This window comes from Diabrotica undecimpunctata, chromosome 7 (genome assembly GCF_040954645.1).
Source record: "Diabrotica undecimpunctata isolate CICGRU chromosome 7, icDiaUnde3, whole genome shotgun sequence".
Classification (NCBI taxonomy): Eukaryota; Metazoa; Arthropoda; class Insecta; order Coleoptera; family Chrysomelidae; genus Diabrotica; species Diabrotica undecimpunctata.
In genome coordinates, this window is record NC_092809.1 from 67,767,784 (window position 1) to 67,839,872 (window position 72,089).

General features: G+C 32.5%; 1 protein-coding gene across 1 annotated transcript; it reads left to right on the forward strand.

Moving 5' to 3' along the window:
* Positions 1 to 31,369: 31,369 nt before the first annotated feature.
* LOC140446425 (uncharacterized) lies at positions 31,370 to 51,104 on the forward strand. The gene is made up of 4 exons (XM_072538974.1): positions 31,370 to 31,661; positions 48,363 to 49,784; positions 49,916 to 50,620; positions 50,857 to 51,104. Exons 1-4 carry the CDS (start codon positions 31,370 to 31,372, stop codon positions 51,102 to 51,104), a joined length of 2,667 nt encoding a protein of 888 aa, XP_072395075.1.
* Positions 51,105 to 72,089: the final 20,985 nt, after the last annotated feature.

A 72,089-nucleotide genomic window follows, 5' to 3' on the forward strand; every position in this document is an offset into this window, starting at 1 on the left:
TAGACTGTTATTTTTTTCTGAGCGATTCAGGCAGAGCTGGAGTGTCCTATAGATTCCGGCATCCTGAAACTACATATAGAGTTACTGATCGAAAAGCTCAGATTTAAGAGAAGTGCTGGGTAACGAACAAGCTAATTTCAGCGTACTCCATACAACGGTTGCATCTCTGGAAACGATGATGTGAGTTCAAGAATTTTTAAGATCGACCGGCTGACAGATCGAGGCCTTTATACAAGTGAGAGTAGTGGTGAACTATTCCAGATTATTCTAGTACATATCGACTTACATATTATAAGCCGCGCTAATATTAGTTTAGTTCAGTTCCACGGTTAGAACAAAACCTAAAGCTAAGATTAATAGTATTACAGGACTTAATATTAAACTTAACAGTCCTCCGGGTTGAACGGCGTAGATTATCGATTTCGACATCCTATTCGATGATCTCTAAAAGACACTACTACAGTAATCACTAATCAATGCGTTACTGGTACTGGGAATAGAGGACGGGTCATTTATACCTTCGTTGGTGACATGGTTTGGGTGGAGGTTGGCGCGGAGGTTGGCGTGGAGGTTAGCGTGGGGATTGGCGTGGGAGTTGGCGCGAACATTTCTGACAGTAGGATTTTGATTGACGGGTGGAGTGGACGGTAATTTTTTTATGAGAGGTCTCCAAGTCGAAGATAACCGTATGCCGTCATCTCTTTTATTGAGACAATTTGACCTATTTTCAATTTCTATGGTTTCTCGGATAATTCTTGGTTTATAAAAGCGGATCGGGGATATGGTTCGGAAGTTTTCAAAATCAATTTTGTGACCTATATGAAGATGGTGTTGACCTAAAGCTAAAATTGAGTCGGAATTGCGAACAGAAATGTAATGTTCATAAATCCAATTTTAAATTATACGATTTGTTTGGCCTGTATAGCATCGGGGGCAGTCTGCACAAGGAATTTTATAAACTCCGTGTTGTTCATTTGTTCAACAACAATAACAGCTCACCGTTTTTTTCTACTTATTTGTGTTTTTTAGTCTTTTTCCCTCAATCCGGTATTTTTGATTTTTTTACATCTGTTAACATGTTCCATTCAACGTGCTCTTTGTGCTTTTACTTTTTATATTATGCTTAGTTGGTTATAGACTTCCATTACTTCCTTATTTGTTCTTTTTCTCCATACCCTACCATTGTCCTTGGTTCCTCCATATATCTTACGTAATATATTTCTTTCCCATCGTTTCAATTTCTATATATTTTTCTTACTGAATACCCAATTGTCGCTGCCATACATAACCGAAGGTTGCACAATTGATTTGTAAATCCTGATTTTCGTATTTCTGGATTTACTTTAATTTGATTATTTTTTAGTGCTTGTACAGCTTTACTTTCTTTAGTAATTCTTTTTTCTGTTTCAGCATATTCTTCGGCTCTAATGATTATTGTTTTAGTCACTCCAAGGTATTTAAATTGATCCCCTTTTTCAAAACAAAATTCACTACTTCCGCTCACTTATTCTTAAGACTTTCTTTGGGCTTTATTTTCTTTTCTCCAATTTCAAAGAATTTTGTGTTATTTTCATTTATACATAGACCAAACTTTTGCAATATTGTTTTCATTTTTTTAATTATCTTATAAGTTCTGATTTTGATCTCGCAATCAATGCAATATCGTCTGCAAAAGCGATAATTTATAAGCTTCTTAAGTTTCTATAATGGGGTTGTATTACTTTTTCTCTATTGTAAAATGCTAAAAACCCAAAATATGTAGTTTATGCAAGATTTAATTCATAAAAAATCCGAAAAGAGTACTTATTGTTCATTACGTAAATTGTTTAGTCATTTTTATTAGAACAAGTAGAAACTAGAGCATAGGCATTTAATAACACATATGTGTCCCATTTCATAATACTTTTGCTACAAATCTAACCTGAAAGACTCTCAGCATTTTTACAAAAACATCATCGTTATCCTAATAACTGATATTATTATAAATATAGTAAACACACAGGCAATTTAGTTCAGCATAATATTAGTTCGTTAGTAAATCATAATAGTCCATTTGTTCGAGATGTAATTATAGTTACTCATAAGCTGTAACGTAATCATATAAATAAGTAATGCCATCGATATATTCATCCATTATACATTATAGCCACCACGTAGCCCCGTATTTAATCCGCTTGATTTTGGTGTATAGGGCGCATTAAAATAACGTGTCTATAATAATCCCATAAACATTCGCAACCAACTATGGGAAGAAATAAATACTGCAGCAGTTTCTTTAGAACCAATGATGCTATTTAATATGAGACGATCTTTTATGGAATATATTGACAAACGAATTAAAGAAAATGGTGGACATATCGAACACTTACTTTGACAAAAAGGTATGTTATTTAGTTTAACTATTTCTTAATTTGGTTTGTAAACAAAATGTTTTGATTATGACTTTAATTTAACATAAAACGTAAAATGTTTGATGTAAAATCCTATTATTCTGTTATTTTTTCAAATCCTATTATTCTGCTGATATATTTATTTTATTTAATATTTCGTTCACTATTAGCTTTGGTTAAAGGTATTTTATACCAAAATTCAGAAGTACATATTAACGTTTTTGTCTATTATTTCTTCGTTACCTGGAGTAATTGCCTTAGATCAGAACTATGCAGCTGATTTTTAGAATGCGATTATCTCGAAAACTGTTGAGTTTTGAAGTTATTAGCTAGTGTACCTTTTTTTTTTGTTAAAATAATGAATCTTTAATATTTTTTATCCCAAATAAAGGTAACTTAAAGAGAAAAAAAATTAAGTGCAAATTTATACCACATATGTGGCATAAGTGGCGCCCTCTATCAGATATATCAAAGTATGCATCAAATTATAATTTCTCATATTTAAAAGTACCCAGTTGTAAATTTTTATACATAAATGTTTACAAACATGAAAGTTATAGCGAAAAATAAAATTTTAACTTTGCACTTTAACACCCTGTATCTGTCTTATTTTATTAAAGCAATTTGGCTTAAATCGTAATATTTTAAAATGTAGAATCTACTGTTTCTTTTTGTACAATTACTTAAGGACCACCCTGATATATAGATATATATATATATATATATATATATATATATATATATATATATATATATATATATATATATATATATATATATATATACATCTAGCGGTTAATGTAAGCTCCGTTCTAAAACGGTATTATACTAACTCCAGTAAAATATACACCGTGTATACTATTATCTGAGTAGCGCTTTATGTAGACTCCGACCAACATGTAGGATTAAGTGGACTCCACAAAAGGATAAACCATTTATGGGATCCGTATTTACCATTCTGTGTACATTTCTAAACTCCTGCGATGTTGCCAATAATTGTATTAGTAGTAGATTTTCAAATTTTACAGCAGGTACACTTTGGAACTTGAAATTTATTTAAATATCCATCAATTTAGTCATGGAGGAATTTCAGGATTATTTGGCTAATGAAGTTAAATATAAATTGTTAACCGACACATAACTTTAGTTTACTTTTTAGTTTTAATAAACAAGACGGTAATTTATATTACTTGCTTTATATATTTTCAAAAATAAAGTGTCTATTATAAACTTGGAAAAGTTAAGTTTCCATTTTTATTAATTAGTATTTTTTGTTAAAATGCATTGGCACTGAAACATTTAGTCCATAAATGTACGTACATCGGATAGAGTAATCGTGTAACAGTTTATGAAAGTAGAAGCCCCTTCGGTAGGATTATAATGTTTGTTACCCTATTAATTCAAGAAAACTGTACAACAGGAAGGTCTTTGTAATTTTTCGATTACTGTAGATTATGACATACAATATTTGTTTCATATCGTAGTTGAATTTAAACTACAATAATTTATAAATCAATCTTTAATGACATAATTTTTTACTGTCTAATTTCAATAGGTATGTCGATTTTTAATTAAAATATTTAATGCATTAAAGTCGCGTAGAGATTTTCACTAAACATTTAATTTTAAAGATATTATAAAAGTCCAAAAAAAGTATAAAAGTCTAGGGAATTTAATATCCCACTATAGATTTGTTTTATAGATTATCGTAAAGCGTTCGACAGAGCCAAATGGATACACTTATGACTGATACTAAAAGAATTAGGTGTACAACAACACCTAATTTTGCTTATAACTGAACTGTTCGAATACACTACTGGACCATTTAAACTAATATTAAAAGAAAATTGAACTTCAAATGGTAGATTAGCTAACGAAATATAAGTATCTGGGAAAAATTTCTCAAACGATATTAATATTGAAAGAGACTTTAAAGAGCATCTGACACAGCATGCTAAACCGTAAGGCGCCTTAACCAAACAATATGGATATTTGAGAAAAATTATAGCTCGTTTCAGAAAGAATTGTAAATATAACATTAATCTAGATTAAGAAGAAACGCTGAAGAAAAAAACAGTAGCGGTTAGCCTAAATAAAGAAAGGCAAAAATAGATTATATTTGATGTTTTGAAAAAATCGATCCGAAAACCGTATGAAAAACATGTCATAGTATGGACATCGTGCGCGGCGATGCCTCTGCCGTCTGCCTATATCGGAAACTTTTACTACCATTTGACTATTTGTGTACGATTTTGTGTAAGGTTAAGTGGCACACCACAAAAAGTGTTTTTATTTTTTTTTTGTTTAATAATTAAAATGTATTGCTATACTTTTAGATGTTCCAAAAAAAACAAAGGATAATAAACATAAATTATGAGGTACAAAATTCTATTATTTTCTATGCGTAAGTTATTATAGACACATAGGCTATCACACAGTTAAAAACTATGAAACCTACGAAAAAAATACAGTAGACTATGACTACATTTGTGTTTTAGCACTATAGTAAGAACAAGATAAAAATCTAATTACCTACATAATTATATTAACGAGAAGTTAATAAAACTTTTGATAGTTATCAGTAAGAGAAAGCCCATTTCAGACTAGATTATGAAAAATGTTGTTGGTTTTACAATATCAGGTACATTTATATATTGATAGGAATACAAAAATAAAAAAACAACTTGCTTTTTCAAAACAACAATCAATCACTTCATTTTATCACAAAAACTTTACAAAATTGCAATGTAATTGAACCCATTTTGTGAGCTATAACACTCTTATGCGCTTTAGGAGCACAACTATCAGCTAAATGTTCTTCATGTGGGAGTCCTGAGTAATAGTACTCCAACATGGTTCTCCTGTAAATTGTCAAACTTAGTCTTAGATAACAACGACAACCTTCTTAGTATTTATGTACAAGATACCGTCTACAATTATGTGATTATGTGTACGTGCCAATATTCTTTTAAAAGAGATTAATAAAATTCGCGGGTAGACACCGCGACATCGGTATGTCCCGTAGCGATAAATTTACCATTTTATTGTAATTAGCATTTAAAAATGAAATTTTCATCTTTCATACAAACATCGATAGTTTTTAGCTATGGATGTATTTGGGTCACACAATCCTGTAGCAGATTTAGTCTAAAAAGTTTTATTTTACGCACAATTAGCACATTGGCTCTGGAAATGACCTATACATATACATTATTAATTATTTCCAATCAAGATTTTTAAGCAGCTCTGCACCATTGGTTCATTTTTGTTGCTTTTTTATTTGCCCTTTCTTTTTATCGTCATCATTACATAGCGCTACAACACTGGGTAAGTCTTCGCTAACTACAACTTTTCTCCACGTTGATCGGTCTTCTATGAATCTGCAATCAAATGAAATATTAATTTTTTGAGATATCCGATTTTGTGTCCGATCTAACTTAGTCAATAAAATTAATTCTCCTGGACTTATAAGAGCTTTCTTCATTCAGTATCTGTTCCTAATCTATACGGATTTGTAGCAGTATAGTAATAAAACCTTATTTGTTTTAGTCATTCTTCATAATTCGCATCACTATATTAAAATAGGTCTGAAGTTGTTCTTTATTTCTTCAGTGGCTTTATTATTAACTGTGATTATTGATCCAATATATTTAAAGTCTTCCATACTTTAAAAAACGTAGTTGTTGACTTTAATGTTTTATCTAAATTCATTGAATTGGTCTCTTCTGTGTATTTGCTTGTATTTGGTTTTCACCTCGTTGATTTTAAGTAAAACTTTTTTCATGCTCTCTGGACTTTGTTGAAGATGTCGTTTAGGAACGGGAGAGAGTTTCCTATGAAATCTATATCATAAGCATCATTCTAGGAGCTGCTTTGTTAATTGACCGTTAATGGATTACGTGTTAAAAGGACGTTATTTCTATTTTGGTAAGCTGTTCGTTCATTTTTGATTTATTTGAATCGAGAATCTGTATTTTATTAGATCTCTGGTTTATTTATTTGTTTCCTGTATCGTTATTACAAGGAGTTTGCTGGATACCGAAATAGGGAATCCAGTGGTACGTACATGATCTTTTGATTACCAACATTAGAAAATTTGTCTTACTGTAAAATCGTGATGATTTTACTAGAAAATATAATGTTGTTTAATAATAATGAAGTTGTTTCGCTTTGCCTTCTCCATCGAGGTCGCAGTGAGACTGCTATCGTTATACCTTCTGGTATTTAATATTTTGCCGGTCAAGCAACAATTCCAAGAGTTATTAACTTGGTACTGATATCTCTGCTTCCCGATTTTAGCAAGCCATTAAAACTGCTACATTCATGCTTTCTATTATCCAACGACCAGCCAAACGATTATATATAATAGCCAAGGAAGGTTTTGGCAATTTAATAGGTTTTTTGTGTGTTAGAATATAATTTCTCCAAAAAAGTAAAGATTATCTATCCGCTATCCGGATTTAATCCATCGATTAAATATTAGAATACTATTGAGTAATGCTATTACATACCAGCAAAAAAAAACGGTATAATAGTCAGTAACGAGAAAACCAGATAAATGTTCATTAAAAGACAAAAGAGACGATGTAGAATAGGGCATATAACGTAACAATAGACCCATATAATTTTGAAAGGTTTGAAAATTTAAATCCAGAAGTGTAATACAAACTACTAAAATCAGGATATAAAAAAACAATGTAAGTAAAACTCACAAGAAAAGCCCCAGAAATGTTTTACGACCGGGAACTAATGCTAAGGTCAAACAGGAAAATAAAGATTGGATTTAATTTTTTTGCTTAAAACTTAGCATTGCCAGCTTGTATTCTGTTATTCTCTTTTGTAGTGTTTTTGTTAAAAGTGCTCTTAAATCCCAACTATTTAGGCTGATGAACCATTTTAAAGTTGTACTGGTCTATTAAAATATTATGTCCTATTCTGTTTCGTAGTGCTCTTCTTATGATAGCCATATATTTTTTTTATTATCGTTGATTTGGAGGACCCTTTTCTGCGCTTTTTCTATTGAATGTATTAATGTTTTTTTGTTACTAATAATTATACTCGCTACTATATTAAACTCATCCTCGAAAGTCCGTATAATCTGAATACCTTGATTATTAAACTGTGAGATTTTCTGTATTAGCTTTCAGGGCGATGCTTTCCAAAACGATCGTAAACACGATTGGAGATACGGCATCTTCCTGTTTGAGGTAACTGTACATTTGAAAGTAAGTTGACAGTTATTTCCTTAGGTATGCCTAGTTCTTCCATAGCATTTTAGTTACAATCTTATAATTATATCATATGTTTGTTTAAAATCTATAAATAACTAGCTTAATGTTTTTTATTCCCATTTCATTTCCCATAACATTTTTCATTAAGTATATAATGTTCCTAACTTCACATTAATCTTTCCTGATTTCACATTTGTGGTTGCTGTATGTCAAAGAAGACACCATTTTCCATAGCGGGTGCTATAATTCCAATGGGATAAAGTACAACCTACATATTTATTGCCAAAATTACTTTGCTGCTGTATCGAGTACCGTTTACTGGTATATGAATTTTGTTACGAATTTATCTTGTGTGCTGAACTCTATCAAATCTTTTACCGCGAATTGAAAAGCACCTTTATTTATAACATTTATTTTTAACGTTCTGTGGAATATTTTACGTTTATCTAAATAAGTATTTACTATAGTGTATAATAGTTGTAATTTTATTTTACTATTTGTATCTATATAGGTATAATTTATAATATATGAATTGTCTTATATTATACAAAATCATCCTATTTGTGTAAAGTGATATTTATGTGGCAATTAGTTGTAAAGTCATTAGTCTGTCCTGTCGTATCAAATTTTCCTGATAATTTTTGTAGACAAGCGGTTTAGTTTATGTAATATAATATCCCCAATTGTTCTCATAATATTTAGGTTTCAAAACAGCTGTTACCTACGCTAATTCATTCACCTTTTTAAAGCACTTTGTCCAGTTTTCTGTAAAAGCATATTTATTTTACTTGTAGATTACTCCTTGTTAAAATTAATTTCTTAGGTAAGCCTTGTTCGGCATTAGTATTCTATGGTTTCATTCTTATGATTATATCATGTGTTTGTTTAAAATCTATAAATAACTAGTTTAATGTTTAATGTTTTAACTGCCTAATAGTGAATAATTGATCAACGATTTATTAAGTTGTTCTAATTCCACACTAATGGTCTCCTATTTGATAGTTCACCTATTCACTCAATCGTTCCAGGTGTATTAGAAAAAATACTGTATATCCTAATTATTAATATATAGCTTATATATAGCTTTTACCGCTACAGTTCGTGCAGTACATTTTATCATCACTTTTGTGTATGAGTATACTTTTCAGCAAGTTGGTACTTGCTCTTACTTCTAAATTGACAGATCAGCTGTTTAACTGCCTGTACTGAACTTTCTTTTTCATTTTGCAAATATATATAAAAATTAATAAAAACCACTCTGACATACCGTTGATTGAAATATTGGATACCCTATACTATTTATTCAACGGAAATACTAAGATCACACGGGGAGAATATTATGGGTTATTTCTGGTTTGGTCAAAATTTACACTGAAATTACTAACAAGAGAGTGCTCTCACTTCCACATGTTGAAATTGATATATAGTACCAACAGATGCTAGTCATATACCACCAGCACTAATAAAATGGAAACTATCAAATTAATGTAAATTTCATTTAATTTCATTTAAGGAAACACACCTCAAAAATATTGAAAATAAATTAAAAATAGCTTAAGCGTTATAAAAGTAACAGAGCAGCAAAGCTCACAGCATGAGAATAGTGCCTCGTACTTTTATATAGAAATTTGTTGACAGACAAATATTTATTTTTTTATATACTAGGTTCTAAAAAAAGTGTACTCAAAACAAATAAATATTATCTAACAAGTGTTTTATTCCAGTTTCATATGAAAGCACCAGATATTAGATATTATAAATTTCGTCATAGGTGCAAATTTGAAATGAAAACCAAATGATAGAGCATATAGTGAAATATAAATATCTTAGCCCTCTATTGCCCGACTTTTTTGTAAACTTTTTTGTTTATAAAATGTTTTAATTTGTATATGTGCTCAAATATCCATTTACAACAACTATTAATTTTTTTAGATTTTTTAAATTTCGTTTGGGGAGAGTTTTGGGAGTGTTTACCAAAAACTAACGAATTAAGTTTTATACTTATTTATTATGCAATTCAAAAAAACAAATATTTGTAGTTGTAAAACATAAAGCAACTTTACATTTATCGCACATTACTTTAGAAGTATTACAGCATCCTGGTTTTTCGCATCTTCCCTTTTTTTCAGAAATTACTGGCCAGTGAAGGGTTTGGTCAAGCCTAACTTCCTTTGGTAGGACAATAGCAGTAGATCCTCTCCTCTGTTTTTTTACAATTTCGTTCTCAATTTCACTGAGCCTGGGACGTCCTTTGTTTTTGATCTGGTCATTGCTTGCTAACAGTACGCTACATAAGTGGTACTTAAACTGTAACAAAGGCAACTTCTTTTTAATTTCAAAGTAATTACAATCACGACAGCAAGGGTAATCACAATCACGAGGATGCAACAACCAGCTGTTAACAACAGCTAAATCTAGAAGGTGAAAAAATATTTTTAGATAACACTTTTTAGATCTTATGTCTGTTCGGTAAAAAGCAATTAGTGAATCCATAAGATCGACACCTCCAATAAATTTATTATAAAATTGCACTGAATTTGGACAGCATACAATAATTCTTGATTTTTGTTTCTTATTCTACATCTTGACTAACGAAGTAGGCTCAGAACCAACAAATGTACTAAGCAAATGAACCGGTTTATTATCGTACCACTTTAACGCTGTTTGTCTTATGCCATCTACTGTAGCGTGCTTTTCTTCTACAGTACCTCTGCTCTGTTTCTTTATATTCTTGTCATCAGAAAAATGGCAATAAGGCAATCTGTTTGGAAGAACAGTTCCCAAACATTGCAGTTCACGTTTTTCCATTTCAATCTGCAACTGAATGCTATTGAACCAGTTGTCAAAATATACTTTATAGTATTTGTTTGGTTTGACTATCTCACACAATCTTATTACTACATTACCGCTGGTGTCCACATTAGGCAAATGAAGAGGATGTTTAACAGTTCCTGTATATAATTCCCAGTTATAAACAATACCGTTGCTATCACACAAAACAAATGCCTTGTATCCCCATTTTTTGGGTTTGTTCTTCATATATTGTTTTAAAGAATGTGCCTCTTTGAATGGTATCATTTGTTCATCAATACACAATTTTTCACTCATTGGAATACTTTGAAAATTTTAAAATAGACCGTTGATGAATGGTCTAATTTTGTATAACTTATCATTATTGTTGACCATATTTTCGTTATTATTGAAATGCATTTTAGTTTTTATTTCTTCCCAGCGATTCCTAGATATAGTATCGACTATTTAAGCAACACGTGTTTCCTTCTGCCAAAATGATCTTGTCCTTGGCAAGCCATATATTGACATCAGTAGAACATATCCAATAAATTGGTTTAATTCTGCTAGTGTCATATTCAATGGTTTATTTATATTCTTTTGCAGTGCATACAAATTACTTTGTTCTACTATGTTTTCCAGCATATTGGTAGATATCATCTTTTTAAAATAATGTAGAGGGGATTCCGGTTCTAGTAATTTGCATGTTGGTGAATTACCTTTCCATTCTGGAATTGGAAATACTGTTCGGAAACCACTCTTCCACTGAATGTTTTTTACGATCATTTTTGACCTTTTGAGCACATTTTGTTCAGTGTGTTTTTCTGTTTTATCGGCATCGCCCTCATCTTCATCTTGGTCCAAATCTAAATTGGTATCCTGGTCTAAATTTGCTTCGTACAAATCATCTTCATTTTCCATTTTATTTGATCCTGGATCGATTGATATCTGAGTACCTCGAAAATTCATTATCACTTTCTTATTATCTAAGCAACATACCTGTTTTTTATCACAGTACTGAAACAACACAATAAAATAAACAAATGTCAACGGTAATAAATATCTAAATGCTGATATAATGCCTCTGTATGTATTTTAAAATATATTGTACACAATTTATAACAATAAATCACGATCGAAAATACAAGCTAATAAGGCAGTCATGTCCATTTGACATACTGTTAAACATTTCCATATAGGTTTTGTCATAGGTTCATCGAGTGTATTAAAATGTATAACCAAATGTTGCCTGAAATTAACAGAGGGCATACTAGAGTCGTAAATTGTTTTAAAAAAGTTTTCTGCATCAAAAACTCCTTTGTTGCCTTGAGTACACACGGGGCTATAGAGGGTTAAAATAGCTGTATTGAGCGAGGATAAGGTTATTGATGAGGAAAAAAAGACCTATCGCTGAGGAAGTGAGAAAGTAATTGGCAAACACAAAGAGCACTTTAATTACATTAAATGAAATATGCATTACAATCTATCATGACACACATATCTTGATACACATGAAACAAGACAATTAATAAACACGTTAAGAGAATCTTAAGAAATAATAACCAAAATTTAATTTTTAGTACACAAAAGAAATAATGATAAACAGAAGATACACAAATTAAAAAAACGTTATCCCCTTATTGTACGCAAGAGAGATACCTCTAGGAAAAATCAAAACGATCGAAAATATATACCAAAACAACACAATAAAAGTAAAAGTAGAAGAAGAACTAACCGACCCTATTAAAGGTGACAATGGGATAAGACAGGGATATTACCTGAGTCCTCTGTTATTCAACCTGATTATGGATGAAATAATAAAAAATAAGAATTAAAAAGGGATACCAAATGGAAGAAAAACAAATTAAAATAATCTGCTGTGCAGACGACGCAATACTACTCTTTCACAGTGAAAATGATTTACAACGTATGCTGCACCAATTTCATATAACCGCCAGAAAATTTAACGTGTTAATTTCCCCAAAAGAGACAAAATGCATGGTTACAAGAGCAAATTTACTAAGATATTAATTGGAGCTGGAAGGTCATATAATAGAACAAGTGTTAGAGCTTAAATATCTAGGCATCACATTATCTAGCTACGGAAAGCTCGAAACTAAAGTGGAAGACCCAGTGAATAGAGCAAACAGAGCCACAGGCTGCCTAAATGAAACATTATGAAGAAATAAAAATATCGGAAAAGAAACGAAAGGCAGAATTTACAAAACAGTCATCAGACCAATAATGACATACGCGGCAGAAACAAGATCTGACACAGAGATGACCAAAAAGATATGAAACAGCAGAGATGAAAACACTTAGAAAAATTGATGGTAAGACACTATGGGACAGAGCTAGAAGTACAGATATACGACGTAGACGCAAGGTGAAGAACATCAAGAAATGGAAGAGTAGAATGAAACGATCGTATAAGCCGAATGACAACAAATAAAACAATAAAGACGGCAAGAGACGGTTAACCCATAAGAAGACGATCAGTAGGACGACCACGAAAACAATGGAAAGGCAACTTACTGGAGGCACATTGAAAAACAGACAGAGTTATGTCTATATAAAAAGAAAAAGTAGAAGAAGAAGAAGATACACAGGATAAACATTAAAATAGTTGCAAGAAAGATAAAATAAATCAGTCATATTAATGTAGAATATCAGAGGACAGAGTGTTTAGAGAAAATAATGAATGTCATATTAATGTAGAATAGCAGAGGACAGAGTATTTGTCATAGCTTTGGACAAGTGCCCAATTGAAAAAAGAACACAGATCGTTCAAAAAAGACGGAACTCTAGAAAGAAAATAGAATAGATTTAAAAAAATAAAAGCATAAACATGTCTTTTTCTACTTTTTTAATATTGAAGATACGTAAGTAGAACATTGAATTAAAATGTAACCTTTGATATTTGTGATAAACCCATCACCTGAACAGTGGCGCCGATGTATGTAGTTAAGATTGTTTACAATTATTTTAACTGTTTATTTTTTTATTATCTATATATGAGTTGTGACAGATATCACAAACTTATTTATTTTCCACAAAGAGGCTCTTTAGAACCTAAAATTATTACTATACAAATCTGATTCGACATATCTTCAAAAAGTAATACACGGCATGTAAAATTTAAATTTTTAATAAAAAGTAAAAGATTACGCATTACTTATGGGGTTTAAAAAACGAGCCTTTAGGTAGATTGAAGTACTAATAAGACCACCGCAATCGGGCATACCCCGGGTAATGATTAATTAATTAATCGGCTAATTCTTCAGTCACCCCCTTAATATGATTTTGTCAAATTGGTCCTTTTTAGAACCAACTATTCTAATAACATATATCTATAACTGTTAAGGGGGTAAATCTAAAAATCAAGAAAGTTTACTTTACTTAAACTTATCAGACATATGAGCTAAACACGAATCTGACTAATTTCTAGTACAAGAAACACATATAGGGCCTAACCTAGGGTATTTGGTATATAGCTGATCGCTGAAAACCACATTATAGATATAGACATATTATTTCTATCGGAAAAAAAGCAAAGAATAACTCAAAGTAAGAAAGGACAAAACCAGTCAGCTGAGAGAACCTTTTAACGATTTTGAGCTTGGATCCACTATCTATATATTTAATGAAAAATAATACAAATACCGATATTGAGGACCTGAGCACAAAGCTTATTACGACATCTGGACCAAAAACACTACAATGGCTTATCCAGATGATGAACAACTGTATTCAAATTAGGAGATACCCAAAGTCTAGAGACATGCCAAAGTTGTTACCTTGCTTAAACCTGGCAAAAACTCCAACGACCACAAAAACTATCGGCCAATATCTTTATTTTGTCAGCTATTCAAAGTGATGTACATCACAAATACTAAATCAAAGATGGGTACGAAAAATATCGGGTATCAGTGGTGGTATTTTTCAATCTAAATGCCGCTTACGACACCTTAACTTACAGAATATTTTTTGAAAAACTATATGGTATCCCCTTAGATAACAAACTCACTTATAATTTCTGCGTATGCCTACACAAGAGAATATTTTTTATATCACTCAATGGTAAAAATAGCAGATGAAGAACGGTCTCGCTTGGGGTAGCATAAAGGCACCTACACTGTATAACATTTACACAAACGAATGATCCATACCGGTAGATACTAAGACTTCTATTATATAGACGATACACCTATTATTGCACAATAAAAATAAACTATGAATCAATTTTTAGCCAAAACCCCTAAAAAGCTCGTGTGTGTTCCTTCAATTTCCCTAACATAGACGCCTTCACAAAACTGAACATCCAATAATGTCATGAAATTGTTGAACGTAGACTCCCTATAAATTCCTTGAAAATAGTTTGTATCGCACGGGGTCAGTCACAGATTATTGTTTAAAACTAAAAGGTAAATTGAGGACCAGAAATAATATTGTTCGCAAGCTTGTCAGCTAAAAATGAGGTGCACATCCTTCCGCCCTTAAAACATAGACGCTTGCACTATATGCATCTGCTGCCGAATATACCTTGTTAGAAAAATTATTATATTATTATGTTAGACATATTTATTTTGAGATAAACTTTTATCGAGATATCATATGTTGTACATGAATAAGACCAGAACTAAAATAATAAAAAAGCTTTATACAAGATATCGCAGAAGATTGGATGAAATAAAATTAGTTTTTATTAATCGGATGCTTACATAAAACGTACAAAGACATACTCACGTAAACAAAATATATTACGAAATTTTTGTAATTAAAAAAAACATCGAGTTTGGCATTGAACTAATAAAATTATATTAAATAAAAGAACAACATTTTTAAAAATGCAGACAAAATAAAATTTCCTATGCAACCGAATATTACATTAAATAATAAGCCCAAATCCTTTTGTATCTATATACCTGTTTTTAAAGAACCAGTTACCTTTCAGTACGTAGTTATATCAGGTAATAAGATATCCTCTGTTACTCGGTGTAATGCGTATTAGATTACACTGTCTACGAACAGTAGATAAAAATAAGGAGCCCATATGAACCGTTCAGGGTATATGTTGAAAATATACGGTATAATCACACAGTTGCCAAACTCTCAGAGCTTACTTAAACCGATAAACGTATGGTTCAAATATACATTGAAGAAGATCTGTACGACCCCTATAATATATACACGTGAACTAAACGATATACATTTATGATACAGGGGTATTTACGGGCTCCAAAAAATTTTTATAAATTATTAAACTCTACATGTTGACGAATCGACAGAACCAATATTATGGAATGGTCAAGTGAGCTCCGTATATCGGTATCCACTTGACCACGGAGCTCAATTGAACCTGAATTTTAACATGGGCGGAGTCCACTTTATGCCGTAGATATATATATATATATATATATATATATATATATATATATATATATATATATATATATATATATATATATATATATATATATATATTGTGACAATTAGGGTTTATAGAAAATAATTTATAAGTTATATACTACATAATATTAGATATTTGGTTGTTTTAAATAAGTTATATACTAGAGAATTTAATAAAAATATATTTATGTGAGGGCATTTTTAAGAAATTAGCATATAATAATTGTAAAAAGTTGTATTTTAGTAGTTATGATTTTGTAGATATTTTTAAGTGAGCCATGTGACTAGGCAACACACTATACCCTCCATTCCTAAGTGTCATTTTAAGAATTTTACGAATATAAGTGGGGTTATATTGTTTGAAATGTGTATTTTATTAAATTAGAGTGTTAGTTACTAATTTGAATGTTTATTCTGATCTGAAAAGCCTAAATGTCAACAAAATTATCAATGGAACATTAACGAATTCTCCAGAGTGCAGAGTGTGACCATTGTTTACAGTCGAACATTCTGGAATAATGATTATGTCGGTGGATGGAACAGATATTTTTTCGAGAACATCTATATCGAAGAAATAGAACGGGATGGAACATGATCTCTTACCAGATGGTTCTGGAATATCCAAAAAAGATATAAATACCCGTGATTTGGATTCAAGATGGAAGTTTTTAGTCAGAAGTCAGGCCAGTTCATTATGAAAGTTAATAGACACATTTAGTTAGTGAATAGTGAAGTAAATTGTTCAGAATTTTCAAGAAGTCAGTCAGAAAAGTTTAGTAAGAAATATGAAAGTTAGTTGGAGTCAGTGAATCAGGTACAAATAGTCAAATTGTTTAATATAGTGAGTTAAATGAAGATTAAAAATTATGCATATATTTCATGCACATTTATAATTATACACAAATAATTATTGAAGATTATAAAAGTATATTAGAAGAATATTGGATGGACATTGAAAGGAATTAAAATTATATTATGATTGGAGATTAGTATAAATCAACTTATAATAATTGGATATTGGTATATTGAAAAGAAGAATAAATATAAATGGTGTTTGCTGGTGGTGTATAAATGCTGGTGAAGAAAACTATATCTTAAATTGGTAGAAGCTGATAATTGGAAAAAGTAATTTCACAAAAAACAAGGATAACTGAAGTACGAAGACATTCAGTGGTGATTAGAATCTATATAGTGGAAAACAGTTCATTTAGGCATTCAGTGAAAGAAAGGTACAAAATTTTGTTAATATAATTTAGTTAGTGTTATAACAATTTCAATTTTAAAGATAGTTTTTTTTAAATTTAACATTGTCTATAGAATTTAATTAGTTTTATAAGAACATCAATTTAAAGATAGTTTATTTTAAATTTACATTGGCTAGGTTAGATATATATGTGTGTTTCATAATAGTTATAATAAAGATAATTTAAAAAAGTACTTACAAACTAATTCTTTGAGAACCGCGATAAAAACCCTATATTATTAAAAATACTCATTGCTCATCATTCAAACAAACAACACATCATAACAATATATATATATATATATATATATATATATATATATATATATATATATATATATTGTTATGATATGTAAAATCGAGAAAAATATTGGGTTGAATAAAATATTTCAAAGTTCAAAAACATTAAAATAATTCAGATAAGTAGGATAATAACCAACAAACATTTCGAAGAAGGAAAGTTTTTAAATTCTTGGATTACCTGTATTAAACAAAATGTAAGCTATGCATAAATTATTTTTTGTTATACTTGAGTGACCCGCATAATTTTAAGTGAAATCCAAAGACAATTGAACCGGGTTTTCCAAATACATTAATGCAGTGATTAGAGACAATAGAAGAGATTTTAGAAAGAGGTTTTGTTAGTTTTTAAGAATTATAGAAAAATATTATTTGTAAATAAGTTTTAGGAAATTTTATAATTATAGGTAAAAATTTGTTTGTTATCGAAATGAAAAAATGGGGGAATTGTGACGAGTTTTGATTGGCGGAGATTGAAAAAGGTGGGATAGGTATGTAGGAATAAAAGTTTAGCTAGATTGAGGAGAGAGAAAAGATAATCAGTTGGTTTTCCAAGTCTGTAAGACGAACAGTGATTGTTCTCTGGCGGTTCCCGAAATGTAGCAAGCAGTAGTGTTGAATGTTAGTGAGTTTTTGTGGAGTTAGTGTATCTGACAGAAGCTGAAGCAGCAAAATATTGTAAGTCATATTTCTCTACTTATATTCCAAGAGTCACTGTTCAGGCCAACGAGAGATTCAGTTTATCGTAAAGAGAAGTTATTCCAAGAGTCATTTTTCACTCGGGCCAACGAGAGATTCAGTTTATCGAGAGGAGAAAGGCTATCATAATTTGAATAATTTGTGCTTTTGAAGGAGATCATTAAGGACGATATACTTGCAACAATCTGTTGTAAGATTGCTGATTACATAGGGAGCGGTTGAGAGGAGATAATATAGTCTACAAGGAACAAGGATTTGGACCGCTCATCATCAGAGAGAGATATTTTTGTTTTCTGCAGTTTTTTTTCTTTTATTGATAACACAATTTTACCCTTAATTTAGAAAGGATATAGATATTTTGATTAGGCGAGTTAAAATAGTTTGGGATTTTGAGATTTCAATTAATATTGTTTGTACCATTAATTTTGATTGTTCACGTACGTAGAACAAAATTTTGAGAATCATTATATGAGATTTGTTTATTGAAAACTTTTGAGTGTGAATTATTTCATTATTTTTATTTCAATATATAGTGTTAGATCATATGTGTTTTTTATTATTCCGGCATTCTTTGGACCTTACCTTTCACATGTAATAGCATAGATATTGAAGCACGAATTTAACCCTGAGATAAAAGAATTAAAAATTGTGATAGAGTCATAATCATATCATTTAAATAATTTTAATTAATTAATCAAAAAAATTAATTAGCTAATTATTGCTTGGCGCACCAAGACTTTAAATATCACAATAATATATATATATATATATATATATATATATATATATATATATATATATATATATATATATATATATATATATATATATATTCTAAACTTCGCAAAAAAACACTTTTATGACATTGTGTAGGCTTATTAAGGAAAAATTTCAGTACTAGTATAAAATATGGGTATTTTAATAAATTATAATAATATTTACATATCTATAAGCAAATAAAGTTCATCCAGTTGTAACTTATTTCAGTGAAATTTTTTCAAATAACTAAATCTTTATTTTTTATTTTTTAAAAAGGAGTCCTTGGGACTCTGTCTGAAATTGCACCTCACCGGTTACGGGTTAAACATTTTCCTTCCAAAGAGTACTACCGCACAAGTATATCACTCGCATTTATATACCGTAGCGAAAGTGATATCAAATAGATATCCTCTTTAGAAGTGTAGCATCCAAAACTATTATACAACATATAATAAGTTTCAACAACACCTTTATTTATTATTTGTTGTTAATTAATAAGGACAACATAGATTTGTTTAAAATAGTTTGAATAATTAAATATAATTTAAAATAATTAACAAATTAGTATAAAATACTAATTAATATAACTAAAACAAATTACATTTGCCTAAATAGTTTCGGCATCGTGTATTATATAACATAAACTCAACAGGTTCGACATTTTTTACACATTCCAAATATTCCGTTTTATCTACCGGAGCATATTAATTTGAAACGATCGTTCGTAGGAATTCAGGTAGCTATTTAGTCCGTAAGCATAACCATTTGTATCGGATTGTACAAAGAAATTTTTTATAACAATTTAAGAGCATCATTTAGATGATATCTTGATATCAATAAGCAGGCTGCGTAAGACCACCGGTACAAGGAATTTTTAGTATTCTGAAATGTTCGTTAACTGGTGCCCTTTTAAAACTGTGAGAACTGGTAAAACATGTGGAAAAAATCTTTTAGACACACAAAAATGTGAAAAATATTTTGTTAAGAGGGTTGTAACGAGCACCTGCTTAATCCGTTGCTATACATTTTTTTAATTAAATTTAACGAGTGTCGTGTTAAGGGGGAATATTTATGATTTCTTTTTAAAAGTGTACAAAAAATCAAAATAACATTTTAAAACATTCCTTGAAACTGAATAATTTTGAAAACTCCCACAAACAATGTTCATGAAACAAGGTTTATATTAACGAAAGGGATATAATACGTGGCTTATGTTTTACAACCTGTCTTACCAGTCTATCTTGGTACAAGATCTATCTATCGATATCTATAAAGAAATAATCTTGATACTTCATGAATTTAATTATTGTGCTAAAGCTCAGTAGATTTATTGTAATGAAGGATACCAAGAATTTTTATTTCACAAAATTGTTATCTTTTATAAAAATTTAAAAATACTTTATGTAAACATATTCAATATATAAAAATATTGAAAACTACGTTTCGTTATAAATAAACTACATAATATTTTACCTGTTGCTTGTGAAGTTTGCAGTTTAATATATCTTCTAAAGTGACCTCTTCTTTTTTTGTTTAATAAAAATTTTTAAATACAAAAAATATTATTTAACGACTTTTTTCTGATATCATGGATCTACACTTTTTACTTTCCACGATGGCAGACATTATCCAAATCACCAGTCATTTTGAAAATTTTGACAAAAAAACAAACAATTACATCTGTACATGTACAATCGTTACTGCCAAGTAGTTACTCTACTGACAGTAAGCCAGAATAAGGTTTAAAGTGTAAGTGGGTGTATCGACTTTTACGTAAACGAAATCTGGTTTGTGCAATGGTTCTTTAGATTTGGCGACCACTGTATCTATTAACTTACATTTTTAACTACATTGTTTAATTTTGTAGTATTCTTTGGATTCTACCCCACATCGTCTGATATTTATGTAACTTGTCGATAATATCCTTTTCTTCTACATAACTTATGTTACATCCCAAAAAGTGTGATGCTTGTTTATTTATTATTATCTTGGTTCGTACAAGGTAATTTCCTTTAAAATATATAACTTTCGTCTTTTTAACTGATATTTTTAAAAAATTTTATTTCAAAATTTTTAGTAAAAGGTATAAATAAAACACCCAAACGGGCTATACCACAAATACAGAACGTTTTCGGAATGTAAATTTTATCATCAGTGTAACCTGAAAGTAATTAACCACTTTTTTTAAAAAGAACGTACCTAAGATTTAAAATGTTGACTAAGGTTATGAAAAATGTGGTTAATACTTACAAAGTGCACATGCTGTGAGCCACTAAAATATATGGGTAAAAACCCTTTAAATGATATAAATTTACAAATATGTTACATTATATACTATTAAAAATTAAGATGTCTAAGTTACCGTTGGAATTGGTAACATGGCAACGTATGGCTCTACATCGGTTACTTGGTCCTGAGACAAAGTGTCTTTGAGGACCTGTTGATAACAACTGATAAAAATGACAATATTGACATGTTAGGACAGATGTCGGAACAAATCAGTCAGTGCAACTTACGGTAGTTGTCTAAAATGACAGAAGCCAGCATTATTTAAAATTAAATAAATTATAATTGTAATAATATAACAGTATCAACCATCAACGTTGTAGTCTGTAATGTGAATTTGTCTTATATTTATGTTGAAAAACATTGAAAAATTTGTTTTATAAATTAATTTAGATTTTAAATGAATTGAAATTCTGAATTTAAATTCAGAGCTAATTATTTCACTTCCCCTTCAAAATTTTATCATCTCCATACATCTTTATGTGTTTAAGCACATATCATCACATTTTCATACCGTTTTCACTACACTTTATTTTACTTATCCACTTTTCCTCAAGGTTTGGTTCCGGATCTCTGGACACTTCAGCCCCTTGTAGAGTCTTTTCTCCATTCTTAATAATATTAAAACATCACACAACTTCAGTAAATTTAACAGAGCCACCTTAAAACCCAACTACTCTTGCAGTTTTTACATATCGTTACAATACACATCAAAACCCTATTAACTTCATCTACCTACCTCAAACTTAAACTTATAACTCATCCTTTTTATATTTCTCAGGTACCAAATGTTCTTTTTAACATGTAGGGCCTTTTTCTTTTCCCTAAGTTATAACTTGAGCAATGTTTGAACAATACAATACTAAACCACCTATCAGCCATCAATTTTCTGTTTATATTGCATACTGGTTAACACACAAAACAACTTACCATCTTTACCCTTCAAACCGAACCAGCAATTTATGCTCATGAACTTATAACTTAAAAAATCTATTACATTTACCAGGTACCAAATGTTGTTTTTTGACATAGAGGGCCTTCCATGCTTAAGTTGTAAGTTAAGCAATACATGAACATTACATTACGAAATCATTCTGTTCATATTCAAATTTCATCTTAACAGTAAATTCAAACATATCATTTACTATATCACTCCTCAACAATAAATTTTATAGAACCATCTTCCTACATAATATGTCTTTTTCACTATTTCCTAGGTCCCAAATGTCTTATAACATACAGGACCTGTTGTTATAATCTTTACTTAAGGACAATCAAATTAAGACACATGTATAGTTGGTTGACTATTGATACCTACAAAATTTCATGTATTCCAGTTTATCTAAATTAATTTATAAAACAAATTTTTCCATGTTTTTCAACATAAATATAGAACAAATTTACATTACAGACTACAACGTTGATGGTTGATACTGTTATATTATTACAATTATAATTTATTTAATTTTAAATAATGCTGGCTTCTGTCATTTTAGACAACTACCGTAAGTTGCACTGACTGATTTGTTCCGACATCTGTCCTAACATGTCAATATTGTCATTTTTATCAGTTGTTATCAACAGGTCCTCGAAGACACTTTGTTTCAGGACCAAGTAACCGATGTAGAGCCATACGTTGCAATGTTACCAATTCCAACGGTAACTTAGACATCTTAATTTTTAATAGTATATAATGTAACATATTTGTAAATTTATATCATTTTAAGGGTTTTTACCCATATATTTTAGTGGCTCACAGCATGTGCACTTTGTAAGTATTAACCACATTTTGCATAACCCTAGTCAACATTTTAAACCTTACGTTCTTTTTAATTAAAGTGGTTAATTACTTTCAGGTTACACTGATGATGGAATTTACATTCCGAAAACGTTCTATATTTGTGTTATAGCCCATTTGTATGTTTTATTTATACCTTTTACTAAAAATTTTGAAATAAAAATTTTTTTGTGATACATGATATACAGCCAGCTACAGGAACTTAGTTTCCTAGTGGATGATATTTTTAACTTTTAGTCTGACTTTTAGTCGGTTCATTGAGTAGCTATTCAGTTACCACAGAAGGGCCCAAGCTCGGATAAAATGTGGATGGTGATTGGCAAGGTTAGCAACCGACCAATAGTAAAAACTAATACTGCTCAAAGAAATAATGTACAGCCTCGGAACCAGATTGATAATATGAAGACGACGACGGTAAGAAAAAGGAATAAGCGAAAAATCTCTCAGAGATCTCTCAACTCGAGGGACCAAGAAATAACCTAAGTGCTAAAAGAGAAACAAATATACATTTACGCTGTCCAGAAAACGAAAAAAGGAAGTAAAAGGACAATTAAAATTAGGTAAACACATACTAATCTACAGTGGAGAAGCAAAAGAAAACAGGGCCAAAGAAGTAGCAGCCTTACATACTATTACAAAAAATGTAGAAAATCACATCAAAGAGTGTCAATATATATCATAAACGATTAAACAGCAAAAAAACAACAAGGAAAAAGGAAAACCTGAACATTATTGGGGTATACGGCCCAGAAAATAACAAGCCTCAAACAACAAGTGAAATGTTTTATGACGAATTCCAACAAGTAGTAGATCAAGTCAGAGGGAAGATGATAATATTAGGGGATTTTAACGCTCGAATAGGCAATCAGGTAATACCTGCACGAATAATCAACTGCACGAATGACGAACTTAAAATAAACCATAGATTTTTGACCAAAAATATTAACACAAATATACATTCAATATTACTTGTGAACAAAAATCTATGATAGATTATGTTGTAACCAACATTACAAAAACATTGCAATAAATCTACAAAAAGTTAAAAAAAATCGAATTAGGACAAAAAAAAATAGAATAATGAACCTTGTGTTAGTAACTGCATGTGTTTTAAAATATTTCTTTTTCATATGAAAATTGAAAATAATTACACTATTAACCTTTAACTACGGGCTACGGTGTACTCAGTACACCAGTCGCACTAAATTGGCCGCTATTTCTGATAAGCACTGGTTGCCCACGTGTCCCTCTACCTAACCTATCTCTGATGTGTCAGCTATAAACCTCAACAGTTGTAAAATTGATTGCTTCAGAGATAGACTGACGGTTGGAAAAATTCAGGAGAAGTTTACCAGTGGTGTATGTATTACACCAAGCACCTAGTTATGTAAGTAAATTTTGTGAGATTTATATTACGTTTATCTACTAAAAAATAGCATTATTAATGTATAGCGACTTATATGTAACAAAAGCTAGACATTTTGCAACGTTTTGAATAAAAGAATTTGTAATTTGTTATTAAAATTTTAATAAAACTTTCATTTTATTATAATAAAACTAGTTTTATGATAATACATTTGATCAAATATTTTATTTTAGCATTTTTTCATAACTTAATATACCGTTATCTATTTGGATATTTGTGAGTACCTATTATTGGACTATTTAACGACCTTCTAGATGTTTTTGTGGTCTTGTTTTTTCATGTTCTTTCTTCCATAGCAATACAGTCATGTCTCTTTGAAATATTAATTAGAAATAAATAATAAAAATTACAAACGTTGCCTCTATATATTTCTCGTAACGTTAATAAATCAAGAGGTACTACAAAATATTTACTTTGCAGGGATCGTGTACCAGTAAGAAATCCCCAAAAACTCTCAGAAGATGATCTTAGAGCTATGGCTCAAGCTACATTTGAGGAAGAATCTGATGAAGATGTTGGTGGAGACCCAGATACTTCAGATGACGAGCTAATAGAAAAAACGGAGCACGACACTGAATCAGAAGTTGATCTGAATGACGAAAATCAATATACGATTGACTCGGACACAAACAGTAACATTGAAAACAGTTCAGATCTTGATGAAGACAATGATTATTTTATAGCAAAAGACAGAAAAACTAAATGGTATAAGAAATCTTTTCTTAGTAAATTTACTAAAACTCCTTCAAAAAATATTGTCAAGATATTTCCTGGGCCAACAGTTTGTGCGAGAGATGTTACTACGAAACTAAGTGCTTTTGAAAAACTCTTTACAAATGAAATCATAGAAAATATAGTTGAATGTACACATTTGCAGATTGCAAAAATGCGATTAAATTATGAACGGCCAAGACGGGCTAAAGATACGACTAAACAGGAAATCATGGCATTATTAGGATTATTATTTCTTGCAGGGACTAAAAAACAAAATCATACACACTTCCTCGAATTGTGGACAAAAGATGGTACCGGCTCAGAAATCTTTCGAGCCTGTATGAGCGCAGATCGATTTTTATTTTTGCTTGCTGCTCTTAGGTTTGACAACAAAGATACTCGAAAGGACCGATAATCAATTGACAAACTTGCTGCCATTCGCTTTACTCTTGATACGTTTATGAAAAACTGTAGCAGCAACTATTCCTTGGAAGAAGAAATGAATATCGATGAAATGTTGATACCTTTTAGAGGTAGATGCAACTTTGTGCAATACATTCCAAGTAAACCTGCAAAATATGGCTTAAAAGTGTTTGTGTTATGTGACGCGCAGACCTTTTATGTCACCAATTTTAAGGTGTATTGTGGTCAACAACCGGAAGGGCCCTACAAAAAATCTAACACACCAACGTATATTACCCATTGCCTGCTTCAACCTTGGAAAGGTAAAAACCGTAATTTAACATGCGGCAATTGGTATACGAGTTATCCGTTGCCAATTGACCTTTTGAAGGGAAAGATAACGATGGTTGGCACACTTAAACGAAATAAAAGGGAACTACCTCCAGAGTTTTTACCAAGAAAAAACACACCAATTGGATCATCCACTTTTGGTTTTCAAAAAGAAGTTACCATTGTATCCTACACACCAAAAAAAAATAAAGCTGTCATTCTCCTATCTACCATGCACAGTAATTCTAAAGTAGATCCCGAAACAGGAAAACCAATGATAATTTTAGACTATAATTCACATAAAGGAGGCACTGTAGGAGGAGGAGACACTGTAGACAAAATGTGCAGTACCTATTCGGTATCCCGAAGAACACGAAGATGGCCAATGGCATTGTTTTTCAACTCCTGAATATTGCCGGAATTAACAGCCAGATTCTGTACAATGCTGCCAACATCGACAATCCTCAAAAATATAGAAGAGTTTTTCTAAAAAAATTATCATTGGCATTGATAATAGATAGATAGATAAGACCTCATCTTTCTGAGAGGGCGGAAATACAGAGTTTACCTCTGGATTTAAAAATATTCTTGAAGAAATACAAAAACGTACAAGACGACGACGATGAAGAACCATCAGCAAAAAAACGGGGGAGGTGCCATTGTTGTGGAAGGAGCAAAAATAGAGTTACAACAATATCTTGCAACAAATGTAATAGAATGGTTTGTAAAGAGCACTCTGTTACAATTTGTGCAAATTGTAATTTAGTAGACGCAAACGAGGAAGAAAACGAAAGTGAATAGCACACATATTCTCAAATATGTTCATTTGTGAATGATTATTTACTCCTAGTTTTTAGATTTATATACTAGTTTTATAATATTTTTAATGTTAAGCTAATATACAAGAATCTCAAGAAGGTTATTTTTAGAGAAAAAGAAGTGGTTGAGTTTTTGTTCTTATATTTGTTGCTAATCTTTATATTTTCGTTATGTATTATTTTTTATGTTAAGACATTCTCTTAAATATATGCCTACATTTATTATATACAATATATGTACTAAAAATACCTAGTTGTGGCTTTTATTTGCGTTTTTAGTCGGTGGTGTACAGAATACACCGCGTACGTAGTTATGACTAATGGAGGGGCGCCCGTAGTTAAAGGTTAAATAGCAAATTGGCAGGGATAAAATTAATAGATATAATTTAAATTTAAATGAACTAGTTAGATTATATTCAATGTATTAACTGTACATGGTCTGAAAAGAAGCAAAATGTGTTAAAGGTTAGATATGTATAAAAAAATATATAAAAAGACACTGGATATGGGTTGAATAATAAATATAACTTAGCTCAGATAATTTTAACAATATAAATGAATTTTCAACACAAACATGCTTTTTATATATCAAGGATATTTACAAAAAATTATTCCCTTTCTCTTTTAAAGTATAGCTGACATGACTGAAGTCAAAAAGTAGCCAACTAACAGATATACTTATTCGACTGAAGTGTGGAGTAGAAATTTATATGTGCTCTATCATCTCATAGAACATAATAGGATCTGAATAAAGGAATTAGAATAATTAGTGAAAATGAAAATTAGACTTTAGATGACACAATATTTAGTAAACCAAAAGTTGATCAAAGGGTTGAGCACCAACTATTTTTAGAATAAAAATGGTTTTATGAAAGAGACAAGTCAATAAATGAATAAAATAGAAAGAAATTGAGATAAAATATTTATTTAAAGAGAAATACCAAATATGTGACGGTTATTACGATTCACCCTATTTGCTAGAGGTTATAATAGTGAATTACCATTACTAGAGGTGATGAAAAAACGAAGAAATAAATATTGAGGAGAAATAGGTAAAGGAAGCATTAAGGAAATTTACAAATAGAAAATCACTAGGAAAGGACAGAATACCGAACAAACTTCTAAAGTATGGAGGACAAATCTGACCAAACAAGTATTAAAGCTAATCAAAAAAATAATAAAATAAAACAGAATTAATCAAGAATAGAGATCAAGCATCCTAATACCTCTCATAAAAAGGGAGATAAAATGGACCTAGAAATTTACAGAGGAATTAATTTAATAAACACAATACTAAAATTAACAACTTAAGTGTTAACAAATAAACAAAATGAAATTATAACACTAGCAGAGAAACGACAAGATTTTAGGTCGGGAAGATAATACACCGACCTATGAACTATGTTTCTTAAAGTTTCGTCGTCGTCATCGCAAGATGGAGAACATCAAGCACTGAGTAAGAAATAGAAGAGTGTAATGGAATGATCATATAAGCCGAATGACAAGAAATAAAGTAGTAAAGACAGCAAAAGACGGTTCTCCAATAGGACGACAATCAGTTTAAAGACCACAAAAATGATAGAACGACAACTTACTGGAGGCACATTTAAAACAGACAATCTGTCTATAGTTTATGTCTACATAAAAAAAGAAAAAAAACGAAGAAGACCTCTGACGTCTTGCACTAGTAGGTCCAATTTTTGTTTTACAATGACATAGTTTATTGTATATCTAACGCCTCTTGTATCTACACCATGTATATTTATTTAGTATATCTTTCTTCCCATAAAAACTACGGGTATTCCTAGGTCGTTATATGTTGCTAATTGTCTCAATTGTTGTCCGTTTTTGTATATTGTATTTCCTTGTAATGTGCTAACTAGGTCTTGTATTGCTATTTTTCCTATTCTAACGTTGAAATCTTCACTAACTGCAAAGTAATAATTTTTTTCGCGTTTTATTTAGCAATTGGGAAGCGCTGTATTTGAAATAAAATTTTGTATGGACTGTCTTGCGTGGAGAGTATAATGAGGTGTCACTCACAATGCCTTCAACAGAGTCAGGCATAAAGGACTGACATACAAAATGAGAAGCTATGAATACAGAGGAGCAATGGCAGGACTAATCTCATCGTACTTGAGCGGCCGGAGCTTTAGGGTTCGGATAGTAAGTCATGTCCGAGCACGGAGCACTGGAGGCCGGAATGCCACAAGGGGCGGTCCTGTCACCTCTACACTATACAATATATACCACCGATGTTCCAAGAACACCAGGAACACTACCCAGTCTTTATGCAGATGACAAAGCATTGTGGATAACCACAGAAACATTGATGTAGATGTAAACAACTTTGGACAGACACCATTGGATAACATAGAAGAATGGAGTATCTAATGGAAAATAGTTATTAACTTATAGAAAACGCAAGCAGTCATGTTCAAAACGAGAAGAGAAACCTCAGACGCACAGCTTACAGTGCAAAACAATCCCATCGAATGGAAAAGAGAAGTACCATATCTAGGAGTCACAATGGATCAACAACTAACCTTTAAGCAACATGTGGACCAAACCATCCAAAAAATAACCACAGCCAGAGAAGCAATAAAAGGACATATAGGTACACAAAAGCAAATTAAGGTTAAAAATGAAAATAAAACCAATTAACAGCATCATACTTCCAATAATAACATATGCATCTCTCGCATGGGGACACGTGAGTAAATCAAACAAAAAGAGGATACAAGCAGCACATAATAACAGCCCCATACAAGCGGTATATATACCCCGATACGTTTCAGAGAACTGAAATAAGTAAGGATAATAGACACGATGGAAGAAAAAGCCAGAACAAAGCTTACTGAGCTAGAGAACCTCCCAAGTCCGATACTGTGAGGGATAATAAGATACGATCCGTTCCATTAATAGAAGCACAAAACAGAAAATCATGGCCAACAGAAAAAGTTTATAAAATCGTAGCTCTATCAACAGAAAATAACCCAGCACATAGCACTGGCAATTCTAATAATGACTAATGATTTTACTAATCAGACATTTTTAAAAAAATACAAAAAACTTAAAAAAAGGCTTTGGCCACCAAAAAAATTAAAAAACACTCTAAATCTGGGCAAGAAATGCCCAAATCTTTAAACGCCAAGTCACCAAATACGAGCGGAGACTTGGGGCCCGAGCAAGCAATTTCAGATCCGCTGATAATCACCAGAGACATCAGAGAAAGAGTGCCTTACGCTAACCTGCTTTGATCGGGATAGGAATTGTAATATCCGAGTGTCATTCTAAGGGGTGTACAAGTCTGATAGGCTGTGTTAAATTAAATTTCTTGGTTGCTTGTGAAACAAAGCAAGGTTTCAAACTCTCGAACTCACACAACCTAGCTTGCACTTTACGAGAGTATGAATGAGTTACTAGTGTATTATTTACAATTCAAGTATACTAATATGATATAGATGATATGTCTTATAAATTTAAAAACTTCCTACCTGCCATGCGATAAATTTAATGTTAAAATTTGTTCTATATACAACGACTTCATTCTTATACCTAACCTAGCCTAACTCCTCCTATTAAAATTACCGAAAGGTAATCAAAACCCTTAATTAAACTCTTAATTGTTAATAAAATTACCCGGCGTTTAATTAATAAACAAAATACTTATCTCATGGGGTGAATTAATGGTTCTCATGGGAGTCAAAAGATAAACTCAATTCGGTTGAATATCTCGTCGGTATCTTTAGTGAGAAACTTCCTTAACGTATGACAAGAAACATTATTCATCCGAAATTATAAACATGCATGAGATTGCAAAAGTTACTTCGGTTAATGTACCAGTCATGTTTAATCGTTTTATCTGATGGAAACTAATCAAACGAGAGGGGAAAAAGTGCAAGTAATTGTTTAAATATACATGTAATGTATGGAGAGTGCAAAAGGGACGATAGTTGACAATGAATACATTACTTATAAGTATTAATCATTGAAGAAATCAATTATCTGTAGATTGTTTGATTAGATTTTATGATATTTATCATACGCATAAAGTTTCAGTAACGGGAAATATGTTAAAATTGCAGTTTGTAGAATCGATTACGCGGTATATTAATGTTATGTCTTAGGGTTGGCATTTGATAAAGTAAAAAAATACAAGTTTATACCCATATTTGAAGACTCCGGTCGTAAAACTCGTTAAGTGTTAAAGTTATAAATAATGCAGAAACTATTGATTTAACATTACGTTAAAATAATATGATAAACACTGGATGTTAATACAAAAATTTTGAATAAAACGGAAATCATGCACACTCATTTTAAAACAATTGCCAATACCCAATTTATTATTTATTAACAAATTATCAAAAAAAAAATTGAGAAAAATGTCACTTACCAGTTGTTTCATAACTTTGTTGGCAAAGAAAAGTTATACTTGACAGGTTCAAATGCACTCGGACTGAAAATAGAAAAACTATTAAAATTGACAAAAGTTTAATATAGTACGTGAACTCTATCTTTTCCTGTGCGTCATGATTTATTTTCAAACAGGTTAAATCAAAATATTAAATGAAACGTATGTCGATGTGCAGATAATTATCATTGATACCTACTACTGTCAATGTTTAATTTGACATCAATGTTTAGTTTTAATTACGAAATGGCTATTATCCCTCTGCAGTGGGAAGAGTTGATGCGGGAACTGGAGGAGAGGGAGCGTCCTAACTATCTGATGAACGTAATGGCGTAATATTTTTCCGAGAGAAGGATCATGGTTGACAAGTGCACGCTCGTTGAAGTAACGGCTGGAGTCCCACAGGGATTGGTCCTGGGTCCAACGCTATGGAATCTGGCATATAACGGAGTTATGAACTGCCAATATGGAGAAGATATAACACCCTTCGCCTTTGTGGATAATCTAGCTATGCTGATTGTGGCGCTAGCGCTACACGAGCCGAATCTCGGATTTCGGGTAAGACATACGGGCAACATCGTAAAGAACTGGATGACAGATAATGCGCTGAAACTCGCGGCAGAGAAGACCGAAGTTATCATTCTGAAGGGTTAAGGGAACAGGCATGGAATAGAACACAAATGTGCAGGGTCACAGGAAACATCAAAGAAATGCGTTAAGTATCTGGGAGTGACAGTACACCAATAGTCAAGAGTGCAGCTGCGCTGGGGAGGGTGATGTTTAACATTGGGGAACCCAAATCAAAAAGAAAGAGGGCCTTACACAGTGATGTGTAGTCAAACATCCTTTACTTTTACTGGGCCGATAGAGATACCGACCTACAAGGGGCTCATAATACATAATACGAGTGGACAGAATGAGTCTGTTGCTAAAAGCATGAGCCTACAGGACTGTATCTGCGGCGGTCTTGTGGACTATCATGGGTTTCGTTTATCTGCATGGACTAAGATGCTGATTCCGAGCCTAGGAGACTGGGTGACTGTGGTCAAAGGCGACTGGATTACTTTCTGACGCAAGTGCTTACAGGACATGAGTGTTTTAAGATGTATCTCAATAGATTCAGAAAGACAGATGCAGACAAATGCCTATACTGCGAATACTCCGACACTGTTACTAACACAAGGCTGTAGTGTAGTAGATGGACAGTAGAGAGAAACAAAATGTGTAGATACACAGGTACGAATCCTGTGACTATGAGTTTTACGTAAAGATAACGGAAAGTAAGGAGCGATGGAATAGTGTATAGAATTACATCCGAGTAGTCATTAAGAAGATAAAAAAAGTAAAGAAGCATCAGCTGGACCAACGACAGAGATAAGACGTAGATAAGAGAAGGTAGTGCTCCAAAAGTATCGTCAGCCATACAGCGGCCATCCCATTTTCGAGTACGGTATGTGCGACAGCCAACTGCACATAAGAAGGAGAGGGTGGATTTAGTTGGTAGGCAGGCTAACAGGAAGGCATCCGTTTACATGACCTTTTTCTAGGGGAAAATGGGCTCGGATATATGCACCCTCAGAACAAAAGTATACAACCATATCAAACCCACCAGATTTGACCGACCCACCAATATTAGAATAAGAAGTGGAATATGTGATGGCAAAATTTAAAAAATAATAAAGCTGTAGGACCAGATAAGGTAAATGTAGAAATAGTTAAACTCTTCAATATTAAATAACTATGTAAACTCTTTAATAATATACAATAGTGAAAAAATATCATCAGATTGGCTGAAGTCAACTCTCGTAGCAATTACAAAGAAGTACAACCAAATTCACTGCTATGTTGGTCGTCTAATCGTCTAAATTATCCACATCATCATCATCATCATCAATCAGCCCTGAGTTGTCCATTGTTGAACATAGGCCTTCTCTAGACTTTTCTATCTGCTTCTGTTCTGCGCTTCTGCTATCCAATTGGTTACGATTCTTTTGAGGTCGTCGGTCCATCGCGTTGGGGGTCTTCCTCGGCTTCGCTTGTCAGCCCGTGGTCTCCACTCAAGCAATTTTTTTGTCCAACTGTCGTCTTTCCAAACTGTCTCCAAAAAAAAGACGACAATTATCCACATACTTAAAAGTTATTCATAAGCGGATTTTTAACAAATCTAAAGAGCGAACGAGAGATACCCAGTTTGGTTTCAAAAACGGTTTAGGAACACAAGAGGCACTTTGTTGCATGCAGTTATTACTGTTAACATAAGACGCACAATAAGCTTATTGATTGCAGTACGATTGTTGTAGAAGAGGCAACTTCGAATGTTCAGATAATGACCAAGTATACCATTTAGTTCTTTTTTTTTAGTATGAAAATATCTAGTTCAGTTAATGTGCCATTTTCTCAGTGTATCTAAATATGCATTGAAATTGGTTAAAACTTATTTAATATTTGTTTACATTTCATTTTATTATTATTAAATTATAGGTTTTAATTTAAAACAGAAATATCGTTTTTATTATTATATACAAATTTATAATTTTATTATGGAATATAAAATGTAAATTGTAGGCAATCAAAAATTGTAAAATGTTTATTAAAATAATATAGTTATTTAAAAGGAAATAGGACACTCACTCTTTAAAGTTGAATTTGTATATCCGGAATTTGAACTTTGAATCGATGTTAACCTGGATAGCCTGGATGTAAAGCGATGACGTTCTTACTAATAATGGCGTACTTTTTACGCCTTAGTGAGCACTTAAATGTTAAGGTATTTTTTTGCTTTGGCTTGTTTTTTTATGAAGTAATATTATAAATATTATTTTTTGATAGAGGCCATTTTTTAAGTAGCCCAACGGTAGCACCAAACCAAATTAGCACCAGACATGAAACATTTTTCTTCCGAAAAACTAACATTTTTTGCTTACACTATTTCTTATAACAAGTATTAAAGCTCAGCATTTATTTATTTAATACCTCGAGCTAATACAGAAACATACTCAAATAATTATTCTTCAAATCTACCCCATCGCTACATTATTATATAAGCTTACAGTGCATTTTCCGCCCTCATTCATGGCATCTTTTTTCATCGTTATCCAAATTGTTTTGATTTGGGTTGACTCAATGATTCACTCTGAGTTAGGGGGAGGATCGAAAAATCATATTTGTTTACGTCGTTCACGTCAAATTTATCGTAACAAATCCGTAAACTAAATCGCTGATTTATATCTATCTATATGAAATTACCAAGATACGGTGTGTTTAAGAAAAGTTACGGTATTGTCTGTAAACTTAACAACCAAATTAACAGTAAGTAACAGTAAAGGTCGTGGCATATTATCGTGCACGTTGCGTTTCCAGCACATAGCGTTTCTGAAAAATATAATTTAAATGGTTTTAAATATGAACAACGTACACTGTCCGGAACATTGCGTTTCAGACACTTAACGTTTCCGTTCAGTATATTCGAAAACAATATTTTACAGATGCCGACGGATGCGTAACCAGTCGTAACCGGTTTGTAAGGATAATGTTAATTAGATACCCGTCGTTTTCATCTTGTTGTTTATTTAGTATTTAAAAAAATAATTTTAGAGGCTATTTTGTCATTTATGTATGTGTTTTTATTGCTTTGTGACAATTAATCACGGAAGTGATAAACAATTAGGAATTTAATAATAATTAATAGGTTTAACAATTATTTTAGAATGAATAGGATTCAGTTTAAATATGTTTTAAATTTAATTTCACCTTCAGTTAAAAAACAAAATACTACATTTAACGAAGCCATACATATCAAACCAAAAAGTATATTTAAAAATAAGAGGTATCACTTCCGTACAAAAGTCCTAATTGTTTATCACTTCCGTGATTAATTGTCACAAAGCAATAAAAACACATGCATAAATGACAAAATAGCCTCGAAGATTATTTTTTTAAATACTCTGTATCAAAATCAAACAAGTTCCTAAATAAACAACATGGGGAGAACGACGGACATCTAATGCACATTATTCTTACCATCCGGTTACGACCTATGTTCCGGACAGTGTGCGTTGTTCATATTTAAAACCATTTAAATTATATTTTTCGGAAACTAAACGCTGTGTGCTGGAAACGCAACGTGCACGATAATATGCTACGACCTTAAGTTTTAACTGTAGATTCCTAGGCTCAAAATGTTAAGCTTTAATCCAGGGCCGAGCGGCCCGGGTGCAAGAACCAAATTTACCGCATCATCAGCAGTTTTGGAAAACATGTATAAGAGAACATCACAAATAAGGGATAATTAATAAAAACACAATTTTGAACTTTTAAATCATAAAAATGTATTTATTAAGTCAATGAATAGATACATGCCTATAATATAAATATGAGCTTATACAACATATTATGTACATAAATATTATTTGGTATAACCAAAATACAAAAATCTACATATGTAGTTATTTTATGAAAAATAAAGTAAAATAAAGAAAAAAGAAATACAACACTAGGAAGGTATCTAAATGTCTAAATACTAAAATCGACTTTTCTTGCCTTTTTAAATGCAAATATTATAACTAGGTCAGTCACATCTAAATTAAAAGAAATATCTTCCTCGATACTTATTATAGCTAAATTTGTAAGCCTGGATTGGTTCATGGTAGATCTTAGGTAGTTTTTAATTAATTAATTTAAGTTTTGAAAATGATCGCTTCCCATGAGCTACAGTGACTGGCATAGTTAAAAATATTGTAAGCGCAACAAATAAATTAGGAAATAATCCTTTTAACTCTTTAGCAACGAGATAGGCTAACCTTATTTGGCCGACATATTATTTTTATTGGTAATGTAAATAGACAATATATCAATGTAATTGTAACGATCTATTGCATTCATATCCAGTGGTGGATCCAGGGGGGGTCACGGGGGTCATGACCACCCCCAAAACAAAATTAAATATCAATCAAATAATCCTAAAAAAAATAATTTAAAACCCATCAACCCTATAAGCAGGAAATCAAGAGTTGAAATGATTCAAACTCATTTATTGTAGGGGTAAGTGTAGAAGTATACGAAAGCCTTTTTAAATTGCTCTTTAAAAAAATCAACCATTCTGAATACAGTTAACTCGATTAACAACCTGACTTCCGCCAATTCAGAGTTACGCGATTTTCAAATTTTGACAATTCGTCATTTAAGTGCCAGAGAATCGTTCGTTTAGCGATGAGATAGAATGACCGCCCATACATTCTTGCTTATTCAATGTACATGAGATGACTTTTCGCACGAAATCAGCACACTTTTATTTTTTATTAGGTATTTCTTATCTTCAGTTTTGTCTACGAATTGGCTGTTTGTAATTTGAATATGTATTATAATTGTTGAGACTGTGTGCTACATTTTATAATTTATCTATAATAAATATCAAAGTCAATATTGTTGTAGCTCTGTCTGATAAGTTAGTGAATACAAACAAAGGAACTGGGGGCTGCTGTCCAAGGTATTTGTGAAACTGTGAAACAGTAGTTTGTCTTATTAATGTTTTAGGTACAACTGTATCACTTAGTCGTCTTCTTTAGTCACCAAAATTAGATTTTAAGTAGGCTACTGAGGCCATAGACAACACTAAATGCATTCTTCAAAATAAAAGATCAAATGCTGAATCTGTTTTTAGCAAACTCTACTATGAAGTAAACAAAATGCTGAACAACTAGACATTGAATTAAAGATGCCTCGTATAGTTTCTCGTCAAACCTGTCGTCAAAACCAATCTGTTGACTCTTGCGAAGAATATTTCCGAAGATCTATTTATTTACCTTTTTTTTGGACAATATCTTAACTTCCACCTTCCAGGATATTATTGGACCAACTATGCATATTCCACAGCAGAACAAGAGTTTTCACTGTGGATTCAAAAGTGGAAAAGAGTCGTGCAAAATAATGGAAAACTTCCTGATTGTATTTCAGAAGTATTAGAAAACTGCCATATTCATACCTATGTATCCAAATATCAGAATATTTCTGCAAATATTAATTACACTGCCAGTCAGTCCAGTAACAACAGAGCGTTTTAAGCTTAAGCGTCCAAAGACATGGCTTATAAATAGAACTTCTGTTAACTGGTTTAGCACTCATCAATGTGCATCCTGAAATTTCTCTAGATGTTGATGCAATCATAGAGCGATTTGCTAAATCGGATAGGCGAAAAGAATACATTTTTATAAAATTATATAATATTTACTTTTCTTATAGTATTTTTAATCACTGAACTTTTATTTACCAGTCGTTGCCGGCTGTTGCTGACGATTCGTGCACTTATAGCCTAATATGCCTTATTATAGAAATAAATATTCCTTAATTATATTATGTTTTTTGTTGAATAAATTAATTTAAATAAAATACTGTTTACACTCTATTCTTAAGGTTTCTTTAATACGGAAGGGTGGCTATAACTACAGCAAATTCCTCTCTATCTTGAGCTGTTCTTAGTATCGAATGTGTGTCCATGCCTGTCCAGTCTCTTACATTCTTTAGCCAGGAGCATTTTTTTCTTCCTGGACCTCTTTTTCCTTCTACTCTTCCTTCCATTATGAGTCGTAGAAAGTTATATTTTTTTTCTCTGTGAATATGTCCTAGATAACTCGTTTTTCTGTTGTTTACAATATTTAGGAGTTCTCTCTCAGTCGTCATTCTTCTCAGCCCCTCGTTATTGGTCACGTGCTCTGTCCACGAAATCTTCAGCATTCTTCGAAAAACACACATTTCAAAGGCTTCTATACGCCTGATACTTGTAATTTCGAGAGTCCATGTTTCCACTCCGTGTAGCAATAAGGAATAAATGAATGTTGTTACAAATTGATACCGGATATCCAACGATAAGATAGAGTTTATTAGGAATGTTAAATACATTCATTAATGTTTACACTTACATTGAGTTATTGCATTTAAATTACTTAACTTTGGTTTATACTTATTTATCCTTGGTTTGTTCTTGATTTTGTAGCTACAGGATAGGTGGGTTTAAATTAATTGTCTTTAAAATACCTGGTTTAAATTTACAGCCCTTGATTTTTCCGTATTTATATTTTAATAACTTTCCTTTGGTTTAATAGTCTTGTACACTTGATTTTACTGAATATGTGGGTTTAAATTATTATTTTTTATTTAAGTTTAAGACCCCTTAATGTTGTACCCTTCTTTGCACCCGTAGGGTATTTGGGTTTTAATAACTTCTCATTGGTTTAATATATCGCCTAAAATAATTATTGAAAAAATGATTCCCTCCTTACATGGCACAAATCATATCAATCGTAAACGTGCAAAAATCTAAATCCTATATCAAAATCACCGTTAAGACCCATGACCCCCCCCCCCCCCGACAATAAATTTCTGGGGATCAGCCTCCGAAAGGTGCAAAAATCCAAATCATGTATCAAAATCACCCTCAAGACCCATGACTCCCCCTGACAAAAATTTCTAGATCCGCCACTGTTCATATCTAAATTTTTTGTTTCCGGGTCAGTTAGTTTAGTTTCTAAATAAGACACTTAAGTTATTTAAAAAACCAAAAGATTCAGCATGTGTTTCTAAATCTTGAAATCTCTCATCTAATTTTGAGATGATAATATCAAGAATATAAAAATACAAATTTACTTTAAAATGTAATTCTGGAGATTGAATCGCATCTTTATATTCATAGGCATAAAAAGCCTTTTTTCTTCTTGATCGAACTATATGAACTGCGGGAAATAAAATTTCTGCATCCATTTCTTAAGCCATTTTTTAAGCTTCATTGAGCAAATTTATAAACCCTTTGTAGGATCTCATGTCTGTTAAAAATATTTTAATTCCATTTAACATTTGTACAACTTCTGGTAAAATAACGTCAGATTTTTGCATTTTTTTGCTGACTACATTTATTTTTAATAAAATTTTCTACCGAACAACTAAGTTATTATCTCTATATATGTATCATTATAAAGGGCGAACAGTGCATTTTAAACTTTTTCCAATTCATACCTAAGAGTCTTAACGACATCAATTCGACTCTCCCACTGAGTATAAGAGAGCGGTTTTAGCGTTAAGTCGCTTCTTTTAAAAGAATGTTCAATCGATATGTTGATGCCGAAAAAAAGACATATAGTTCCTGAATAATACTAAAAAAATTGGTAACTTCAAGCACGCTTTTGCTGCATCATTCACTACTAAATTAAGGCTGTGTGCCGCACAAGTGTCAAAAAGGCTCTGGGATTAATATCTAAGATTTTTTTTGTTGGCCATTGTGTTTGCCTTTCATATTGGCACGATTGTCATAACCCTGGCCTCGCATATCGGCAAAATTAATATCAGATTTCTTTAAAAAATTTATTATGAAATCAGTTAAACCTTGACTAGTAGTGTTGCTAACTTCGCAGAATCCTAAAAAATGTTCTCGAACCTCTACAGTTTTAGAAAAATCATTAACAAAAACAAATCTAACAACAATTGTGATTTGTTCTTGATGACTAACGTCAGGGTGCCATCAATGATAATTGAAAAATATTTGCAAATTTTTAATGATTCAATTATATTTTTTTTAACTTTTTCTCCTACTAAGGTGATTATTACATTTTGGATTTTATCGCAAAAATAATGTGCCATTTTTTTGACATCTTTCTATTATATTTTTTCGTAAATTTTGCCTGCCCCAAGCAAGCGCCGCCCGGGTACCACACACCCCGGCACGGCTCGGCCCTGATTTAATCCAAATCTTCTTACTGAGTTACTGAGTGTTTTATTTAAAAATAAAAAAGTATTTGTATCCAGTACTCTGTAACTGTTTGACATATTTTGTCAAACTTGGCAGGAAGTGTGGGTACTGTGCACTCTACTAAATTAGGTTAAATAAACGTTTCTGTCTACTACTAGTGGCGTACAGCAGGGGGAATTTGAGCGCAATTGTTCGATTATTCAATACTTTATTACAGTGTGGTCCATCCTCAGACACGCGGGTTGCATGCGGCCCGAGGCTCGTTTAAACTGCGGCCCCGCAAACACATTCTAAAATTATTGCCATTAATAACTTTTACCTGTTCCAACCGTATCTAACTTTCCGTAATTTTAAGAAAGTAGTTAACCTTGAACACCCACACCCGATGAGCGGGCAGTTAGCTTCAGTCAGCTGCACGTGTCGTGTTGAATTAAAAGTGGCAACTAAATTGAATGTTAAATTCAGAAGGAGTAGTGCCAAAAAAACGCAAAATTTTCGAAGAGAATCGTACGTTCCGAGAAATTATCAAGCGGTGTGCCGTTAAAATGGCGCGATCCTTTGGAGATGAAAAGATGGCCAAAAATTTTGAATGTTTTTCAGTTGCCCATCAAACTGTATCTAGAAGAGATGATGAGCTGAATACTCATGTATTTAAAAAAATGGTCGACACAGTTCTTGATTGTTTGTACTACTCCTTAGCCCTGGACGAATCTGTTGATATTACTGACAAAAACTAGCTATTAATTTTTGTTAGATGCATCAGTGAAGATTTTTGTGTAATTTTTTTTCTTTAAGAAAAGAGATCTTACTGTTTTTTGAAACGGAAATTGTTAGTAACACGGACGTATTTATAACAAAACTTAAGAACAAAACATTTCTTCATGAACTGGAATTTCCAACAGACATTACCTCTCACTTGAACACATTAAACCTACAACTCCAGGGGAAAAATAAGACAGTATCACAGTTGGTTGATCAAAGTGAGACATTTCGCAAAAAACTTGATCTTTTCCAGAACTGCATGAAAATAAACGACCTCACACATTTTCCTGCGTGTTTCGAAATAAATCAAGAAGAAACCATGGTCGATTTCTCGAGGTTTGGAAAATTTCTTACAGAAATAAAAAGAGAATTCGATAAAAGGTTTTCGGAATTTAATACACTAAAAAGCGATCTTGAGCTTTTTAACAATTCAAATGGGAGTCAACATCAAGAACCAATCAGCAGAATACCAATTAGGGCTGTGCGAACTACAGTCAGATTCGTTTTTTCAAGCAAAGAAAAATGAAGACATTAGTACCTTTTGGAAGTTAGTCTCCAAGGATCGTTTTCCTAAACTTCGTAACTTTGCGTTGAAACTATATGCAATGTTTGGTAGTACGTATTTATGTGAAAGTACATTTTCATAAATCTAAAACACGTAATCGCATGGAAAACGATTCTCTGGAAGCGTGTATTAGACTCACTACGATTAGCATAGATATAGATGTGCAAAAGTTAATAGAGAATAAACCCTTGCCTCAAATATCCCATTGATTTTTTATTTTATGTTAAATTTTAAACATAGCATGTAAATTGTAAACCATAATAAAATACTTGTAAATAATATTTCGTTTGTATATTATTTTTTAAAATAAACTTTTTTTGACCGAGTCGAATTCTCTGGCCCTTCATAATAATTTCAAATTTAATACGGCCCGCAACGTCTAAAAGGTTGGACCACACTGCTTTATTATATAAATAGTATACTCTTTATTTGTAACGATTAAGTTATTATTTTTGGGGATTATTTGAAGTTGAAATCGAAGTGGCACAGTTATTTTGATTGTCGGTGTTTTTGGGTCATAGGATTGCATTTATTACGCAAATCAAATTTTAATCGCTATTAACAAAAAAAAACATATTGTTATTTATCTAAATTTCCTGAAAGGAATGTGATTCAACATTTAAAAAAACAAATTGTGATTTTAAAAAGAACCATTTTGTTATAATCTAAATAAACAATTTTAATAAAGCTAAAATATCAAATAACACATTTTAACTAAACCTTTTATAACAAACATTCAATGTGAGGACCACTCATCTTAATAAGCTTATGAATTCTTTCATTAAACGATCTAAAAAATATGTTTGGTTAATAAGCAATAAAATTATCGGATTTTATTATTTGCTGCGATAGCACTTGACGATTATTTAATTCTTATGAGTATACCAGAGTACCACTGGAGCCATAATGAAAAATGGACAGAGTCATGTCTACACAGAAAGAAGAAGAAGAAGAAGAAAAATAAAAGAGAAGCTTGTTTGCCCCGTATAATAACTTAAATAAAGATTTCTTTATCTTTTGAAATAACCCTTTTTAAATTAATCCAATATGAACTACAATTTATAGTGTGCACCTTATTATTATATCAAATTATGTAAAAAAAATATTACATTACACACTAAATGATAAATAAAATATAGGTCGCGTATCCGAAAGGTGTTGTAAAATAATAAATCAATCCACCCACTCATCTCCTCAGGAATGGGGTTATTTTCGAAGTGGGTCTTTTGTTTATTATCAACATTACGGACAAGGTTGCCTGAAAACAATTAAGCATGGCCAACAAACACACGGAATTCAATGGAATTGTTTTGGAATGGAGCCTAACAGATTCGTTTACCTGATTTGATTTTACCAGGTAATTTACCTATAGTGTGTTTTGTATTGGGGAATAATAGTGGTTTTATGGGTAGACTGGTCTGTTAATTTGAGAAGGGCTTAAAGGTATTATAATAACTTGCTGACTTGAACTCTATTGATTGACGTTAGCTATAGTCCGGACGTATTTTGGTGGCAATATGTCAATGTTTTTATGCTTCCATTTAAAGCAATCAATAATTAAATAGCTCTAGGAGGAGCAATTGACTGCAATATACAGACTGGCAAATTTCACTTTGTCTTTCGTGTTTGAATGCGCATTGATCATGCGTATCGCATTTCCGAATAGATGCCATTCATAAACATAACCTCCCAGAGTCAATATATTTTATTCTAGTATTGTTACAACTTGTGGCAGTTTTTATTATGAAATTTAACGCGAATGTAAATCATAAAGTTTGATAATAAAGTTTATACAACAGAGTTATACTACAGATTCACATATTGTTTATGGTTTGTTGACTACTTTTATCTGTTTATAAGTAGACGGTATCTCTTGCTGTCCTAAACAGCTACTAGAAAATTATAGGTAAACTAGAATGTGATTCGATTCTAACGCATCGGGATTCTAGAACGTATGAACAGACTAATCGGTCTAATGGTCGTCATCGTTTCAACACGGGTGGTTGCAACTAAAAACTAATTAATTTTTTCGATCTTAATATATTCGTTATTTTTTCCCCTTTTATTTACCTTGTCGCATGTTAGGATTCGATTAGTTGTTTATTCTGTACTCAGTCAGAGGCCTTCTTCAAACCAATATAGCAAATTTACCTTTTAGGGTGTTTATTATCATCTATATACTATATATATATATATATATATATATATATATATATATATATATATATATATATATATATATATATATATATATATATATATATATATATTGTAATGATTTGCTCAATGTACTTGATTTTATCTTTATAAGAATCTGATTTTTACTTACTCTTATCTTTATAAAACCAATCGAAACTCAACAATATATCTCAGGACTCTTTTACTATTTAAAAACAATAAACGTGGCTTTAAAGTACTTTAAGATATTTGTCATTTAGGAAAAAGATAAACAATAAGAAAATGAATTTATAGACAAACAATTATAAACGTAAAAACAAAGATTATTTATTTTTAAAATAAATCACTTCATCAAATCAAGCATCCACTAATTATCAATAAACATTAGATACGATTATGTCCAAATCAAATACCTTTTAATAGTTTCGAAACACAATTCGGACTTCTGCCTTAATCTGAGCCTTCTAAAAATTGCAAGGCAAAGCAGACGTTGATAAAGATCTTAATAGAGACATGGGGAATCTAAAATTTGCATTACACGACATGTCTCCTCAACTAAACAGAAATGATTAGCGAATTGGTTTCTTGTAATCATACAGAGTAGATCCGAATAAAACGAAAAAGACAGTCAAGATTTGATTTCACGTACAAAGCGTCTATGTATCTGTTTATACGTATTTCGCTTTAATAAAGCTCATCAGAACAGGTATTCATAGGCGTTCGCAACGTGAAAAATAAATCTTTCCTGTCTTTAAGAAGAAACAATAAAATGGCTTCGAAACGGACGCAATAGCGACATCTGATATTAAATCCGTAAAATAGTTTCGAAACACAATTCAGATTTCTGCCTTAATCTGAGCCTTCTAAAAATTGCAAGGCAAAGCAGACGTTGATAAAGATGTTCATAGAGACATGGGAAATCTAAAATTTGCATTCCACGACATGTCTCCTCAACTAAGCAGAAATGATTAGCGAATTGGTTTCTTGTACTCATACAGAGTAGATCCGAATAAAATGAAAAAGACAGTCAAGATTTGATTTCACGTACAAAGCGTCTATGTATCTGTTTATACGTATTTCGCTTTAATAAAGCTCATCAGAAGAGGCAAAGCAGATCTACTCTGTATGAGTACAAGAAACCAATTCGCTAATGATTTCTGCTTAGTTGAGGAGACATGTCGTGGAATGCAAATTTTAGATTCCCCATGTCTCTATTAACATCTTTATCAACGTCTGCTTTGCCTTGCAATTTTTAGAGTGCTCAGATTAAGGCAGAAATCTGAATTGTGTTTCGAAACTATTTTACGGATTTAATATCAGACGTCGCTATTGCGTCCGTTTCGAAGCTATTTTATTGTTGCCTCTTAAAGACAGGAAAGATTTATTTTTCACGTTGAGAACGCCTATGAATAGCTGTTCTGATGAGCTCTATTAAAGCGAAATACCCATAAACAGATACATAGACGCTTTGTATGTGAAATCAAATCTTGACTGTCTTTTTCATCAATTATTTTAATTTTTATAAATCAAAAACAAAATCAAAATTTATTTATTACTTGACTTGTAAACAATTTTAAAACACAAATAATTAACACAAATCTTAATATATGATCGTAGTCGAATGTCTGTAAAAAAATAAACAATCTAAAACTTTTTTTGTTTCCAAAAAATACTGACTCCACTCAATGCTGCTTTGATTGTGACCTGAATAGATCGCACGTACTTTCCTGATTCTCCAAATATGCCTGCTCTATGTTCTGTCTAATGTGTTTGATAAACTAAAACAGTTTATGAAAACTGCCGTAATTTCTGCTCAAACTCTTTACTCCAAGCTCCTAACTCCAAGATACAATCTGCTTCCTCTCATACCAAGAAAAGATATGTGTTTCTACTTACAGTTATTACTCTCGTTCTTTTTGGCTTCGTTTCTGCTTACCATATTTGCATACTATTTTCAACACAAACATAAAAAAACACCACCACTTTTTAACAAAAATTCTCTTTCTTAAACACAACTTCTTTCTCTCGATGTTCAAATCACAATGGCTTTTCTCTTCCTCTCGTATCGTATTCAACCCCCATTCTCCTACTTTTTTTCTCCTTCATAACCAATCCAAACCTCAGCCTCCAAAAGAACAAAATAATATGATTTACCAAAAATCTTACTTAATACATCTACACCTCATATTGTTTACAAAATTACTATTGTCCATTTCCCCCCGAAAGCCTCTAAATTAACTATTATTCACTAAAGTTAGAAAACCACTAAGTTTATTTTCCCGTAACTGGTATATCATTACAAATAATATATTTCTTTTTAGAGGTTGTTTTCGATTATTTTACTGTCGGTGATATTTATTTTGTTTAAAATTTGGAATCTTAATATTATATATGTGTAAATACAATACATTTTGGAGACGGCTATTGCCGTATTCCCGTTCTCCTCCGTCAATCCTCGTCAATATCTCGTATGTCACTGTAGGTTCATTAATAACGAAGATAAGGTGTAGTGTCGTTTTGGTAGTCGCCCTGTTTGATTTTTCATCCTATATAATCGCTTCACATCAGACCAATACCAACGGAGATATGATGTAATGCAGGCGCTGGGGTTTTCATTATGGATAGACAGACAGACAGACAGAATAAGCAAATTATATATATATATATATATATATATATATATATATATATATATATATATATATATATATATATATATTGATTGTGTATACATTATGATTTTAAGAACAGTAATTACTATTTACTTACACTTCTATAATAGACTTTTGTTGACAATAGGTTAGAAGTAAAAAGGTGCACTACAAATAAACTGTAGTTTCGTGTCTGACACTCCTGATGATGTTTGATTAATTTATGTAAAAAAACAATCATTTTTATTTTACAGTCAATTTTACAGGTACATAAAACCTTATCTCCAAATGATCATCAATTTTTTCATTATTTCAAATATTTAATATTTATTTAATTTTATAAAGAAACACTAACAATTTTATTGCCAAACTTTGCCCGTTGGTCAGCCATTTTTTTAATTTGTACTTTGTACTTTAGGTACAAGTTTTTGTAAACAAACATGTTAGGTTAGTAATATTGATAACAACAAAGTGCATGTGAACACATAATTAAGATAAAAAATAAGAAAGAAAGTCTTGTTAAAAAAAAGGAAATAGGAAAGCGAGTACAGTGATTAGCCACTTACGGGATTGCCAATTGAATTAAAATTGTAAATTGGTATCTTTTTTTTAAACAAAGTGTTTTTAAATAGCAATGAAACATCAAATTTGATAAAAACTCAGGTTATTTTAATCAGAAATAATAATGTATATCAAAAATTAACACAAATTTGAAAACTTACAGAACTACACAGTTATTGGTCATACAAACATAGTTATAGTTTCCAAATTTGTACATTTGCTTTGGGATGTATTCTTCAAATTTGATGAATTCATATTGTTGCAGACATCAAAACATATGTTATCAATTGTGGGCAGATTAACGTTTTCCTCTACAGAATCATGAAATTGGTTCCGTTCCGTTCCGTTCCGTTTTCTGGAAGTTAAACTCAAAAATCCGAAAATTGATTTTTTTCTGTAATAACAGAAATATCTTGTACGTTACATATGATTTCATTGCAACCTACAGGGTTAAGTGTAATATCTGAAGATATATGGGTTTCTGTGATGATAGAGGTATCTTGTAGTATATCATTTGTGATTCTACCTCTTTGTAGTCTGAATCGTGGGTAGATGGTAGATCTATGGTATTTTGAAATAAATTAAATATACTAAAGAGCATTTATAAATATCCACTTAGTTCTTCGCAATTATCCAAACTTTAAAATTCTAATATTTTTGCGGCTCCAACTGTGTGTACAAAATCTTCACATGTTATTGATTTTGTCATAGAAATAGTGTGATTAATACGTTTATTCGGATTTTTAATCTTTCCTAAACATTTGGAATAGTCTATTGCTTTAGGGTTCCATGAATACAATCCAGATGCTTCAAAGTTATTAATTATGGAATCTGATTTTAATTGACTAATGGCTGTTTTTAGTACCAATGCAAAATTCTCTTTGGTAACTACTGAGTTCGGGTTTTCGCGTCTAAACTTTAATATTGCCCGGTTCCAATTTGCCTTTAATGATTTAAATGCAGCAATATGTGCAGGTTATAGAATTCTGGTCGTATTGGGATATAGTGCCACTAATTTAATTTGTAACTTGGAACATAATTCACTGGTTTGAATGGTAAAGCGAGTTTTATATTCATCAACAAACAAAATGACTGAAAAATTAGTGTTTTTCGCAACTAGGTATTTATATACGACGTTTCTATATATAGAAGTTTTTATTCTTCATCCATCCCGTATCGCTACATGTTATGCCCCATTCTCGTGGAACAGAATTTAGAAGATTGCCAGGAATTCGTTTATAAGGGTAAATAACCATTGTCGCTGTTATTTCTCCAGATGCTGAAAAAGTGAACAAAACCGTCAAATTAACTTTAGAATGATATTCTATTTGATATACATTTTTGCTTCTCTTTACAGCCAACATTCTTTTATTTTTAGGAGACAAGAGGAAGCAGGTTTCATCGCTATTTAAACACGTGAATGGCCTTGAAGAATATCAATGTAACCTTTACGATGCAAGTATTCTTGAACACTGATGAACAATTTTTTAATACCTTTTTCAGACACAACTGAACTTGCTGCCATAACCCTTCTGGAGTTCTCCCACTTAAATCTGGGTGTCGTTATACCCACCTCTTTCGGGCCGATTGTCAGCAAAAGGATTGGTACATGAATTTGCGTCAAAAATACCTTTCAACAGAGTCTTGTACATCTTCCACTCTTACTGGAAAACCTTTATCTTGTCATGTTATGATCCAATGCTTTAAAAGATTCTCTTTCTCCAAACAAAGAACAGGATTGGGACTAAGAGTAGTTTTTTCAATAAATTGTTCGCTTGCTTATAATAACTGCAATGTTGCTTTTGGCAGATTGAATTGTTCAGCGACTTTGAACTATTTTGTATGGCCTGAAAAGCAGCAGACTGAAAATGTTTTTTTTTTAATTGCTGTATTGCCCAGATACATGTATTGCTGTATTACCACCCCTAGATATTAATGATATTAAGCTACAACTGTTAATAAATCATATTTCGCCACGAGTATATACTTATATAAGTGATTGTAACACTTACAACGAATCCATTCAAACTCTTGACAAAATATACATCAAACCAAACAATACTATTCATGCTCGTCACATACTAACCACTAGACGACAACAGGCAGATGAGTCTATCGATTCTTACATGCAATCTTTAAAACAGTTAGCAAAAGACTGCAATTTTACTGCTGTAGATGCTGATACTAATAAAAATGATACAATCCGTGGAGCTTTTATCGCTGGAATGACATCCACAAAGATACGATCGAGACTGTTAGAGAGTTTAACACTAACTTTGGAAGAAACTTACAATATAGCTATTTCAATGGAAATGGCAGAACTCAACTCTCAAGTTTATTCAAATCAACATTCGACACTTAGTGCGCTACCTGGTAACTATCAATTTGAGTCACAGAGCTCTCCTAAAAATTCTGAATGTGTCACTGTGACAGCTGCTACCAACTCTACTAACTTTTCTAGGTCAGGACACAAATGTTTTTTCTGTGGTGGGCCAATACATTCAAGGAAGAACTGTCCCGCTCGAGAATCCATTTGCAAATCCCCTAGGAAGCCTTGTATTCAGACTGTTTCTATGGCCTCATTATCACACACCTCTGAAGTTAAAGGTGTGACTACTCAAAATATTAAAATTGGTGACCACTCCTACGACAACATTAATTTACTTATAGTTAAAAATCTCTGTGCTGATATTATAATTGGTCATGATGTTCTATCTAACCACTCAAGTCTAGAGTTTGAATTTGGAGGACCTAAAGAAGTATTCAAGGTATGTAGTGTAGTTGAAGCCTCAGTACCTGCAGTTCCTTTATTTTGTAACCTGACTTCAAATTGTAAACCTATCGCAGTAAAATCGCGCCGGCATAGTGCTGAAGATCAGATTTTTATTAAAAATGAGATAAAGAAGTTTTTAAATGATGGCATTATTGAAGAAAGTCAGTCCCCTTGGAGAGCGCAAGTGCTTATCACCAAAAACGAAACTCACAAGAAGCGGCTTGTCATTGATTATTCTCAAACAATTAATCGATTCACTCAACTTGATGCCTATCCACTGCCAAATATCGAGGAAATGGTTTCCAATGTATCACAATTCACTGTCTTTAGTGCAATAGATTTCCAAAGTGCATACCATCAGGTTCCAATACTTCCACATGAAAAGATGTACACAGCTTTTGAAGCCGCTGGGAAACTGTACCAATTTTGTCGCATTCCGTTTGTTGTTACCAATGGTGTAGCCAGTTTCCAAAGAACAATCGACTGGCTCATACGCACAGAAAATCTTGAAGGGACATATGCCTATCTTGATGATATAACTGTTTGTGGTAAGACGAAGGTAGAACATGACAAAAATCTTGAGAACTTTCTGAAGGCACAGACAAATATAGCTTGACACTAAACAAAACCAAGAGCAAATTCAATCAAACAGTAATAAACTTACTTGGTTATACTATAGGACCAAACCATGTCATAAAGCCCGATGCTAGTAGACTACAACCCTTATTAAAAATGCCTCCACCGAATGACACTGCATCTCTCAGAGGGGTATTAGGTATGTTTGCCCATTATTCAAAATGGATTCCCAAATTTTCCGAAAGGGTCCACACATTAGCTCATGTCAACAATTTTCCATTGAACGAAGATGCTTTATCTTGTTTTGAAAATCTGAAATCCATAGTTGCAAAGTCATCTGTTCACGCTATCAACGAAAATATGCCATTTGTTGTTGAAACTGATGCTTCAGAACACTCAATTGCTGCTACCTTGAGTCAGGATTCCAGACCCGTTGCTTTCTTTTCAAGATCACTTAACTCTAGTGAGCTGAACCATTCTGCTGTGGAGAAAGAAGCATATGCTATTGTTGAATCTCTAAAGAAGTGGCGCCATTTTCTTATAGGAAAGCCTTTCACAATCATTACTGATCAAAAGTCTGTAACATTTATGTTCAACACGAAGCATTCCAGCAAGATTAAAAATGAGAAAATACAAAGATGGCGACTTGAATTGGCACCTTATAAATATGACATTGTGTATCGACCAGGAAAAGACAACCAAGCAGCGGATGCTTTATCGCGCATCTGCTCTTGTGCTACTACCACGGCGGCAGGTGCATCAAAACTCAAGTCACTTCACACTGCACTTTGTCATCCAGGGGTAACACGTATGTTTCATTGGATAAAATCAAAGAATTTGCCTTTCTCGTTCAATGAAGTCAAGACTATGACTCGTGACTGTGGGGTATGTGCTAAAATTAAGCCGAGATACTTTAAGAATGAGGGGCTTTTTCCAAAGCTTATAAAAGCCACATCTCCCTTCGAACGCCTTAGTATTGACTTTAAAGGACCAGTGCCTTTGCCTATTTGAATACCAATAATCATTATATTCTTACGGTAATAGATGAGTATTCCAGATTCCCATTTGCTTTCCCATGCAGTGACATTAGTGCCAAAACAGTAATCAAGAATTTAAATAACTTATTCATGATGTTTGGAATGCCTGCATACATTCATTCGGATACGGGGGCTCAATTTCTGTCGGCTGAAATCAAAGAGTTTCTCAACGCCAGAGGAATCGCAAAAAGTAGAACTACTGCTTATAATCCTCAAGGAAATGGTCAAGTGGAGAAGTTGAATTCTACTGTCTAAAAAGCTATTCAACTGGCCTGTGAATCACATGAAGCACCTATTGAGAATTGGGAGCAATACCTACCTGTCGTGCTGCATTCCATTCGTTCACTGTTGTGTACCGCAACTAACTGTACGCCGCATGAAAGGATGTTCGTGCACACACGTCGATCTCCAAATGGGAATACAATACCGTCATGGCTAGCAGAATCTGGGCATGTCTTGATGAAAAGGTTCGATCGGAAGAACAAGTACCAGCCTATCGTAGAGGAAGTGGAGGTAATAGAGGCAAATCCTGAATACTCTTTTGTTAAACTGAAAGACGGACGGGAGACCACAGTGTCTAATCGTCATCTGGCTCCGTGTGGACGAGGTGAAGGGGAAATACTAGATATACCAGGTCAAGAATCAGTGTTCGTAGAAGACCCACATGAGTTACATTCGAGTCTTAATGATTCCTCATCCAATACAACCACCCAAAACATGCAGTCCCTGGCAGATACATCTACATCTCCCCCTCCATCGGATTCATTGCTTCTTGAAGAACCCCCAATGAGTTCTGAACAGAGCTTATCACCTCCTTCAGCACTACCTAGAAGATCTGAAAGAATTCGTCATTTACCACGGTATTTGGAAGATTATAGTGTGGGAGAATGATGTGATATTAACCTCCTTAGTATTGCTTTGGCTGTAGACTTCTAATATTGTAGGCAACTTTATGCTGTCAGTGTTTGAAAGAAGTCACTGTCACTGCCATATTAATTTCTATTGTTTTTGTTAACTGTTATAACTGTTATTATATGTACAATTTATGTTGATTAAAACCTTATATCGTAGGTTTTGCTTTATCATTTCACCCATTACCCTACGAAAATTAAGAAAAAAAAGCAAATCAATTGCTTTCATTGTTTATTATTATGATACCTATATGAAAATTAACAAAAACGCGGTGTCGATATGTAGCATATAAGAGTTAGACACGCTATCAATCATTTAGAGATAATACATATAATTTTATAAATTTTCCAAAGCATTTATTTCATGATAAACTTTTTTTTTTTATTAACATTTAAGATTTTTACAATCTGTTTTGCAGTGAAAACAATAAGTAAAATTTTTTGTCATGATAAACAACGTTATTTCTATTTATTTCTTTATTAAATAAAAAATATTGATTTAATAAATATTTCTTTATAATAAACCAGTGACATATGACGTATAAGATATATTAATATACATAATAATATATAGAGATAGTAGAAGTTTTTTTGGATAGGTGGTGCTGGAGTTTTCATTAATGGCGATCATCATGGCAATCTTTATCTTATCTGCAGCAGCGCGGTAAAGCTGCACAGATGTTGTATTGAACCAGATTCTGAGGTTCTTTAACCAAGATGTTCTGCTTCTTCCTGGCCCTCGTTTTCCAAATATGTTTCCTTGCAGGATGGCTTGAAGGAGAGTATATCTGGATTCATTTCGCATAATATGTCCGAAGAACTGTAACTTTCGAGATTTGATGTTGGTCAGTACTTCTCGATTCTTATTCATTCTTCTGAGGACCTCCTCATTTGTGACTCGTTCAGTCCACGGGATCTTAAGCATTCTCTGATATAGCCACATCTCAAATGTTTCCAGTTTTCTGCACATATCTTCGTTCAAGGTCCACGATTCAACACCATAAAAAAGGACAGAGAAGACGTAGCATCGCAGCATTCTTACTTTTGTACAGACAGAATAAGTAAATTATAATATGGATTACCGTAAAAATTTTGAAGTACATACCTTAAATCATTGAATATATTAAAAACAAGAACGGTTATACAAAGGGTGTTTTTTTTTAAGTTACGTAACACTTTTTTAACTGTCGGCCATTTTGTCAGCTGTTAAGTGATTTATGTTAATTTGGGTTTCCTAAACAATGCTTCCAAATTGTACAAATTTATATTGAAAATTGTGGTTCTGTTCGAAATACGTATCGCGCACTACGTCCATTTTATGGTCAACCAGCTTGCAAGTAATTCGATTAAGCATTTAACGTTTTTGCACCACGTTTACTTTAAGTAATAATATGCAGGCACGTTGTACAGTGCGCACAGAAAATGTTGTTGCTGCTGTAGACCCTAGCATACAGGAAGAACCGAATCAGTCTTTCTGTCATCGTGCACAGCAGTTGGATACGTGTCCATCCACTTTATGGAAGATTTTGCGTGAATATCTTGGTTTTCGTGCTTTGAAAATCTAACACATGCAACAATTGAAGGTACATCATCACTTAGCAAGGCGTAGATTCGCAGATTCGGTAAGTGCGTCCAAAACGAGATTGCCGTTGATTCCAATTTTCATAATCAAATTTTGTTAAGCGATGAAGCTCACTGTTAGTTGAATGACTGCGGCAACAAACAAAACTGCCCTATTTGAAATTAAGATTTGTATGTTGAGAAACCATAACATCCAGAAAAACTGACTGTTTGGTGTGCTTTATGGTCTGGTGGAATCACTGCAATGGACCGTACTTCTTCAAAAACTTAATATGCTTGCGAAAACGTTACAGTCAATGGTGACCGCTTAGAGCCATGATTACTGTCTTTTTCATTCGTTAATTGAACAATCATGATGTGCCGGAGCTGTCGTTTCAATAAGAAGGCGCAACATGTCACACAGCTCGTGCCAAAATTTATTTATTAAAGGAAACATTTGGTCACCGCATAGTTTTCCGTTTCAGACCGTGGATATCGTGCGATTTAACACTGCTATTGTATGTGAAGATATGTGAAGGTGCTAGTCTACGCCTATAAGTATGAAACGATTGACCACTTGCAGGACAACATTCGCCACGTTATTGCCGATATACAGCGACAAATATTGGAAAAAGTGATCGAAAATTGGACCTCCAGATTAGGCTACGTCAGAGCCAATCATGGTGGTCATATGCTAGAAATCATATTTAAATTATAATTACAAAAGATTATCTTTCGAATAAAGTCAATTTCATGTCAATTTATAAAAACCATCTTTATTTTAAAAAAAGAAGAAAAAAAAAAAGATTTTTTTTAAGTGTTCCAAATATCTTCAGCATTCAGGAACTCTTTTAAACAACTTACAAACTCTGCAAATATTTCCTCCATATCAAATAAATAACCTGTTGGCCACTAATAATAAAAAAGGTTATGATTGTTTGATTAAATTTTTACATAGTGCAAATGTGTGTCTGTAGTCAATCTCAGCTAAGCTCGTTAACCTTCGTTTTAACCCAATTGTTTATTTACCTTTCTTTCCGTGACCTATTGCTAGTAATGTCTTAAACAAATGTCCTGATGGGTCCCTGGACGAGAAGTGAGTATCCCTGTTGTTCCTTTTGTATTTTCTTGCTATAATTTTCTCTTTTTGTTTGATTCAGTTATAGGAATTTTATGAGGTTTCTTTTGACTCGAATAGATACACTTTTTGCACTAGCAATTAATAGTATAGATTATACACTTATGTATGTATTCACTATATAATGTACACTTATCTATGCACTTATGTGTATATGCATACACTTTTTTTTTCTTTAGTATTAGTATTAATTATATCAGAATATTGATATTAGTAATTTCTCTTTTATTATATCTCAATACGTAATTGGCTAAATAGCTAAGTGCTAAAGCCACAAAAAAATCTTTCTTTTATTCCATTTCAAAGTTCTATACCTCTAAAAAGACACCTTTTACATATTGCACGCAGCAGAGAGAGATGGAATAAAGCTTTTGTATTTTATCCTTTTTTAATGGCAAATGTATTTGTTTCTTTCTCGTTTATTTCTTTAAGCTACAGTTCATTTTTATACGTTATAATTTCTCTGTAGTCAGATCTAAATTACATCTAATTTAAAAATCATTTATTAAATATCTGGTAAACTTTTCTTCGTAAGTCCCTTTGCATAAAGTTCCCATTACTCTAAAAACACTCAATTCCAGTTCGGTCGAATGGTAGTAAATTAGTATTCACATAAGGATAACACAATTACATTTTATTGCCACGAAATTAGAAATGTAATTGAATATTTTCAATTAATTCGCCATTAACTTAATGCCAGCCTTAAAAGTTGATTAAATTTCAAAAGGACTGTGAGCAGAAACCGACAGATATAATAAATTTCTCTGAAATAACTTTTTGGTGGATTTATAGGTATATGTAGGAATTTAACTATTTTATGTCTGTAGATTCTATTGCCTTCCATTATAGCGATGCGAATAAAATGCTCACTGCTTGTGTTACAAGTAAAACGTAAAATATTTTTACTTGACGGTAGTAAATTGACAAAGATGTAGGGCGATAGTAGAAATAAGCGTTTTGATGGTCTGTTGAAATTACGATTTTTTCGAATATAAACGCGCAAGGAAACTTGTGAAGACAAACTTAAGAACACAGTACTTTTCTGTTAAGACAATTCCACTCTTGTATAAAACATTATACATTTAACTTATAAAAGCATAGTTTGTATGCTTTTATAAGTTGTGTGTGTGTGTAGATAGTGGATGGCATTAGAACTTGTCTATTTGCCACAGAATATTTGTATTTTTTTTTTTTATTATTATTATTAAGGATAGGATAGGGATAAAAACATGGCCACTCGTTTCTTGTCTAGGGACCCATCAAGACATTATTATTAAGACAAACTAGACTAGGTCACGGGCAGGAGGTATTAACAAATGGGGTAAAACAGAGGTTTGGATTCTAATTACATAATGTTTGTAAACACATATTTATATACACATATATACATATACACATATTTAACCATATATGAGCTAAATATCTATTTTTGCTTCTAAAACAAACTTGATTAAAAGGTTGTATATTTCTTTCTCTTGTTGTGCTAATAAAGTAGGAATGTTAGTTGGTAGACTTACAAACTTTTTCAGTTCTTGGTACAGCATATCTGTATGTGCAGTATATTTTTGACACTCTAAGAAAACGTGATTTATATCGGCTAAAGGTTTTTCTGGACAGTGAGGACAACACGGAGAATCTAAGATACCAATCCTAAACAAATGTGCTGGAAAGCGACCATGATTAAGTTTTAAACGTGATATAATTGATGACTTATATCTATTATAATCCCACGAGTTGATGTAAGGAATGTTCGTCGGTAAAACCGGTTGAAGTTTAAAATAGAGGTTCTCTGATGTAGTTGAAAATTTACTGTACTGAGTTTCCCATCTAACCCTTACATCAGCCTTATATAAATTAATAAGATCTGATGGGTTGCACATGTTTACTTTCAATTCTGAGTCAAGTGCTTTTTTAGCTGCGATATCAACTGCCTCATTCCCAGTTATCCCTGAATGACCTCTAACCCAGACTAGTGTAACTCGTACACCATACTCCTGCAGTTTATATAGACTATTTTTTATAGACAGAAGAATATTTTTATTATAATGATTAAAAGGAGGGCTTTTAATGGCGTTCAAAACTGAGAGAGAGTCTGTTACAATTACCACAGATAAAGGTAAATTCATCTCGCACCAATCTAAAGCTTTGCTAATAGTTATAGCCTCTGCACTGAAAATCGATAAATAATAAGGGACTTGATATTGCTCAACATGGTTAATATTAGAAACTAAAAATGCACAGCCTGTTTTAAATCTTTTTTTTGATCCATCCGTATAGATGACGATTTTATTCTCTCCTAAATTACAGAGCATAGATTTGAAAATTAATTTTGATAGAAATATATTATCTGGATAGTTTGGAATTATAATGGTTGGTTTAAATATTAAGGCTGCAAAATTGATTTCGTAAATAGGATATTTTTTTTTGACTATGTATTAGTTCTTTATGTCTCTCAGTGTCAATAAAAGCATCAGCAAGAGGGGGAGACGTTTTAATTCTCCAATATTTGTTTGTAAGATTCTGGACCACTATATTTGATATTTTTTTGACCATAAATGTACTAAACGTCCTATACTTTATTAGCTGTTTATTAGCTAAGTACTCTCTTCGAAGGCACAAAGGCGGTTCTTGTGCTTCAGCGAGAACTGCACAATTCGGTGACGACATCATAATTCCTAGACTTATTTTAATTGCCTTATATTGAATTCTGTCTAAGATTAATAAGTTTGATTTGCTAGTTGAGGCATAAATAGTACATCCATAATCTATTATTGAGCGGATGTATGACTTGTAAAAAGTAAGAGATATTTTAACATCTGCACCCCATTTATATTTAGAAACTACACGCAGAAGATTGAGCCCTTTCTCACATTTTTGCTTTACGTGTTTTATGTGGCTGGTCCATAGGAGTTTATTATCTATATGGATGCCAAGATATTTATATTCTTTCACTACGGGTATAGTAAAATCACCTATGGTATACAAATCGGGTGTTTTAAGTCTGTGCCTAGTAAGACACATAACCGCTGTCTTTTGCTGTGAAACACTAAAACCCATAGTATGTAACCAATCACGCATGCAGCAAAAAATATACTCTAAATCTGTAATACATCGTTCATATGAACTATGGATAGTATAACTTTTATAGTGTCATTCATCAAACTATGCAGCTCTGCTGTGTATACATTAAATAAAAGTGGACTCAATATTGATCCCTGCGGCAAACCGTTATATACTGTTCTTGGCCCGTGGAGTACATTTCTGTGGTCACGAATATAAATTTTTCTGTTTAGAAACAAATTTATTAAGTTATTTGATACCTGTTTGCTGATACCCATTTTACACAATTTTGTTTTTAAAATACTCAAATCAACCACATCATATGCACCTTTTAGATCCACAAATAGGCATAACATGTATTTGTTATCAGATAAGCATATTTGTGCATCTGTAACCATATGGGTCAATGCATCTATCGTACTACGGCCTCTCCGAAATCCATACTGTGTAGTGGGTAGGAGAGAATTGCTTTCGATAAAATGTTCTAGGCGAAACTTAATCATGCGTTCAAAAGTCTTGGTCAGACAAGACATTAACGATATAGGTCGATATGATGAGGGTAATTTTGGATCTTTAGATGGTTTTTTAATTAAACATATAACATTATTTTTTAAATCCTCAGCATAATCTTGTTTTACCCACCAGTTGTTAAAAATTTTTAAAATTATTTGTTTAGCTGAAACTGGAAGATTGTGTAAAATTTTATATGTGAAACCATCCAAACCGGGAGCCGTGCTTCTGGTTTGGTTTAATGCCAAAATTAACTCTGAATAAGTAAAAGTTTTAGACATAGTATCTGAAGTAGGACAAAAATGAAAATTTTTTTGATTGTCTACATTGACATTAGAGACCGAAGGCGGGGCCAGCTGATTCAGAACATCCTCAATTAAATCTTCGTGCAATGGAGGTTTCTTTTGTTTATGATATTTGTTTCTTATAGCTTTTACACAATTCCAAATGTTTGAAAGGGGTGTAGATCTATTGAGTTCATTAAGAAAGGTTATCCAACTATTTTTTTGTTTTAACTTGAAAATGAGTTTAGCCTTTGCTGCGATATTTTGGTAATTCAGATAATTTGTAATATTTCCTTGTCTTCTGAACAATTTAAGTGCGTGGGAGCGACTTTCAGCTATATCAGAATATTCTTTGTCCCACCAATAGGGCCTTGGGACAGAAGGAATGAAAGGTTTTTTAACGGGCATGGATGCAGATGCTGCTAAAGATATAACTTCAAATAATTTTTTTGTTATTTGACAGTTATCTGAATCATTTAGAGATAAATTTGAACTGATTTCATTTTCAATAAATGCTTGAAAGGCTGACCAATCGGCACGACCGTCATTCCACTTGGTTGCCGGATTGATTTCGATAGATATGGGAGCAATTTGAAGCTGAATCTGAATAGGGTAGTGATCAGAACCTAAAGTGTCTTGATATACGGACCAATTTACCAAATCTGCCAAAAAAGGGGAGATAAGAGTTAAATCAACTGCAGAGTGATTACCATTGGGATTAACTCTAGTGGGCGATCCATCATTTAAAGTAATTAGTTCCAAAAAATCTAAAGCTTCTGTTAAATCCTTTCCCCCGCGATCTTCCGGAATAGGGCCCCACCTGTAATGGTGTACATTAAAATCGCCGCAAAAAATTGTACGAGAGATATCAAACTGTACCAATAAGTTTAACCAATCTTTTTTTGTGGCTGCTATGTCTGAAGGTTTGTATACTGAAACGAAAGAAATATTTATATCTGGAATAAATACTGCACATACTTCAATGCCCCTTGAAAAATTTTGAATTATTTCACTTTCTTGGTAGTTAATTGTTTGTAAGATAAATATACCAACTCCGCCATATCCGTCATCACGACACCTTTTAATGAAGTTATATCCCTTAATATTAAATATACTATTAGACCTAAGCCAAGTTTCGGAAAGTATGATAATATCAACATGGTTTTTATTAAGGTAATTTAACAAATTATTTTTATTAGATGTTATTGATCTACTATTCCACTGCAAAATTACTAATTGGTTTTTAATTGTTTGTTTATTAGCCATTTTTAAAGTTTAATCAGTAAAATAGTTTTTCACTTGAATCTGATTCACTATATGTTTCCATGGCATCATTTGGATCACTTGGAACAAACGCACTTTCTACAAAGTCCCGGATATTAGATTCCATGAGAGTATTTGGTGGTAATTGAAAATTTTTTTGAAATTTATTTATGAAGGAGGTAATTAACATTATAGTTTTCTCTTTATAGTCCATAAATTCTTCTCTGTAGGGGTTAGGTATAATGGGTTTAGGTTTTTGACTAGGTTTAAAAGATTTTTTTACAGGCATCGTATCTGGTGTAGGAGAGGTTGGGTGTGTTCGTTTAATTGTTTTAACAGTATTCACTTTAGAAGCTGGTTTTGGTTTTTTAAAAGTACTATTAGATGATGGACTGTCGCCAGAAGTATTCGGTAAAGTTGGAAAATTGTTATCGTTGTTTAAAATAGAGAAACGGTTATTCGTAGCCACCTTCGCATATGATGGATTATTGTATATATTTTCGGCTTCTTTAAAAGAAATGTTTTCAACTGACATAATTTGTTTTATCCCCTTTTGCTTTGCATATACAGGACAAATACGTGAAATTGAGGGGTGGTCGTTATTATTACAATAAATACACAAATTATTTTCTTTACAATCCTCTTTTGTATGACTTGTATCTGTACACTTTTGGCATCTCTCATTTTTTGATTTACATTGTCTAGCTGAGTGGCCATATCTCAGACATTTGAAACACTGTACAACGGGTTGTATGTAAGGTTCAACATGAAAATTGCATAAATTTATTTGTATACATTTTGGAATTTCATTTCCTAAAAATTCTACTATTATCATTTGTCTATTTACCAAAACTACGTTTCCATCAGAGTCTATAATTTTCCTTTTCATACGATTGACACTTGATACCTGTTTGTTTGATTTGATAGCCGTTAATAAATATTCTTCAGAAAAGAAAGTATCTACCATCCTGACAACTCCTTTTTTGTGAGTATAGAATTTAGGTATAAATGCTATTAACTCATTTTTTAATATAACTTCGTGGTTAACTAAACTCTTGGCTATTTCTAAGGTATTAAAAATAACCTTTACCCTATTAACTCCTACCGGTTTAATGTATATTACATCTTTTTTTAAAATTTCATCTTTAAGTAGAAAGTGCCCTATTTTAATTGGAAAAAGTCTCCCTAAATTTTTATTTTTATGTTCCACAAACACATAAAATGGGCCATTATCTCCTGGTTTATAACTGTTATTCATATCTATTTGCTGAACATACCTGCTATTATCACTATCAGTGTTTTTTTCATCGGGCGGCTTATCGCCGCCCGTTTTTTCTGACATCACTTACGCCTTAAAAAACTCTAATATGCTCTCCGTAAATATCAATACCAAATCTAACAACTAATTACACTTCTTATATTTTACAAGAAACAATCACCAGCTAATTCACAAAACTCGAATACGTCCACCCACTTTGACTAACGAATTCGAACTGGCTTTTATAAGTTAAATGTATAATGTTAATGTAAATGTTAAATGTTAAATGTAAATGTATAACATAAAATAAATAAAATATAAGTTTGTATAGGTCTAAATTTTCATTTGAATGATCATCTTTATAAAAACTTTAACAAGAGAAAGTGAAATGGGGGAAAATGAAATAAATATATCATAAATTATCCAGCCATAAAGCAACGAAAGCAAAAGATTTTAATCAGATTAGATGTACCCGAGATGAAAATAATAAAATACTGGTTCACGAATAGGATGTCAAAAAGAAATAAAAAGTACTTTGACAGTGTATGAATTAAATCATTTGACAGAAACCAGGTAAGTTAGTATATACAGTAACAGCAATAGTAACAAAAATAATAAACGAGTAAGTAGTTAAATCAAATAAATAAAAATCATTGTCACCAGATTTTCTGGAAAAGTGTAGACAGCTTTAGAAGAGATAAACATAAGTTGGCTAACAAGTTTATTTATTAGAAGTATGGAAGTGGCATCAATTCCAGTAGAATGGGAAAGAAGTATATTATGATAGCAGTAGTTTAAAAAAAACAGGGGAGATATATAACAACTATAAAAAACAAGCTATAAAACTACTTAGTAATACTAGGATAGATGGGAAAGAGTAATTGATAGACGCTTACGTGAAGAAACTAAAATATCCGATAATTAGTTTGGTTTTATGCAAGGCAGAGTAATTTCTGCAAGAGGTTCTATAGTGGGCGCTCTATAAGAAAGGAGTTCTTGGTGAATATGTAACGACTGTGGGAGACATAGACGAAGAATACAATAAAATTCATAAAGAAATCAGAACGAAAATCCGGGATGCAAAGGAAAATTGGTACAGCAACAAATGTCTTGAAATAGAAGAACTGCAGAAAAAGAATGACACGTTTAATATGTACAAAAAGGTGAAAGAAATAACTGTAATATATAGATCAACTGCAAGTAGTTGGAATATTATAGTCAATGAACAAGACAGATTAGAGAGGTGGAAAGAATATATTAAGGAGCTGTTTGATGACGATAGAACATAAATTCAAATCAAAAACATATTGACTGGTCCAAACATAACACTCGATGAAATGGAAAGAGCTATAAAGCTATCAAAGAATAAAGAAGCAACCGATCCAGATGAAATTCCAAGCGAAATAATCAAACTGCTTGACGATAAGGGCAAACATTCTCTTCTAAACCTCTTTAATAAAATATACGAAACAGGACATACACCAACAGACTAGCTACTGTCAAGATTTGTAATGATACCGAAAAAAATAAATGCCAAACAATGTGACGATCACCGCACTATCAGTCTGATGAGTCCTGCACTAAACATTTTCCTAAGAATACTGCATTCGAAAATTTACAACAATATAGAAGTACAACTAAGTGAAACACAATTTGGTTTCAGAAACAACCTCGGAACCAGAGAAGCACTCTTCAGTTTGCAGGTCATGGTTCAAAGATGTAGGGATATAGAACAATCAGCATATATGTATTTTATCGACTTTGAAAAGGCCTTTGACCGAGTAAACCATGACAAACTTATAGGTGTCTTGCAACAGGTGGGAATTCATGACCGAGACCTTCGTATTATCAAAAATTTGTATTGGCATCAATGTGCAAGCATACGAGCTGGACACAACGTGACGGAAGCAGTGGAAATACGACGTGAAGTGAGGCAAGGATGTATTCTATCGCCTCTACTTTTTAATATCTACTACGAATTTATTTTCAAAGAAGCCTTAGTTAAAGATACAGGTATTAAAATCAACGGAATTAATGTCAACAATCTCAGATATGCAGACGACACGGTACTTATTCCCTCCAATGAAGAAGACCTGCAACGACTTATAAACAGGGTAACCGAAGCATGTGATGAATATGGGCTAAAACCTAATACTTCGAAGACAAAACTTATGGTTTTCAGCAAAATGGAGTTACAACCAACGAACATGAGAGCGTATGGAATAGAGTTAGAAAGAGTCCACAATATTACCTACTTGGGTACAGACGTTAACGATAACTGGGATATAAATAAAGAAATAAGAATACGCATTGAAAAAGCCAGAGCCGCCTTCTATAAATTAGAGAAAATTCTAATTAATAGAGATATTAGGTTAAACCTTAAGAGCGGAGGCGCAAAATTTCGGGACAATGCTTTTTAAATGCATTAATTTTTTTCGAATCCTGAGAAAACTAATTAGTATTTTTGAAAAATTTAAACGCAGAATGAAAGAATACATTATTACTGAGGGCCGAAAGTTCTTGAAAACTTCTATAATGTTTATTTTAATAAGTTACAGGGGTGAAAAGGAACAGACCATTTTTAAATTCAAATATATCATTCAAAAAAACTTTTTGTTTATTCTAAGGGACTTTCGGCCCTCGGTAATAATGTAATCTTTCGTTCTGCGTTTAAATTTTTTAAAAATATTTGTAAGTTTTCTTAGGATTTGAAAAAAATGAATGCATTTAAAAAGCATTGGCCTGAAATTTTGCGCCTATGCTCTTAAAGTCAGATTAATACACTGCTACATTTTCTCCACATTGCTGTATGGTATGGAGAGCTGGACCCTTACAGAGACATTAATGAAAAAGCTAGAGGCCTTTGAGATGTGGATTTATCGAGGAGTATTGCGGATAAGTTGGGTTGATCCAGAGAGGTATAAGGCAGGAGTGGTCCAGGCCGACGAAGAACATCCTAGCTCCGAAATCTCCGAGAATGGTATTAAGAGACTGCCGCTAATTTATTTAGAGCCGCTGTAAACAAAGTTATTATTGCAAATATGAATTCCAACTTTCGATAATCGGACAGACTATTAAAAGAAAAAGAAGAAGTGAGAGACAGGTATGAGAATGTAACAACTAGTGTAAGGAGTAAGTGTGGAAGAGACTGATAAATTTCATGTAAAAGTAGAATTACACCAAAGCTTGGTGCTTACTCCTTATTTATTCTCATTATTGTTAAATACCATAACAGATAACCTATAGCATTATATACTGTGAAGCTTAATGTAATTTGATAATCTAGTGTTAGAAATACTTAAAGCGTTTCAGAACAAAAACACGAGCAGTGAAAATATGCTCGTGTGGAAAAAGGCTTAAAACTTAGTAGAACCGAAACAGCTCAAATATCCTATTTTACGAGACGGAGCGGTCAACTCCAGTACTTTTAACTTGCTAGCCAAACCGCCGTCCCGCTTCGTTGCCGGTTACACCAGTGCCCAGACCCATATTTTTAGGGAATCGCTGGTTAGCGGACGTGGGAGGGCAGCATCACTACTTAAATTGCATTTCCCGAAGCCCAGGGAATCCAATAAAACCTGGACCCCTTACCCATCGAGGAATCAGTGTCAATACAAATAAATAACGAAGATTTTCTCCTCGGGTGGTGAAGGTCGGGGACCCCCGGACGCTGACGACCCAATACCCTACCGCTTGCATACGGTAGGTGCATAAAGGATATTGTCAACTTTCGAAAGCAAGTCTACCCTATTCTGGTAAAACCAATGCTCCTGCGTATCAGTCTCCACCTTTCTTGCAGAACCTGTGTATTCTGTTATCCATGATAGGGCGAACAATTGCACGCTGGTAAGATAACGGACCACTAAGCACGTTTTACAGTTTTGCTGAAGAGGAGTCTTCTCTTCTACCACTCATTTCATACTACAAGAACGTCTAACAGGCGCACGTTTAAATTGAGACTGATCGTATAGAATTTGCAAAACCTTCTGCAGAGGTTATGTGGAACAAAATCAAAATCACATGAGCTCGTCTCGGATATTAGGAACGCAATCCATTGACCAGTGCAACATATGGAATCGTCTTGCTTCTAGTATCTCCCATACCGACTACCGACATCTCAAATGACGGTCACGTTACTGTTCTAACGTACGGGATGTAAGAACCAGATAGCGCCATGTGCTCGTTGCTGCGATTCCGACATCTCAAGCGACGGCTCACCATCTTTCGTCCCATTGCTCGACTTTTATGGTCGTTAGGAACCAGCATCCTTTGCTACGAATAGCTACTTTGACATGGCCGCTACTAGACAGCCGGACATCCCATTGGTTGCCTCTTACGACTGGTAGGGACCAGCACCTTAGCTTTATTCTTTTCATTTATTCGCTCGTAGGCTAAGATTAGGCCGGATGCTAAATAGCCAAGTATTTGGAGTTTTTATTTAAATATGGAATTACTAGAAACAAAATGACCACTTTGGATGGTACAATCATTTTAAAAAGTAGTAATTTTAAGTACCTTATATAGTAGTAAATATGAATACGAATTGCTATTATTATTATTGGTCCCTGTTCTTTATCCCAACATTTTTTTATTAACTTGTCATGGTGTACTGTATCAAATGCCTTTTTATAAATAATAAAAACAACAAAAACATCTCTACGTTGATCTCGACATTTCTGTAGCAAAACATTCAGTGCAAAAATGTTTCTCTAGTTGCCAATCTATTTTTAAATCCAAACTGCGTCATCCCAACTTGACACATTTTGATCTGCTTGACACATATTTCTTATTCTACTGTGGATGATACGTAGAAATAAGTTATAAGTGTGATTTATAAGAGTTCAAATTATTGAAAGGCTTAACCAATATTTTATTGTCATCTGCCATAAATAGTTTTAACATATCTGCCGGGATGTTATCAGGGCCAAAAGCTTTCCTGTTATTTGCCAACTTTATAGAATTAAGTATTCCTACTTTTAATATTTCTGATTCTTCCTCTTTACCTAATGTCTATTGTTTTTCCGATCTGTCGTTATTAAATAGTTCATTATTAGCATTGTCCCTGTCAAGACTACATTTCTCAATTTTGTTTACCGTCCACTTTTCTTTCGCGATTTTTGAAACAGTTGAAACAAGTTTAAAATTTTTACTGTATTTTTTAAACTGCGATGTTTTTTATATTGGATCTTAAATATAAATAATTTGTAACACATAATTAAGGTAATATATAATTTTAAACAACGAATGGAAGAAACATCTTGTAAGGTTAACCCGAAGAAGTGACCACCATCGTAAACATCATATTGTGCCTACGCCCCACATATAGGATGTGAAGAACACGAAAAAGAATAATTTTGGAATGTCCTTGTTTGCTAGATGCTCGAGATTCCTGTAGATGAAAAGTGTTTTATTGGAGGTGATTTGAATGGACATATTGGTAGAAAAAGAGCTAAAATAAAAAGAGTTCATGGAGGTTTGGGGATGGAAATAAAAAATGATAAAGGAAATAGTGTGATTGACTTGCAGTGACATGGGATTTGGCTGTCATTAATACGTTCTTAATGAAGGCTGAAAACTAGTATGTTACCTATAGCAGTGGGAGAAGGAAAAGTCATATAGATTTTGTGCTGTGTGGAAGAAGTCAGCTAAAAAAGGTTACCAACTACAAAGTGATAAAGGGTGTGTATGTAGTTAGTCAACACTGACCGGTGGTAGTAAATACGGAGATAAAGGTGAGGCGGAAAGAAAAGCAAGTACGACACCAGAAAGTAAAGTGGTGGAAACTAAAGGATGGGGATTTGGCAAGAGTCTTTAAGCGTAGAGTCCTGGAAGAGCTTGCGGAAAAAGTGCGGATGGTAGAGTGTTAAAAACTGATGTTGAAATAAAGCAAATACGGAATAATTACTTTAGAAAGTTGCTAAATGAAGAACACCAGAGGAGAGAGGAAGCAAAATTCCAAATTAGAATGTAATACCAGGGATAGCGATCAATCAAGTTATAGAGGATTAAATAGGATAAAGAATTGTAAAACAGCAGTTTTCTAAGGCTCTAGGAGAGGAAGAAGTTAATGTTTTGTGTCAAATGATGTGTACGATATATGAGGAAGAGAGGATGCCTAATGCATGGAGAGAGAGTGTGATTGTATAATGATAAAAGGGATATTCAGGGCTGTAATAATTATAGGGGCATAAAGTTAATGTCTCACGCTAATGTTTGGTAAGGAACTGTAAAGCGAAGGTTAAGGACAGAAATATCGATAGAAAAAGAACAGTTTGGGCGTGTGCCAGGAAGAAGGACAACGGATGCCTTGTTTACTTCGAGAGAGTTTATAAAGAAATACTGCAAGAAGAAAAGAAACCTTTACATGATATTTATAGATCTTGAGAAAGCGTACGACACAATTCCTAGGCCCGAGCTATGGGGGGTTCCTGAGAAGTACGTAATACTCGTGAAGGATATGTATGAGGGAGCGTACACCAAAGTAAAAACATCTGCTGACTGAAATTTTTACAGTGACGGTTGATCTGCATCAAGGCTCTTCGTTGAGTCCCTACCTATTTAATCTTGTTACTAACAGGGAAAGTAAGGGTGTGAGGGAAGTCTTTGGTCAATGTAGAATGTTGGTGAGGGGGTACTAAAGAGGGAGGACTTAAGGTAAGCAGGTCGAAAACTAAGTATATGTGGTTCGGAGGAAGAGAAATATTTGGAGACGTTGAATTGCTTGTAGAAAAACTAGGATAAGTAGGAGAATTTACCTTGGATTCTACATAACGGAAAATGGGACACTAGATCGAGAAATTGCACACAGGATACAGGCTAGTTGTTTTAACTGAAACCAAATGAGCGGTGCTTTGTGAATCAAAAATCGAAAAAGAACTAAAAGGAGATATATACGAGAGTGTGGTGAGACCTGCATTGGTGTACGATGGTGATGTGTGGCCTATAAAGAAGATTCAAAAAAGGAACATGGAGATAGCTGAAATGAAAACGTTACGGTGGATGTAAGGTAGGACTAAAAGGGACAGGATTCGAATCCACTTGATTAGGCAAAGAGCTGAGGTGACTACAGTTTTAAAAAAGATTTAAGAACAAAAACTTCAATGGTTTGGTCATGTCAGACGTATAGTTGAATACTAAGTGGGACGAAAAATACAGCAGTTAGAAGTTAATGGAAGGAGAGGTAGAGAACAACCGAGCAGAAGATAGAAGGACTGTGTAGCAAAAGACTTAAGAGAGAAAGGTTTAGATAAAGAAGAGTCGATGGACAGAAATAAGTGGAGACAAAGAGTAAGAAACAGCGATCCCTGAAAAGGAAAAAGCTGAAGAAAAAGAAAATATTATTAATATGTCAACTTGGTTCCTTAATGTGTATTATTTTTCTCACTTCTAGAGTAATATAGTGTGCCTTTATCCTGTTTACATGTTGTTAATCCGGCAATCTCAGTTCATCTATGTAAATAATACTAATTCTTAATCGTTTAATCCATTAAATTAAATTTCTGCGATTTTCTTCTGTATAGAGACTTTTAACGTTTATGTACCTATTCTAATTGTGTTCTCAAAAATCTTTAGGTGGTGTTGTTTTGTGTCTTAATTGTTAGGAATTTTGTGTAATAACGATCTTGACTTTAGAGGACTATAATCAGTAAAATTTTCTTAGCTGTTCAACTCCATGTTAATTATAATGTTCATTAAATATTTTTCTATGCACAACCATTTTTTACTAAAATTAATAGTTTTCAGGACAAATCAGAAAATGTTGTAAAAGATATGGTTTTCATCCTTTGATCGCAGCTTTAAAAGGGGTGCTAAAATTAATAAGTATCTCCTGATTATTATTTTTATCATTAAGGATATTAATCAATGCAAACAGTATTGTAAATTATTTTTTTTCTAGCTATCCGAAGTCCCCACTTCTTGGCCTAATTGAAATTAAAAAAGATAATAATAATTAATAAACACTGGTTTTTACATATGTTTTTGTAATATCTTGAGTTATTTTAATTACAAATTTTCAGTTCAAGTTCAGTTTTCAGCATGAAATTAATTCATTTAGAATTTAAATCCGACACTAATAGTAAAATTTCGTTATAATTATAAACTTAAATTGGAATTTAACACGTAATTTCATGCAGATTACGCCAAAACGTCCCTGCATAACCAACGACCAGCTAACAGTTGCAAATTACCATCAATAGAAATATTATCCTTAAACCGGTCACTATTACGGACCGAAAAAAGGGTGTTATGTTTAAGACCGTTGTGAAGTTTTGGCGTAGCGTATCTCAATCCAGCCATCTGCTTGAAATGAAGGGTTCCTTTGAAAGTGCGCCGTTCTATACCTGTCATTTCTTTTTAATAAAAAATGGCAATCATTCGGGTTAGGACCCTGATGGCCTTATAATCAAGTGTGAATTTTCTGTTATACAAAAAACAGTGTATTATTTGCTTCATTTGTGTACCTGGTATTTTAATTTATTTTTATTCGGTGGGATGGGTTGCCCTTCATCAGGTTGTAGAAAAACTTAATACCCGACATTTGGTTGATGCTACGATTAATTTGGACTATTAAAAATAGATTTTCTGATTTATTATAGTGGACTATTCGGCACAGATGGTTAGACCATTTCGAGAATGGTCGTTAGAATGACAAAAAATCTTCGAAATATTAAAGTACTTATGACCAAAATTACTAAAAAATTATATACTTAGCGAGAATGGTTAGATATGCAAGTAAAGGTTCAAGATTTGTTAAATAAATAATTAATAAATACACTGCTAAACAAAAAACTCAACTACTATGGGACAGTATTATTGCTGATCGCTTATAAACAATAAAGCAAATCTCAGCTACGAAAACATAGGATTCCTGAATAAGAGGGTTCTAATGTCTGAAGAACAAAAAGTTTACGCCTATACTGAGACAGTATCCCTGACCAAAAAGCTTTTATCTCAGTTACATGATATAACGATGGAAAGGCTTTATTGTTTTATGTCTTTGTCCTGGATATTATAAATACCTCTAAATATGTCTCTTCTCTTTGTGTGTGTAGCTCCAGAGACCCATTGACTCTGACCAAGAATATTAATCATTGGCTCTCTGACCCAGAAATAAAGGTAAAAATCAAAATAAAATAAAGACGTCTTAATTGCCTTAATATGTAAATGTCAAACAGTATTACAACATATTACAGTCTTCTTTCTTCTTCTTTCAAGATTCCGCTTTTGCTCCGCTTACATTATGTAACCGCATCCTCTTCGGGTACCTGATTATCTATGCTTCTAGGCTCGTGGCGGCTGTTTCTATAAGTATTATTGGCACCGTACATACTTCTCTGCTTGGTTGTCTTCGGAAACTACCTTTACCCGAAGGCAACACATTTGATTCAGTCAAATGAATGTTGTTGTATTTGTTCTTTAGAAGGGCGTTGGAAAGACGGCTAGATTCTGATTAGATTGTTCATCAGTTTGTGGGTTTCTTTTCTAGTCTTAAGGAGTCTTCTTGTGGTCTGGTGTAATAATTTTCTGAATATGTTCACGGCCACCTACCTCAGTGGTGTATACTAAGACCTTTCTTGGATGGTTTCATTTGAAACTCTGTCTCGCCTTAACGATCCATCTATTAACCTGTAGCATGATTTTGCAGGCTTCTTTCTCCATACTGGGATTGCCTTTAACATCACTCTAAGGTAGGCCTGGTATAATTAAATCTTCTTGGCCTGTAATAAAGAACTGGTCCTGTATATATAGGGTTGAATCAATATCTTTGCAGTTTTTTTTTGACTGCCTGGATGTGTTTTGTAAAATTTAATCTTCTGTCGAGATGAACTTCTAGATACATGACGACCCCTTCTGACTAGATTCTACTTCTTCTCATCGTTAATTCTGCTCTGGTTGGTACGGTATGCTGTGTAAATATGATGAAGTGGGTCTTCTTTGTGTTGATATTTATCTTTCATTTGTCTGTGTAGTCTACATTTCACTTTAGGTGGTTTTCAAGTCTTTCGACGATCCCTCTGTTGTCTTTGACTGTGGCGTATATTGCTATGTCGTCTGCATATAGGGATATGTTTGTTCTGTCATCAATAATTGGCAAATCTGCTTGCATCTTGAACATCACTTTGTCAGCTGAAACCTGAAAAGTTCTTTGTCAAATATGTCTTTGTTATAATATTAACTATGTTAAATAAGTAATGAGGTAGCCTTTCCATTTTGTAGATGCTTTTTTCAAACTGTGTTGTAGGTTTTTTTATGTTTAGTATGACCATTACTGTTCTTTTCTTTCTGATAAAGTCTTGCTTGTTATAGTTTACAATTTGGAATCGAGAAGGGTTTCTTTAACACCGGCCAAGTGTAGCTGAATAAATATTTTGGATGAAAACAAGTAGTTACGTATATTTACTTCAGATTATTCCTTCCACTTTTTGTGTATTTCCATTTAGCGGAATTTAAATAAAATATTTCCTATTTAGTAGAAATGTATTGCAATTATAAACAGTATATTTTAAATTATTCACTAGATGATACACTTACTATTTATTTGCTCTCTGCTTTTCTATAAGAAATATTATAACTTACAATTGTTAATACTTGATCGGATGATTCACGTCCGGTGCTGCTGCTTCGGTCGACAGTTGAAACGTAGGAGAGAGATTTTTGTGCTGCAAGTTTAGATTAAGTCCGAACACATTTTCTTCTTTATTTGAAACAAATTGATCTTCCTAAACAGCTGTTACTGTTTGCATAATTGTAGAGTATTTGGTAGATGATCTTTTTCAATATCTTCTTAGTGATTCCAGTACTGATATTGGCCTGTAACTTTCTGGTCTTCTTCTGTCATTCTTTGGTCTACGTAGAGAAATAGTTTTGCACGTATCCAGCTCTTCGGCAAATAGACATGTCCTAGAATTTTTATATGTAGAATAGTTGTACTATCATTTTCTTTGGTAGTTCTTTTAGTGCAATATTGTGGATGTCTTCCTTTCCTGGTGCTCTATTTGGTTTTAATTGTTCTATTATTTTTACCACTTCTGCTGGACTTAGTTTTTTCTAGATAGTTAGTCCTCTTCCTCTATTATGAATTTTTTACTCATCTTTATTATTTCATAGTTGTTGTATACCATTTCCATGGTTTGTCCATCTGACATGTGTTAATTTTTCCCATGTGTTAGAGCCATTTTTCTTGCTATTGCGTCCACTTTTCCTTGGATTTAGAAGTTTTCGATGATTTATGATATTTTGTGTTTCAGTCTTCTT

Excerpts from the sequence above, each read along its gene's own strand:
- LOC140446425 (XM_072538974.1), top strand. The coding sequence starts at position 31,370 with ATGGTTGACAAGTGCACGCTCGTTGAAGTAACGGCTGGAGTCCCACAG. Across the intron at positions 31,662-48,362 it reads CGAAGTTATCATTCTGAAGG|ATACATGTATTGCTGTATTA; the intron begins GTTAAGGGAACA and ends TGTATTGCCCAG. Across the intron at positions 50,621-50,856 it reads TTGTCATCCAGGGGTAACAC|ATGAGTATTCCAGATTCCCA; the intron begins GTATGTTTCATT and ends TTACGGTAATAG.